The sequence below is a fragment of the Nicotiana tabacum genome, chromosome 2 (assembly GCF_000715075.1).
Source record: "Nicotiana tabacum cultivar K326 chromosome 2, ASM71507v2, whole genome shotgun sequence".
In the NCBI taxonomy this organism is placed as follows: Eukaryota; Viridiplantae; Streptophyta; class Magnoliopsida; order Solanales; family Solanaceae; genus Nicotiana; species Nicotiana tabacum.
In genome coordinates, this window is record NC_134081.1 from 25084513 (window position 1) to 25156601 (window position 72089).

Here is a 72089-nt window from a genome sequence, read left to right on the forward strand (position 1 = left end):
GGTAACTCTATCGGAATTGCTAAAGATATTAAATTATGAACCCGGAACTCAAAACTGGTGATGAGTTCAATAGTTAAAAGTGTAGCTTAAATCCATAAAATTAAAATTTGGGATATACTTTTTTCCGTTGGCCAATACTCAAATCAACACGTGTTCATCATTAATGGCTATAATGATCTGATGAGGTGTTAGGAGAAAACCAATGTCGAAAGTCTAGCACAACGTTGTAGGGCAATAATTATTGAAGCTTGCCATAGTGTGTCTTAGCTCTAAAATAAGTAACATCTCATAGTCCTAGTAACATTCTGTAAGCACCTTCTTTCAAAGACTAATCTTACTGTTTCACCTATATGTTGCCGTTAAGTTCTCCATCTGGTTTCCGATCTCTCTTAGTAACATTCTGTAAACTCCTCTTTAGATTTTCCTTCTCTGTCAGCCCAAAACTTCAATAGACAAATTTCATAAGTTGAACTAACTGGAGGTACTGCTTTTACCTCAACTAGAGGTGCTGCTCAAACCTCATACAAAGGGGCACTATGGAATCGACCATCAATCACTGAAAGGAATCGGGTTAAGCTTCTTCCTATACCCTATGAAGTTATCAATGGTAAACCCATTGTCATTTTTACAAAGGAAGAGAACGATATTTTAGCACAAACTTGCAAATGGACAATTGTGGGTAAGTTTCTTCGAATTTGACCATCGATAGATATTATTCAATGTGAATTTGCTAATATATTCCTAGGAAAGGGAACCATCAAAATTTGGGCTTATGACATGAAATATGTGTTTATTGATTTTGACAATCTGGAAGATCATGTGAATGTCAGTTCTAGGAAATTCATTATGATATGATCAAATATTGTGATGACGCTCGAAAATGGACCACGAAATTCAAACCAGAAGGAGAATCTACACATGCTCCTGTTTGGATTACCCTTCCAGACCTTCCATAGCATTACTACGAATGGGAAACCATTTGCCGCATTGTTGAACCTATTGGTATACCGCTCACTATGGATAAGGCTAGTATATCTAAATCTAGACCTACTACTGCAAAGGTTCGTATTAAATTGATCTTACTAAACCTCTCCTTACAGAAGTAAATGTTGAGATCAGGAATGGGGAAGGCAATCTTGAGATGTTCACTCAAAAGGTGGAATATGAATCCCTCCTCTTACTATTGTCATTGCAAGATGCAAGGTCATTATGATAGTTCGTGTATAATTTTACATCCAGAATTGAGAAACGATGAGAGGAGCATAGTATTATTGCACAATAATAACACACACAACAAAGGTCCAGCATTCAGTGGGAAACACAAGGACCAGAGAAAATCTCAAGGACCAAACCAGAAAAGTAGTGCTACTACTATTATACCAAACAGGATCCTGCCAAGAGGAGATGAGATCAATAGAAGCCACGAGCAGACAAATGAAATAGAAATGAGAGAAATATCCATTGATGAAGGTTGGCAAATTATGTAAAATAAAAAGGGTAAAGGCAATAGCTACAGCAATGCCAACACAAAAAATGCCAATGATACGGCAATCCAGTCTAGAAACCTCAAAACCAAAAATATTGATGTTGAAAAGGGAGGAGCACAAACTCCTAAAACAATTACTACTAACACTATTGTTATAGTAACTCACAATTCCAAGGGCCAGGTGGAAAGCATGGATGTAGTGAGGCCTGACAACAAGTACAATATTCAACATAAGGGCAACAAGATCAACCATATAGAAACAAAACATACTCGATTTGATAAATAACTGGAGGCTAAACAAAGGAAGAAAAAAAAACAACTTTCAAAAGATCAAGACCAATGCTAGTAAATCAAAGCAGGACAAGAAAATTGTCTTCCCAGAAGCAAAATAAGAGGATATGGAAATGGATCTTTCACTACTACAAGTTCAAGAAAGAAAAGAGCAGATTGTGTCTGAGAAAATCCAAAATATTCACTTCCAAAGCCTTTATTCCACCGAGGTCTCCTTAGAAAATGAAGAACAATTGCATCAACATAGCTACCAGCAAATTGCTCCACTATTTGGTTTGAAGTCAATGCTCATACCGAGAATATGAACAGGAAGAGGAGATAGTGTTTTTGATTAAGAATACAATGGGAAAATTGAACCAGCCCCAGATATTGAGAACAACATCCTAAACGATACATTTGACAGGTTGGAAGAAAAATCTTTTTTTGATGATACTGCTTACAAAGATTGTATGGAAGATATTGCTATGGATAACTCATCCGAAGATTATGACTCTTCTAAGTCTGATGATGAGCTTATCAGAAGGACTAGAGATCCTTTGAGTATGGAATATGTGGCCAATACTTCCACACAGTTCCAACAAAATATTTTTTACTACAATAATCTATCTCCCAGAAATGATTTCAAAACCTCTGATGAGAAATTTGCTCCCCCACCTATGGTGGCTACGAACAATAAAGGTTGTAGACAAAACCTAACCCCTAATGTTTCCAATGATTAGCATACTTTCATGGAATATTATGGGGATAGGATCCCAAGGGGCTTCTGAAAGACTCAGTATCATTAAAAATGAGCATAAAATCCCCTACATGTTTATTCAGGAGCCTATTGTGGGGGCTAGAAAACTTAAAAAATTCAAAAGGAAGCTGGGATATCAATCCCGCTTTCACAACTTCTCTAATAAGATTTGGATTTTCTGATCTTCTGACTGTACTCTTGATATAGTGTAAGATAAGGAGAAATATGTCTTGGTTCACATAATTCAATCACAAAGCCCTGTTCCTTTTTATATATCTGTTGTTTATGCTAAATGTGATGAACAATTAAGGAATGTTATTTGGAATGAGTTGAGAACCATATCCAACAGAATTACTGGCCCTCGGGGAGTTGTTGGTAACTTTAATGTCATCACTTCCGCTGAAGAAAAGATTGGAGGAAGGCCCTACAGGCTGGAGGAAAGCTTTGAATTTATTTCTTGTTTAACTAACTGTGATCTTTAACATGCATATTTTCTTGGCTCCTTATTTACATGGAGTGATAATAGAGATCCTCCTAACACCATCTGGAAGAGGCTTGAAAGACTTGTATACAACTCAGATTGGTTCGACCAATTTGGGGGAACCTCTGTGACTCATTTGTCTAGATCTTGTTCTGATCACGCACCTCTTCTCATCACTTACAAAGTCAATAATACTGATTATATTAAATACTTCAAATTTTTGAACATGTGGAGTGAGCATGATAATTGTTTGCAGGTGGTTCAACAGGCTTGGGATATTGAGGTAGCTGGAAATCCTCTTTACATCCTTCATCAGAAAATAAAAAACACCCACAAGACCCTTAGCCAATGGTCGAGCTTTGGGGATATTTATGAAGAACCTAAGAACTTAAAGATCCTTATTAGAAGTCTGAAAGAAGCTTCCTTAGCCAACAAAACCAAGAAAACAGAATGAACCTCTCTAAAGCCAGAGCTGAATTCACCAGGTTCTTAAAACTCCAAGATAGTATCTTGAGGTAGAAGGCTAGAGTCAAATGGTTAGAAGAAGGAGATGCCAACACAACTTTCTTTCATGGTGTCATTAAGAACAAGAGAAAGAGACTAATGATTCAGAAAATCAAAGATATTGAGGGTAACTTGGTGGAAGGTACAAAAGATGTTGCTGATGCTGCCCTCAAATAGTTTGAGCACTTGTTCGCTACTGAAGAAGTTTAGGAGGACAATATGGTATTGAATGGCGTTAACAAAATAGTGTTAGATGAAGATAATACTGCATTAACTACTATCCTTATCCTCAAATATGCTGGTAGGTCTTACCAGATATGCTGGAGAATTATTGCAGAAGACCTCCATAGAGCAGTAGTATCCTTTTCCCATGGAGCCACTCTTCCTAAATTTTTTTCGCATACATGTATAGTAATTATCCCAAAAGTTGAAGCACTACAGAGTTTCTGTGACATTAGACCTTTCAGTTTATGTAATATCTCTAGCAAAATCATTGCCAGGGTGATTAATTCCAGGCTATGTAGAATTCTTCCTAGAATTGTCACTCAAAATCAAAGTGGTTTTATTAAAGGCAGAGCCATTACTGAAAACATCCCGCTGGCACAAGAAATCATCAATGACATTGGAAAACCAAGGAAAGGAGCCAATGTGGTTATCAAACTAGACATGACCAAGGCTTATGACAGAGTTTTATGGCCTTTTTTGTGTTTTATGCTTAGGCAACTTGGATTCGCAGAAGAATGGATTGATCTTATATAAAATTTATCTCTAATAACATGTATTCTCTTCATGTTAATGGTAGCAGTCAAGGTTTCTTTAAATCTGGAAGAGGTCTCAGACAGGGAGATCCTCTCCCCCCCCCCCCCGTTATATTTTAACTGCTGAACTTCTCTCGCAAATGCTTAACAATCTTGATTCTAACAGTAGATATAGAGGATTTTATATGAATGGATGGGGGCCTAATATCAACCACATATCTTTTGCTGATGACACTATTATTTTTTGCAGCAGTATGAGTTACTCTCTTCAACTTACTCTGAAGACCTTAGCTCAATATGATAAGGTCTCTGTTCAGTTGATAGATAAAAGCAAATGTTGCTTCACTATATCCACTGGCACAACCCAAAGCACCATTACAAGGGTTTGAAGAATCTTGGGAATGAGATATGATCATTTTCTTATGAAGTATCTAGGGTGTCCCCTTCATACATGAAGGAGGAAATTATCCTTTTATTCTGATATGGTAAACAAGGTGATCAACAGAATCAGAAGGTGGCATTTGAAATTCTTAACTTTTAGAGGAACAACTTCTCTTATAAGACATGTCCTTCTTGCTCTTAACATTCACACATTGGTTGTTGTCCATTCTCCCAAAAGGTACTATATCCATGATTGAGAAGTATATTAATAGATTCTTCTGATCTGGAGTAGAGGAACGGGGAAAGCACCATTGGGTATCTTGGCACAATCTCTGTTTCCCATATGAAGAAGGGGGAGCAAACTTTAGAAGGGTAGAAGATACTTGCTTGGGTTTCACTACCAAACAATGGTGGAAATTAAGAACCACTAATTCTCTGTGATCCTTATTTATGAGAGCAAATACTACTATAACTCTCGCCCTATAACAATCCCTTGATCTACTGGTCGATCCCATAGTTGGAAATCCAATTGTGACTTAAAAGACAAAGTGTATCAGAATATTTTGTGGAATGTTGGTAAAGGGAATATCAATTTTTGGTATGATAACTGGTCACCCTTTGGCCCCCTATACAAGATGATTTAGGATGACTTAATTCAACAAAACATCATGATCAAGGAGATTTATAATGATAGTCAGTGAAACAGGTCTTACTTCCAAGTTCAACCTCATGATCCGATAAAGCTTCAGGTATCCCAATCATACATAATTCATGATGATGGCACTGATGATACCCTTCACTGGACATGCTCCAATTCTGGTAAATTCTCTATCTCTACAGTTTGGAACCTACTCAAACGTAAAAGACAAGTTCATCAATTTGACTCAAGAGTTTGGCATAGGGACATTCCTTTCAAAATGTCTTTCTTAACTTGGGGAGCAGGACAAAGTCTTTCCTTCTATTTGCTCATGTTGCATAGGCCCTACCCTAAGCAACAGAAATGAAACAATCGAACATCTCTTTTGTGATGGCCAGTATGCCCAGAAATATGGAAATATTTTATTGGTTCTATTGGGATTAAGTATAACAATGTGACCATGAGAACTCTTCTTCTTAATTGCTGGAACCAGAAGACTAGGAACTTAACTACTAATTATATGTTGAAAATCCTTCTTTCCTTCATTTTATGGGAATTATGGAGATCCAGGTGTAACTCAAAGTATGGGATGGAGAGGCCTTCTTTTTCAAGATCTATCTCACTAATTTCCTTCGACATTATCCAGAAGGTTAAATCTAAATTCAAGAACATCAAAGTTGGGGAACATTGGCCAGATATGTGTAACTTTTGCAATATATCACTCAATGAAACCTCTTTCATCATCGTTAAGTAGATCAGCTCATGTATTGGAGGAAAATGTGGAGTTGGAGGAGTGGTTAGAGACAGCAATGGAAAATTCATTATGGCCAATGCAGTTCCCCTGGGGCAGGGCACTAGCAACTGGGCAGAAGCATGTGCGATATTTTTGGCATCAATTGGTGCATCAAAAAGAGAACAAAAGGGAACACCCCTTATCATTGGCGAGACAGACTCCCTCCTCATTCATAATTGCATTGCCGAAACTTGGGTTACACCGTGGAGAATTGCTGAAAAGATTAAAGAACTTAAAATGCTGGTGGATAGCCATGATATTGTCACCCGACATTGCTTCAGAGAAGCAAATAAAGTTGCGGATAAACTGGCTGCTCTATGCCACATATATGAAGAGGCGTGTATATACACTAACTTTGACTCTCTACCCTATCAAGTTAGAGGTCTTCTCAATGCTGACAGACGGCAGATGCTTACCTTTCGAGTCAAGAGGGAAAAACCAAGCGGGCTAATATATGAGTCTCCTTGAAGTAACAACTTTATTGCCTCACTTTTGTTGTTTTGCTTTATTGAAGTAGTGTTAGCTGAAGTTGTCGCAAACTTCATACACAATTCTCACATCCAGTAAAGAAGGAATGGATATACCCTCCTCAAATGTACTCTCTTCAAAAGTGACAGTAACATCGTGACTCGTTTATATAAAATAAAATAAAATAAAAGTAGCCTCTCATATAATACCTTAAATTCAAAATAAAAAAAATGAATACAGTAATAACATCCTTAAAGATCTCACTGCAAACTATGTATGTCAATAAATCATGAACAATTAAATTTTCACATATGCGATTAGTTCAAAAACCGAACTAGAAATAACAGCTAGTAAGAAACTGCTTACATGACGTGTCATAGGCTTCCCTATTAATAACGTGCAATGTGTGAATAGTCCAGGTGTAATCCAATGTGAATTAAATTACTAAATTCATGTGTAAATCCGACCAACCATATTGTTGAACTCAAATTTAATAATTAACAACTCAACTCCATTTATTTCTTCTTCCTCTTACAATACCCTTCCCTGAAGCTAACAACTTTTCTCAACAAGAAATTAAAAAACCAAGGCAAGCACTCTTCTCGATCATTTATCCATTTGTTTGTTTATGCAGCAAAAAATTTAATTATTTAATTTGTTGAGATTTCTTTCTTCAGATTTCAAATTTATTCCATTGGGTTTGTACAAGAATATTCCCCTGTAACATCTTCAACAGCACTTGGAAATATTAAACACTCTATTCCTTTCAATTTAAAGTTTTAGCAGAATAATTTGGCCCTACTTCCATCAATTTCTCTAGATTTGCAGAGATATACCATAGCATCTGTGTTCTTGGTTTTGGAATTTCTTGAAAGCTATTAGCTCCTGGGAAGGGTATTTTGATCTTCCAATTGACCTTAAGGTAACTTTTTGAGTGTTTTGACCATAATTCTCACAAAGATTAGATTAAAACAGTAAAACTAAATAGATGTGAAAGATATGGCAGCTCCTCATTATATTGTGTCCAATGAATAACATTAGAAGGATGTGCATTTACAACCACAGCAACTAAAATTGAGTACTGAGCTACCTCAAGGCTTACTTTCAGTACATAAAAGAGAAGAGCAACTAGTTATAGCAGCTAATTGACAAACAATTTGCTCAATGCTTTGTGCCTCTAAGGCTTAACTAGATGCAATTGGCCCGTGCTATCACGAGCCCAATAATTTGTGTTTTATTTTTTATTGTACTCGTAAAATGCAGAATATTTTAGGAAAAAATATTAAGGTATTAAAGTTTTTAGAGTTTCTCATTTATAATTACATCTCAAATAAATAAAAACCAAATAAATTTTTGACCCAGAATAGTAAAAGAAGAAAAATATGATTTTGTTATGTTATTTCAAATTTTCAAGTAAGACTGGTTTTTGCGTAACTGTAATAACTGGGGTTTCATGTGAAATCTACTTTTGTGCGATAAGTTAATTGACGGTTAGAATTGTAAAGTCAAATTTAACGTGAAATATTTTTTAATTAATATCTGATTGCAATGAATTGTGATATTTTTCGTCGAGTAGATTTTCAAGTTAAAGTAATTAAGATATTTTGGGTTGTTAACAAATTCTATGTGAATTATAGTAATATAAAAATGATAATTAGAAAACTATTATGTTAATTATCAATTGTTTGTTTATTCATATTAAAATTAAGATATACGATGCATAACATAAAACTTGTCTATGGTTTTAAATAATTAAAATTTAATATATAAATAATTACTACTAATAAAATATCAATTTGTCTACTAAATATAACTACTTCACTTTTGGAAATCCAAGTACTACACAGTATTAGTGCAAAGATTAGCACCCTCAAGTGACAACGAAAGGGTCACAACACATATGGTTTAGAAGCTCGACAATAGTGTTCACCGCTACAATTTCGTTGGACACCTTCGAATTGACGTCTTCATAAAAAGCTTTCTATTGGTAAACTTAAATAAATCTATTTGCTTTATCCATACATCTATATTTATATTTCAAGTTTAACAAAATCAGAAAAATGATACCAAGTAAGACTTTCTTCTTTTGGAACAAGAAAACTCATACTCCATCCGTTTTAATTTGTTTGAAACTTTTCGGAATACGATAGTCAAATTGACTAATTTTAATGTGAATTTGGACATAAATTCTTTAAGTTGTTAGAAATAAAGCTTACATATTTAAAAACTAAGTAAAAAAGTAATTTAAGTCACAACAGTTAACGACTCAAAATATATAACACTATTTACAAAAAATATGGTTAAAGAATAGGTTCATTCTTTTTGAAACGGAGGGAGTAATAATCTTAGGATTTTGTTTGCTGAAATTTAAACCTTATATAATCAACTAACAAAATTAATGAGTTTTCTACGATAAGAGTTGATTCTCATCTTCATCCGAAATGATACATTAGTCATATATTATTGCATGTTAGTTTTGGCATAGAAATTCAGTTAAAATTCAAGTTCTGCGCAAAAAATAATTAATTTATCTTCTAGAATACTAAACATATTTTCTTTCATATACTATCACAGTTTCAGCCAAATAAATTTGCATAGAAATCCATACAAAATAATAAAAGTTGAGATCGAAATTTCTTTGTTGATCTTAAAAGATGAAATAGAATTTATTGGGCTACTATTTTTAGGCAAGCAGATCGTGAACTGAAAGAAAAACTATAGCAATGTATTACTACAATTTATTATAGTATCAAACAAAGTCGTATAGCAAAGAATTTATAACAGAGTTAACATAATTGTTCCTCACAATCCCTGTACTAACTTTGATATGTATTAGACACAACGAAATAGCCATGTGCTTGCCACAATAGCTAAGACTATTGAGAGAAAATAAACTCAGTAAAACATTATGTGGCTGTCAAAAATTCAAAAGGCTGCAGATAGAGTAGGCGCAAACAGTTATGGGACCCACATGTATTAAAGTAATTATCTGGTTCTTTTGTCAAATGCAGACAAAGTACATACATAAAACAATCTAGTACAATATCCCTAAAGCATAATCATCTTGAATTGACAAAGGTGACCCTTGATCAGCAAACAGGCATGACGACCCTGAACTGCTTCCCAAGGGGCTTCTATATAGTAGTAATTACAGCACATGAACACGAAAAAAGAAATTGAATTTTGTTCCTCAATCATGGATTTACTTCTTCAAGCCTCGCGTTAACTGCCACAATCAAAGAAATTGAATTTTGTTCCTCAATCATGGATTGTATGGTCCAAAGTAATCAGGAAGAATGTGGTATAATTACCTTAGTGAATATTTAAAGATTATATAAATGATGCCATGTGTTCATATATTTTTATTTAAGAAAATAATATCGGAGTTTGTTATACTTCCTGTATATGTTGATAACATAAACCTTATTGGAACTCCTATAGAACTCCAAAAGACAATTGATTATTTAATGAAAGAATTCGAGATGAAAGATCTCGGAAAGACAAAATTATGTCTCGGTTTGCAAATTGAACATTTGGCAAACAAGATTTTTGTTCATCAATCTGCCTACGTAGAAAATGTATTGAAATGGTGTTACATGGATGGAGCACATCCATTAAGTACTCCAATGGTTGTTCGATCACTTGATGTGAAAAAGGACCCGTTCCGACCTTAAGAAAAGAATGAAGAGTTTCTTGATCCTGAAGTACCATATCTTAGTGCAATTAGTGCACTAATGTATTATGCTAACACTATAAGGCCAGACATAACTTTTTCAGTTAATGTCTTAGCAAGATATAACTCTGCTCCTACATGGAGTCATTGGAATGAAATCAAACACATATTGCCATATCTAAAAGGGACTACCGACATGGGCTTATTTTATGGCAATGATTGTGGTCCAAATCTTGTTGGTTATGCCGATATTGGGTATTTATCTAACCTACACAAGGCTGGATCTCAAACAAACTACGTGTTTACATGTGGAGGCACTGCCATATCTTGGCGATCGACTAAGCAATCAATCGTGGCTACTTCATCTAATCATGCTGAGATATTGTTATTCATGAAGCAAACCGAGAATGTGTATGGTTGAGGTCTATAATACATCTTATTCGAGAAAAATGTGGTTTGAAGTGTGACAAACTACCCACCATTTTGTATGAAGACAATGTAGCATGCATAACCTAATTGAAGGGAGGATTCATAAAAGAAGATAGGACAAAGCACATTTCACCAAAGATATTTTTCACACATTCTTCAAAAGAATTGTTATTTTAATATGCAACAGATTCGTTCACCAAATCTCTACCGACGTCAACCTTCAAGAAGCTAGTGTACAATATTGGGATGCGAAGGCTCAAAGATGTGAATTGATATTCTCATCAGAGTGAGTTTATATGCGTTGTACTCTTTTTTCCCTTATAAGGTTTTGTGCCATTGAGTTTTCCTTGCAACATTTTTAATGAGGCAATCAAAAAGCGCATTATTAAATATGTGTACTCTTTTTCCTTCACTAGAACTTTTTTCCACCGGTTTTTCCTAGTAAGGTTTTAACGAGTCACATTATCTACTAATGAATATTCAAGTGGGAGTGTTATAAATAATATTAAGAGTGAGTGTCCATATATTATAAAATTACTTAGGAGCAAGTTAGTTAGTCATAAACTAGTCTAGTTGCTTGGTCACTAAGATTTATTACTTGGCCACCAAGACTAGTTACTTGGTCACCAAGCAACTCTCTTATAAATAGGAAACTTCTCAACTCATTTGTAAAAACATCATTAATAGCATGATCAAGAAAGGATCTAGTATTATCTCTCTAAATTTCTCTTGTTTTACTTTATTTTACATTATTCCATAACAATATTGGGTTATCGATTAAATCGATTAAGAAATTGAATAAAGTGATACTCGAACTGATAACCTGTTAGTCATATAATTTCAAGTCGTTCTCGAATAATTAATCTAATAGCCTGATACCAATAAACTGTTAACACTTTCTTCGATTCGAATTACCTAGTAAGATTCAATTATAAAGAACCCTACTTGAATTCAAAACACTATACGAAGCTATTATATTGAAATCTTCAAATGCCATTTCGGAGTTATTTTCTCAAAGTCAAAACTCCGGTCGACTCTTACCATTTAAGCTTCCAAAACTAGGATCATTTTTTCAAATTGACCCCGAATCATCTGAAGACCGAACTCGATCACACACGCAGGTCATAACACACAATACAGAGCTGTTCGGGACCTTATGCCGCCGAACGGGACGTTAATTTTCAAAACGATCGGCTGGATCGTTGCAGAAATAAAAGAGGAAAATAGTCATTCGTTAATGCAAAAATAAAATTTGAATAAAAAATAGCGCTAATTAAAATACGAAAGAACTTTAGAAACGACCACTGGAGTTTGAAATTGTTCCTGGAGTTCGAAATTCTCGATAGGTGTAATTTTCATCCCTCCTTTTTTAAAGCGTTAATTTGTAGAACATTAATGGATAATTAAAAAAATAATGTAAGCAATCATTGATATTAAATTTTTATTGTTATTGTAGTAACCTAACCACTTCTCTTTAAACAAACTTGCATATGTTCATTTTTTGAAATAGATATATACTCCATTTAACGTGAATTTAGGGTGTTATAGTACGCTTCCGTGTTTATAATTATTATTTCGATTATTGGTGTTTAAATACGTTAGAGGCGGAGCTAGAATTTTAATTTTATGGGTTCTGAATCTTAGAACGACGACTTTAAGTTTCGATAACTAGGTACCAAATTTAATATTTCTTCATATTTAATGAATTTTTAATACAATTACATTGTTAGAATAAAAGTTATTGGGTTCAGCCGAACCCGTACGCGCGCTACTAGATCCGCCCTGTCCCCTCGCCAAGTCGATAAGATATCAGACGGATCGTATTTGTTTTGGGAAAGGATCATCATAAAACAAAGATCTTTTTATGTATCAAAATACCAAATACGAAAACATGAGTAATTGTTCTATTTTTTTTAACTTGAAGCATAAATTAAGTAGTTATACTGAATGCCACACGATTTATAGTCGATGGTAAAATAAAAATTAAGTATATAATATAGGGTTATCGATTAAATCGATTAAGAAATTGAATAAAGTGATACTCGAACTGATAACCTGTTAGTCATATAATTTCAAGTCGTTCTCGAATAATTAATCTAATAGCCTGATACCAATAAACTGTTAACACTTTCTTCGATTCGAATTACCTAGTAAGATTCAATTATAAAGAAAATACCATAATATTTAAAAAGTAAAAAAAATAACAAATAAAGGTTGATAATTAAGAAGGTAAAATAGGTATTTGACCGGAAAAGAAATCTTGAGCATCATAATATGAACTTAACTAATTTTTATAAAAGGAAAATTCATAGATAGAACAACTCTCATCTAAACTAGCAGTAGTTTCAATCCATATTTAACAGAAAAATTTGAGTGCTCAGAAGAATAATAGCCCACATAAAGACGATGAACATATATATATATATCTAACGTGTTAAAGCTGGCTTCCCAGTTACCTTCTTGTAAGTGTACCATTTCGCAATCCAGAGATAAACGAAAAAGTTGATGAAGCTGAGGATGGCCAATAGCCAGTAAAAGTAGTCAAGGTGCCCTCTGTTCAAGTTATCTGGAATCCATCCAAGCTTTCCGTTCCTTGTGGTTACATTGATCACAATCGTAACGATGAGACTACTTAGGTAATTACCTAATGCAGTTGTTGTAAGACAGAGGGCTGAACACAAACTTCTCAATGCATCAGGAGCTTGGTCATAGAAGAACTCTAGCTGACCGATGAATGTGAACACTTCCGCGCATCCAATCAAGAAATATTGAGGAACTTGCCAGAAGATGGACATAGGAATCGTCTTGAGGTCATAATAGTTGTTCCTCCTTACATAGTCAAGCCGAATCACCTCTAGAACCCCAGCAGCAACCATGGCGAATATTGAAATAACAAGACCGATACCCATCCTCTGCAGCTGAGTAAATCCTCGTTCGTGGCCTGTCAACTTTCGTGCAAGGGGAATGATGACTAGGTCATAAATAGGCGCCCAGAAAATTACACTGAGGGTGTCAAATATGGATAAACATGCCGATGGAATTGTGAAGTTAGTGCCAATGTGTTGGTCCATTATGTTGCCTTGTAGAACAAACATTGTGCTCATCTGACTGTAGACACAGGAAAACACAATACCAGTAGCCCACACGGGGAGTAGACGGATGATCGACTTGACCTCTTCAACTTGAGTCACTGTGCAGAGCTTCCAGGGATTCACTGATCCATTGACTTTATCAGATCCAGTTTCTACAGCAGCCTTGTCAAAGAACCTAAGTTTCATTTTTCAAGAGGCAAAATACATACTGTAAATTAGTATACAAAATATAATAGAGTTGCAACTATGGTGAATGAAAGTGAGAATGTAAGGGCACAGTTACCTGAATTCTTCTGAGTGCTCAAGCTTGCGACTTCCCTTGATGTTGGATTCGACATCAGAAGTCTCATAAAGAAGAGACTCGTCAGGAGGAGGTTTGACATTACATTTTCTGATAGATGCTACAAATACCTGCAATATGCGAGTAAGGGGACTCCCTCCTGGCGGCTGGAGCCTATATAGACGTGTACCTGAAAAGAAAAACACTAATGCGATGGCCATAGCCACAGCTGGAACCCCAAAACCCCAGCCCCAGCCTACATTCATTTGTATCCAAACTAAAACAGACGAAGCGATAAGTGCACCAATGTTGATTGAGAGGTAAAACCAGTTAAAGAAAGAGCTTTTGCTTTTCTTTTCAGTTTCATCATTGTCATCAAATTGATCTGCCCCGAAAGAAGAGACACAAGGTTTTATCCCACCAGTTCCAAAGGCAATCAAGTAGATTGCAACAAAGAATGCTGTTTTCTGTGATCCTGTTGGGTTGCAACTTTCGTTATCACAGGCTGGCTTTAGTCCACTTATTGAAGCAGACATTGTCAAGAATGCCATTCCCTACATAAATAAGATAAGTTCATAAATTCCTCTGCCAAAATCAGCCTACTCGCTAACAAAATCTGAATGACAATAAACCTCTACATATTAAGTTACTGATGTATACTTACAATGATATAAAGGGTTGAGAAAGTTGCAATTGTCCAGTATCGCCCGAGATAGGCATCAGCCAAGAATGCTCCAAGCAATGGCGTGACATAACAGGTTCCTTGCCAATTCGTTACACTTCTTGACGACGCAGCATTATTTAGATTGAGCTTTTGCTGAATGTAGTTCACCAAATTAGTACTCATACCATAGTATGCCAATCGCTCGCATCCTTCATCCCCTGTGGAATTCAACCTTACAATGTCAAGGCTATTAATTCTACTATAACTAAAAATGAATTATACACAACTAGCTACTTGTGTGGATAAACGAAAACCATACCGAGGATGAAAGGGCAGGCCTTCCACGTTCCAGTTTTCTTCTTATTAGCTGGTTTTTTGTAGATGTCAACGGTCCCGTCCTTTGTGTAGTCCTCATCATCATCTCTTTCCATTCTAGCTTTTCTAGCCATGATGTAGAGCTTGTAATCTCTGGTTATCAAATCAATGTGACAGCCTAAGACCAAACAAACATAAAATTTATTTTAGTAAATCTCGGAAAGATCTCTACAATTCTTGTCACAAATCTCCACACTTTTCTACACATAAAATAAGCTACCAATACTCCTATTTATAACAGTATGAAACTTATTTCAACTAGAAATATGAAAATCTATTCCTATAATACAAATCCTATTTAGACATGAATTAAATAAACTAGAAAATATCAAATCCTAAACAATTTAGGTTTCTTACTGCAACTTTGAATTAGTTTTCCAATAAGTACATGCCTAGTATACTAACTATTCCAAGATCATTACGTACGAGATGCATAAAGGGTACCAATTGGCCAAAATGGATTGACATCTCTCGAATATAAGAAAACAAGGAATGCAAAGAACATGGCTAGGAACTGGTTCAATATGGTCTAAATTGTTTGTTCATGCATGCAAACTACTTAGGAACCTGGAATAGACCGATGTCCATAGTATAAGGAATAAGTGAATTCGATTGTTTTGACACATTAGATGTTGGAGCAGAATTGAAATTTTAAACTATCAGGTCGTCTAAAAAACGCAAAATCATTTACGTTCAACTATCAGTAGTTATCCATAAAAAGTGATATTATTAACTTGAAAATAAGGCAGATATCAGCTATAACATGTTAATTAATATAGTGTACAATCATTTACGTAAGTGTATATATGATAAATCCTTGTTCAAGGTAAAAGCACCCAAAACTGCGAATTGTTGTAATACAGAACAACATAACGCCAAAAAAAAAAAAAAAACGGATGCATGAAGTATCCCGTGTTCAGGGTTTTGAAAAAGGCTGCTCCCCTTGAGGTATGATGTAAACAGCCTACCCTTAGGCATTCATATTCCAAGGGAAGGGAGATCCATTAAATTATCCTTAACAAATTTAAGATTCCCATAACAGTTAAAAAAAAGATGTATAGATATAATCATGGTTAAAGTAAATACATAGAAGATAAGAGAAAAACAAAGAAAAGAAATACACACACACTCTATATATATATATATATATATATATATATATATATATATATATATATGTCAATATCAGAAACCAAAAAAAAAAGAGAGAGAAAAGAAGTACTACTACAATTATCACCATAGATATTTAGAAAAGATTAAAACTACCTCAATGAAGAGAAAGAAAAAAAAGGAAGATTTCCCTTGTAGGTTTGAGGGAGGCGGCCGAGGAAATAAAGATGCAAATATCGCAGTTCCCGTTGGTGTACAGTTCCTAGAGTAGAGGAAAGAGGGAATATTTATAAAAGGGTGGTACAGCTCAGTGTACGATTCAGAATTAATCTGTGTTTGATACGTATTAGGAAAAAGAATAAAGAGTGTGAATATTTCTCTAGTAGTATAATAATACTGTTGGAGTTGGAGAGTTCTTTTTTTAAATCTAATATTGTTCAAGATTTTAAGCCAGTAAAATGGCCCGAATCTTATCCCTTTACAATAGGGATACGATTTGATGCTATTTTTACCTATAAAATTTGTCGTTTTGGGTCAAAAGTTGTGCACATGACACTAAAGTAACAAAAGAAACCGTGACTTAAAACAAGAGGTTAAATTATACTGAATTGTATAAAAAATAAATATTTATATTGTTGGTTTATTTTCTCAGATCATATATTTTTTATTAATTTGGTATAAATTTCTTGTGTTAATAATAATGCAAATAGAAAATAGACTTTCCTTTTTGAGTGTCACCCTTTGAGTTTCTCAAAAGATTATAGAATCAGTGAAAGCAAGAGTATGGAGAAATTCTAAGAATTGTATCGTTTTGATGAAAAAGAAAAGAAATGGGCAATGCCAAGACAAATTAAATGCTAGTCCTTTTTATGATTTTAATTTTAAAATCATTCAACTTGAAACTAAGATGAGTTTAAAATCATTCAACTTGAATCATTCAACTGTGTTCTAAAAGAAAAAAAAGAAAAGAAACGTTCTCCATTTTATAATATCTTTAACAAAAAAGAAAATTAGAGAATATGAATAGGGAAAAACAAGGCAAGGGAACTAAAATTGACAGACATATCATTGGCGTTCTAATAAGTGGTTTAGAAGGCGTGGGCGTAAGGAAAGTATTTTATTTAACACGAAGCGAGGAGTAAGTCCTGAAGTACGAAGCGTATTTAATTTTTTAATATTTTAAAAATTAATAAATAAATTATTTTTTACAATAGAATATATTATTTTACTTGAAAAGTGAAAAACGTAAAGATGCTTTACAACTATCACATGACTATGATGGAATAAAAATAATACTCTTGTTCCTAATAATTCAAAAAATAATAGTGACTATAATATAAAATTATTGTTTAAAAACTTAAACCTATATAACAAAGCACAAATACTTATTATAATACAAATAGTGGATTTTTGCTTCTCCCTTGTGGATCTTCTAAGATTGATTTCAGGAGCATTCGAATTAGTTAGCTGAGCAGGAATTGGTTACTGATCAACCACAACTTCATCAACTGGAGCATCCATAACATCCACATCATGATGATCATTTTGATCTTGATCATTATCTTCATTATTGTCTTGGGTTCCTTCATGTGCAATAGGTTCCTTGGCAATAGAAAGTGGATCAAAATCAACTAAGCTCTCATTACTCTGAGAATCTATCTTCTCAGCTTTGTCAATATCTTCAATAGTCTGGTCTTCAAAGAACATTCCATCACGACATCTAATAGGTTTATTATCAATAGCTGTGTTTTGTTTTTGGTTGAGAATTTATATATTTGGGGATGTACCTGGAGATTTGGTTGCTGCAATTTTAGCTAAAAAGTTTTCTTGAGGATTTATCAGGGGATTTTTGCTATGTGAACTTTTTTCAAGTCAAACAAACTATTATATAATAATTTTCACTCTCATAAGGTCTTGAAAAGAAAATGTTTTAAAGCAACAATTTCAACATTATGTTTTTATAAATAATCGTGATTAATTAATTAATTTATTGATGGGCAGTGTCATGCATATTTATTAATTTCTTCATAATAATGTAATTATAATTTAATCTCATATAAAATTCAATGGAATGATATTTTCCGATTGTATATTACAAATCATTAAGAATGATGTGATCGGCTACTAATCCACTAATAAATTAATTGTCATAAATATGATTAATTAATGATAACAAAAAAATTAAATATCATAAAATATCATGAGAGAAGTCACAGAACATACTAAATTGTGTATCATTGAATAATTTAAGTATAATTATTAAGTAGAAAACCATTAGCTAAATTTATCATTGATGTTAGTTTTAACTATCTCCAATAATAAATTTATTGTCATAGATCTATTAATTAATTTTAGCTAATGAATTAAATATGGAGAACTTAAATTAGACCAAAACAATTAAAATGGTTAATCTTCCATACCCTACTTGCTTTGTTTAAGTTTGATTAATGTTGAGCTAATACCGTTAGTAATTATTTTACATTGTGTATCATTGAATAATTTAAGTATAATTTTTAAGTAGAAAAAATTATTCAATTATATTTATCATTAACATTAATATTAAATATATAAATTAATCGAAAAAATTAAATTTTTATCTGCGTATCCCGCTTATATATACTTCACTTTTACATGTGTTTAAGAATAATACCCCGAAGGTGATGATGCGGCTTCCGGCGAAACCTAGGCCACTTAGGCCCTTTCAGATGTTTTTGTTTTTTGCTTTTCGTATTACCTTTTGTTGAGGTTGTTTGTCCTTTATAATTTAGTTATCGAATGTTACTTAGAATGATTTTCTTATAAATTTATAAGTTAGACTTAAGTATTGAGTGATCTTTTAATTCTATTTTCAAATATCCTCTCGACTGACTTCTAATATTAATGAAGTAACTAAATTTTGTGTTCGTTATTAGAATTGGCAAAATTTATTTTACCAGTTATTTAATTATGTATAGTATGTTTAATTCTTGAAAAAGAATTATTACAGGATTTTTGAATCCACACTTACCGTATCTTTCTTAAAAAAATATAGAGAAAATAAATAATTTTACAACTTTATTTTGTAGATGGGAAAATTGGGAGAGAAATGGCTCACCACATCGGATGAATTCTGTAGCCTTTCGACCTTATATGTAGCTTGCCGATAAGGTTTGTAGAGCGTGTCAATTAATGCAGGGATTCTACTGTGTGGGTATTGGGGAAAGGTGCGTGGTGGTAGGTGTATATAATATTTTGTATATATAAAATAATTATGATTAGAAAGTGTACTGTAATTACAAAAAAATATATGTAGAAATTTAATTTAAATAAAATTGAAAGCGCAAAAACTCAATGTTAGAGAGATGTTTGGTGTAATAACGAGAAATTAAGTTAGTAAAAATAATTATTGTTTTTTTTTTGAATATTTGCCAAAAAAGATTTTCTTTATGAATTACTTGCGAATTTTCATATGAAAATCCCTAGGAAAATTCATTTTTCACGATTTGTTTTTTACATTTTTAAAGATAAAATCCGCAGGTAATTTACATGCAGATTCATAATCCCCAGGTAACCTACTTGGGGATTTTAAAATTCACAGGTAACAATTACCTACGAAGATTTTTCCATCGGATTTTTTTGGCTGGAAAATCCGCAAGAAACCAAATTACCTGCGAAGTTTCCTCTAAAATCACCAGAAAAATCCCTATGTAAATAACACTTCTCTTGTAGTGGAAGTAGCTTTAGAATCTACTATCCAGCTCGTCTCATGGGATACCAAATTGATGACGTTTCATCATAAGCAAAAAGAAGGTTATCTCGAACAATAGCAGCAACATTGTTCTCGTTATTTTCAACTTTCTTTCCTTCTCTAATGTCTTGCTTTAACTTGTGGCAAAACCTTTTGATATGTCCTTTCTTGTCATAGTGGTTGCATATAATATTATGGTATTTGGACCTCGATTTACTTCTACTTTTACCTCTATTCCGCGAACCTCTTATTCTTTCTCTCCCCCGGTATTCTGTAACCAAGATGTCTGCTTTTGAAGACGAACCCTGAGATTTTCTCATTACTTCCTCGTTCAACAGACCACTCTTGGCATATTCCATGGTTATCTTACCTCCAGGAGCTGAATTTGTCAAAACAACACGAAGAGTTTCACAAGAGTCTAGCAGAGTATTAAGAAGCCAAAGTCCTTGTATCTCATCATCAAAATTAACATCCATTCCAGACAGCTGATCAATGACGCCTTAAAAATTATTTATGTGATCAAGGATAGGGCTGCCCTCCTTGTATTTAATGGTCATTAATTGCTTTAGCGGGAACAACTTGTTGTCCCAGTTTTTGAAGCATAAAGAGTCTCTAGCTTTTTGTGAAGCCCGTGAATTTTTATACTTAGGTTGGGCTAATTTCAAACTTAAGAATGCAATTTAAACATACCCGAGTTACATGAGATTACTTAAGTGGAACAAAGATATTGAAATGTATTGGAGATAACTATTTCATTAATGGTGAGCGTCGGGTTAATTGGGAGTAAAAAGAAGTCATAAAGAACACGTGAGAAATATTAATCCTCAAAGGATAAATACTGGACTAACATGCAACGAAGAACATAGTAAGCAAAACAAAAGAAGCAAAAGGATGAAAAGGAGAGGATCCGGAGGCAACGAATTTCATTGACTTCAAAGTCACCAACCTCACTTGAATAAAATTAATTAATAAATAAGTGAGTGGTTGAATTAAATTGCATGAGTACACTTACACATATTATGGGTATAATGGAATTAGTGGTTGGAGTTTTGGGTATACAAAAAGAGTCATGAGACTTGATTGGAAGAATATTGGCAAGGAATCAAAGGATGAAATGATAAGCTTCAGAGGATGGACGTTGGCTTGGATACGGCGCATCCCCATTGCTCCAATGTTCCCAGTTGCCAAGGACAAAAGCAGTGACTCCTGGCCAAAGCGCCAATCTTGGCGTCCAAAATATTAAATAAAAACGAGCAACAGTTGTTGCCTTTTAAGGCATTATAGGAAGGGATTCTTTTATTATTTCGAGGCTTGGTTTATAAAGGTCTAGAGAGAGAAGAGAGCTCTCCATCATTGATGTCCTCTTGAGGTAAGAATTAAATGTGTTTTTGGTAGATTTGATTCTTAAATTACATCTTCTAACTCTTCACCTACATGAGATTCATAGATTTTTCAAGAAAATCCCAAGAACATCTCAATAACTCAAATCTTGAAAATTTTAGGGTTTGACAAGGAGGTAACCCACCCTTCACTCCAATCTTATATATTATACTCCATGGACATAGTAGAGTATATTTATGAAGGAGGATTTGTATTTAAGCATCTATTCATGAAACCCTATAAAATTAGTTTTGAAATTAAAAAGTTTGTTGGTAGAGATGATGAATGGTGTTGGGTTTTGTTTGACCTATGTCGTTTTGAGCTTCTAAGGGAACAACTAGATTCCATAACATATTTAATAGAGAATTAGAGTTAAAACTCAAGGATTGACCTTCAAATAGTGAAATAAGGATTTTTGTGAAACTTATAAAATTAGACTTAAGTGTTAGACACTAGTTGACATTGTTCGTATTGTCGTAACGTGTCGTTGATGTATATGATTTCATTATGTAGATATCGGCTTGTTTGGCAACATTTGAGAATTTTAGTCAATTTGGAGCTTGGAATTGAGGTAAGTTGATTAAACTTACTTTTCTCGAGGGACTTTCTCTAAGAGCATGATTTGGGTTAAGACATGAGTTATTTATATATATGTGTGTCCCTACTTGTGGGGAAAGCGGGTGCGAATATCTCCATGTACTAAAATATTGTATTGCATGTGAAGTATCATGTTATTTTCTAAAAACCTTATTTTAAATATTGGTTGGTAAATGACACTTTAGACTAACGTTATAAGTTTTATTAAAGAACTTATGTTGATGATAAAGGGATTAAATATTTGAGTTTTATTGTTAATTGCTTAATGATAAAGGATTTCGTTTGATTTTGTTCAAAAGGTTTGGATTGACTATAAACGTCATGATTTGATAAAATACATATTTTGAGGCTATTTGCTATGAATGTCTTTTTGGGTATCAAATATTTTGGGAGTTACTTGTATTCACCGAGATTGACTTCGAATATATCATATTCGCCGTCATGAAACTACACGTGCCGGTGTAGGCCTAGATGGCCACTTCGTGGTATAGACTACGACAGAGTGCTCTCCCTCGAGAGGGTACTATTTTGTGCTATTATTAGCATGGCTGAGTCGATTCGTACGACACTATGATGAGACGACCTGAGTAAATAGGGTATATGATACTTGCCGCTAGGTACATAACCTAGTTGACCTTCTTGTGTCGGTGATGGTATGTACGGTGAAAGAAAATTTTGTTATGTTTAGGCCTAAGGAGCCGAAAGCGATTTCAATGACTTAATGAAGTTGAAATGGTTTTTTTCTGATTCTTATTAGAATCATGGGTCGATATAAATATTTTAAAAGTTTGTATCATGATTTACATTTTTCAAGTCGTTTCTTTTGAAATGATAAAGAGGAATGAATTGATATAATTATTATCGTCTTATATCAAATGTTGGTTGTATTATTTTTGTAAAGCCTTGTCCCAAGAACTTGAGTTAGAGAAAGTTTATGACACTTATTGAGTACCGTAGTGGTGTACTCAGCCCTCAGGGGCCCCTCTAAAGGGTCCCACTTACTTTACATATTTTTAGGATGAGATGTGGTTCGTGATGAGTAGATAAGGCTAGGATGACTCTCTTTCCGAGGCATATAGCAAGGCACCACTTCTATTCTGTGGTAGCCTTCATGTTGATCTTACTTACTTTTGGTTGGGGTTTGTTCCAAGTATTTATTTCATCCTTATGTCTTAGAGATTCCATAGATGGTTGTTTTTCTTTTGGAGTTGTAATCGAGAGTTATTCATATGGCATGCATGAAAGAAATATTGTTATTCTTTTGTATCTTTCAATTATTGGAAATGATAGATTTAAAGATTTTATTTTATTTATGATTTTTATCATTTAAAATGATTGTGTTTTCAAAAAAGCTTCCGCATGTATCTATTTTGCATATAGATAGGCATCCTTGTATGGTTTGGTTCACCCGGATTGGATAGTATGCCGGGTGCCGGTCACGTGATTTTTGGGCCGTGACACTTTTCCCACAACGATCTCGCATGTATCTCATTCACAATATGGTTGCGAACATTGTCTTCAACCCATTGTCGTATATATCCATATACTTGCCGGTGCTCGAAATTTCAATCTTCATCCGATATACTCTCGGGTTTATGAGCTACAAAAACGGGTAGATGCATCTTCTTCACGAACAATAAATATTTCATCTTGCTTATCCAAACATTATAATTACTCCCATTCAAACATACCATTTTGATCACATTTGCCTCCATTCTATAAAAACAAATCGGATAAATAACCAAGGCTCTGATACCACTTGTTAGGATCGAAATAATCAGGTGTCATGCGAAAGCTAGTAAAGCAAACCTTGTGCAACAATAAACCAATCAACAAAAGAGAAATATATCAAAAAAGACACAAATATTTAACATGGTTCGATCAATTGACCTACGTGCACAACGGAGATAAGCAATCAACTATATAAAAGAGAGTATAACATATCGAGAGGTGTTTGTCCAGAAATGACACACTAACACTTGTCTCGAAATTTTGTTAGGTGTTTGTCCAGATTTTCTTACCATAATTGGTTTTCCTATCTCATAAAGGAAAGGACAACATATTTATCATAATTGGATTTTTCTTTTCCTAGAAGGAAAATATAATTCTTCCATATTTGGCTAGTCTCTTTTCTTGTAGGAAAATGTATGGAGTTCTATAAATTGAAGATCCGTCCTTCTCATTCAGTAGCATCCACAATGTAGCCATATGGGGTTTGAGAATCTTGTTTAGGGAGAGAATTTCGGGACAAGTGTTAGAGTGCCACTTGTGTTTGTCTCTTCATGAGGATGTTCTCTCTATATTTTGTATTCTCTTTTATATAGTGGATTGCTCATCTCTGCCGTGGACGTAGGTCAATTGACCGAACCATGTTAAATATTTGTGTCTTTTTTGGTATATTTCTCTTTTGTTGACTGATTTATCATTGTTCAAGGTTTGATTTACTAGTTTTCGAATGACACCTGATTATTTTGGTCCTAACATGAGGATACTACTACTCAAAAGAAAAAGGGGAAACGATAAAAAGAAACAAGAAATTGAAGAAAGCAAACACATGCATGCGTTACTTTTCCCTCAAAGAATAAAGAGAGAAAAATTAAACAAGTATCGATTCCTTGAGGTACTGAAGCAGTTGTATGTGAAGATTTCGTTCACAGAAGTACTCACTCAGATATCAGCTTATGCGAAATTCTTGAAGCAAAGCAAGACGGAAGAAACAATAACGATCGAACATTATATCTTTTATTTTATTTATTGTACCTAGCTATAATGGACAGAGAAAAAGAGTGTGAACATTTTGATTAAGAAACTAATTAATATTAGACAGTAGCACCAGAGATATATATTCTGATTTAGTTTTTCAATTTGTTGGCACATACCGTCGAATACTAGTTTATATAGTTACATGGGATCAGCTAGTTTAAGTATAATAAGGATAAGAATATGATAAAATTTGTATTGATCAGTATTGTGAATTGTATCTTTTAGTTTTTCCTCTAAAATTACCATAGAGCAAAATAAAGGGTGAACTTTTTTTCATTGATAAAACCGAAAAAAGAAAAAGAAGAATTTATCATCAGAATATTCCTTTCTCTTTCTAATAATTGCTCACATTTTAGGTCTTGGTTGTTTTACATTCTTTTCTTCCCCTAACACTGTTTTTTTTTTTTTTTTTTTTTTTTTGCACATTTCCCACTTATCCAAAATCCAGTCTACATTGTTAGTCATCACCTTTCCTCATTTTGCTCCTTGCGTTTGGGTGGAAAGATGAATGATGTGTAGAATTTCCTAGTTATGTTAATGTCACTGTGGGCTGATCAGAGGAATGCATCAATCCCCATCTGAACAAATAAATAAGGATCATTGCAGTTCTTTTCCATCAAAGTATCTATTTTTTTTTACTACTTCTTTAGTTGATGAAGACATTTACCGGCGTCTACGCAGAGACAGATCCAAAATTTAAATTTAATAGGTACACCTTTAATATTCCTAACAATCTATATATGTTCCGTGTTGAAACCGGTTCAATTCATGAACCCACTAAACATAGGCTCCATCCGCTTTTAGTTATAGGTGTTAAGGGGCCAGGCCGGTCGGGATAGAGGAAAAGAAAATCGGTCGGTTTCATTACCGGGCCGGTTTCCGATTATTTTTTACCGGGTTTACCGGTTCCGGGCTTTCCCGGTGCAAACTTTAACCGGAACGGTTCCGGGCCTAATGGGCCAGGCTTATTTAATTATTTTTTTTTGTATTTTGTATAACAATCGTGATTTATATTAAGATAAAGTAAAAATGTAAAATACTAAAAACTAACGTTTAAAAAGAATATTTTCATAAATTTCAAAGGCTTAAAAGCCTTATATTTGAAAATTTCATTACGAATTTAAGATAATACAATGAACATGAAAAAAGTATATTTATATTGGAGTGTTGATAACTTGATATGTAAGGATCAAACTTCAAAAGCTTTTATACTTTCATTTTAAATTTTCATTGCATAATAATACTTCAAATTAATCTAACAAACTAAAATATTAAGCTTAAATAAGTCTAATAATTTTAAAATAACACAAATTGTCTCAAATCAACTTAAATACGATTTTTTGGAGGACGCTCAAGACAACTCTTCATATGCCTCCTTAAACAGCCTGTGCCCTCCCACTTTCGACGAACATTTAAGACTCGACCACAGTTCTTGCACCTTACTTTGCGAACTTCTTCATTTTCTTCTACCACCTCAAAGTGTTCCCAAACATATGAGTGTACTCTAGAAGCACGTGGCATGATTTAACTTGAATTGAGAGATAAGTGAAGAAATGAAAAAGAAGGAGGGTCTATTTATAGTTTTTCAAAGAGCTAAATTAGTAAATAATAAAATTATTGTTTTTGAAAACAAATGCCCAAAAAAGGACTGTTTTTGCAAATTGGCCGTTGGGCAACAGTCAAAATGGCAGCTGACCGTTGCCAAACGGTCAACTTTATAAAAAATAAAATAAAATCGAAATAGTCATTGAACCGGTCCGAGCCGGTTAACCGGTTCCCAAATAACTTGACCATAACAGGTTGTACCGATCCGATTAACCGGTACCAAAAATCTACCCAGCACAGGCCGGTCCCTGTCCCAACCCAACCCTGCCCGACCCCCTTACTACCGGGCCGGTCTAAAACCGATCAGGGCCGGACCGGGACCGGGCCAACCTGGCCCATTTGACACCTTTACCTTTAGTTACCGGACAATATTTTTTCACCAAATATAATGCATTAACATACTTAAAATTCAGAAAAACAAGAAAACAACCTTAATTCTCATTTCAGAAATCAAGAATGTTGCATACAATATTGTAACTTGCAGAAACAGAGGAAAACTAATAATTGAGGATGTTGGGAGAACCATTCTGATAACACTGTTACAAATTGGAATAAATTATGAGGTTGGACCTATTGCCTTCTTATAAGTATAAAATTTTGCAACAAATAGAAAGAATCCAAAATTGAGCACACTTAACACAGCCAAAAGCCAGAAGAAATAGTGAAGGTGACCATAGTTCAAATTATCAGGAATCCAACCAGGACCACCATTCCTAGTACTCATATCTGTAACTATATTGACCAAAAATGTACTCAAATAGTTCCCAAGTGCGGTCGTTATAAGAGAAAGAGCAGAACATAAACTTCTCATCGCGTCAGGAGCTTGCTCATAGAAAAACTCCAATTGTCCAATGAAGGTAAAAACTTCAGCACAACCTACGACAAAATACTGAGGAACTTGCCAGAAAATTGACATAGGAATATGCTTCATCTCATAGTAATTATGCTCTCTTACAGTTCTTAGTCTTACCATTTCCAATGTTCCAGCAATCAGCATTGCAAAAATCGAAATCACTAGGCCAATTGCTATCCTCTGAAGCTGTGTGAAACCGTTCTTGTGACCGGTGAATTTTCTTGCCAATGCAACGATGACACGATCATAGACAGGTACCCAGAAAATGACACTAATCGTGTCGAAAAGGGAAAGAGAAGCTGAAGGAATTTGAAAGGAATTGGTCATATGAAGATCCATTGTGTTGCCTTGGAGAACAAATAAAGTTCCCATTTGACTATACACACTACTAAAGATGATTCCAGTTGCCCATATAGGCAACAATCTGATGATTGATTTCAGTTCTTCAACTTGTGTCACAGTACAAAGGCTCCATGGATTAACTGAGCCTTTGATTTTGTCTGATTGTGTCTCCACTGCTGCCTTATCAAAGAAACTGGATAGAAAATGATGATCAAAGCATTAAAAATCGATATATTTATTTAAATATACCTCACTTTTCTAACAAATTAATAGGACATTGAACTTTTTCATTGTTTCGAGATCTCATGTATTGTTCTATAAAATTAGATACATAGAGTTTAACTTCTATATATCTGACGGGTGTGAAAACCTTTTTTACACTATCAAGTCACCTAAAAGATAACTACAAGTCACCTGACACCTATAAAATAAGACAAACAACCTGCTATAACAATTCAACATTACACTAATAGTACTGAAAATCTTTACGCTTGCAGTGTATATAAGTTAGACTTATTTAGTTAGCCAGGGTATGACTTTTGGTGTATCTTATAAAAGACATTCATTAGATAATAATAATAATAATAATAATAATAATAATAATCATGCTTGATTTGTGTTCGTACTGACATGGAGAGTATATTCTAATAAGGAATGAATTATATTGAACAAACAAATGAATAGTATATTGTAACTTTGTAAGTTGAGTTTAACTTCTATATATTGACAGATAACTACCGTAAAAGTTTTTATACTGCATTACATAGTCCAGGGATTGGCGACTTACCCATTCATTGACTTTGGCTCTGGACGTTCCCAAAATGGGGACTATCGAGTAAACTCTATATAATAGATGTCTGTACTCTAAACCCTAAACCCTGAATCCTAAACTCGAGTACATGTAAGTTAAAATGATTTAAGATATACCTCAGTTGTTCAGTGTGATCAAGCTTCCTGCTACCTTGGACAGCAGATTCTTCATCAGCAGTTTCATACAAAAGAGAAGTATCTCTAGGAATCTTCACTTTGAATTTCCTAAAAGAGGCAACAATAACTTGAAAAATCCTAGTAAGGGGACTTCCACCAGGTTTCTGATTCCTATATAATCTTGTTCCTGAAAAAAAGCTTACAACAGCAACAGCCATAGCCACAGCAGGGATACCAAAACCCCAGCCCCAACCAACATTTGTTTGTATCCAAACAAGAACAGTGGAAGCAACAAGTGCACCAATGTTAATTGAAAAATAGAACCAATTGAAGAAAGAACTCTTTTTCTTCTTTTCAATTTCATCAGAATCGTCAAATTGATCTGCCCCAAATGACGAAACACAAGGCTTAATCCCACCTGTACCAAGGGCTATTAGGTAAAGTCCTAGGTAGAAAATTCCAATCTGGATCCCTTTAGGATGACAAGTGTTGTTGTCATCACAAGGTGGCTTTAGTCCATGCACCGATGCTGATAATGTCAATACAGTCATTCCCTGCATAAATTAATTAAAACTCTGGATTTATTTGGATGTTCCATTGAAAAATATCTAAATTTAATAAGAAATATACATTAGGCTTTCACTACTTTCTCTTCCAAAAAGCAAAATAATACCAGAGGGGAGGTTGAATCATAGTGGGCGCCTTGGCTTAAGACTCTGTTGGAGCAACTCATTTATTGATTTGACTTGTTTTGACTTATCTAAGTTTAATCTAACTTATCCACTTGGCACCTCTAGTAACAATAATAAATGAATACTGGATTTTGACTTTATGAGTTTAACTTTTAAGATTTTTGACAGTGAATGTATTATACTTTTAAAATTATGGTTTCAGATCTTATATTTGTTGATTTTTGTATGGGTTTCACAAAAAAATCTATTCTCGGCATCTGAAATACTGAATTCTGATGAACTTGGTGCTGAAGCTCTACAGCAGCCGCTAGTGACAATGTAAAAATTTTTACACTGTCAGTATATTTTAATATGTCATGGTAGACAACCTGCCTTACTTTGCAATTTACTGATCTTATTTTTTATGAACGATTGTATGCAGTTATCATTTAGATAGCTAAATATTATTAAAACAGTATGTAAATAAACAGGTAAAGCAAATACAAAGAGGCTTACAAAGACATATATGATTGAGAAGGCGGCAATTGTCCAATATCTTCCCAAATAGGCATCAGCTAGAAATGCACCAAGCAAAGGTGTGACATAGCACGTCCCTGACCAATTTGTGACATTATTAACTGCCACAACACTACTCTCGTTCATCTGAAACTTGAGATAGTTCACTAGATTCGTATTAATCCCATAATATGCCAACCTCTCACAGCATTCATTTCCTGTTTTTCCATTTAAAAAAAGATCCAAAGCAATGAGCACAAAAAAATGTCACTTCAGCAAAAAAGAAAGTTTCTTTTTTTTCAAAGAAAAACAGCTCAAAGTATATGAGAAATTAGTACCAAGGATGTAGGGGCAAGCTCTCCAAGTTCCAGTTTCCTTCTTGATTGCTGGATTGTTTCTATAATCCACTGTTCCATCTTTGACATACTTATCATCTTCCGCCATTTATAGTTGATATCACACTATGTTGAGAAATAAAATTTTGCGGGAACAAGAATAGGTTTCGATAGTGTATTTACTGTCTTTAAGGAATTTATGCTCCTTTATGTTGGATATTGTGTGTATGAGAGAATTCCTTCAGGATTTACAAAGCCAAACGAAATTCAAGCAGTCTAATATATAATGTGAGTATACCTCGGGATGTTGGTTTTTTGTTGCAGATTGTTTTGCCTGCAGAGGTGTATGGGTAGCTGGGAAGTTCAATATTCAAGAAAACAAGGAAAATGACTAGCTTATTTATAACATCAGTAATTAATTGGGGAAGTTGGAAATGATAAGATTTTAATTTACAGAATGGCTGCGTGCATGGTTTCCATTTTTCGGCCATGCACATTCACTGGACCTACGTTATCCTACACTCCCACCATCTAATCCCTTCTCTTCCTCTTTGAGGAAATTACAAAATTTCAACTAACCTAACTAAGCTGTGTCAAATATGCGAGTTGAGCTGAATTGAAAACGGATCAAAATTGTGTAAATCAATAAATGGACTCATTATTAATCCGTTAAAATAATATTATTTGGGCTGAAACGAGTTAAGTCAAGATAATCTAAATAATGCATCGTAACTCAACATGTCCAACTCTAATAAGGATTTAATTTCTTTGTATATTTTCTTAAAATTTGTTTAATTACCAAATAGATTTTTTCTTCATTATGGCATTCTGCCATATCAAACAAAACAAGTTTTTTCTTTTATATAAATATTTTGATAAATTTTCTTACGGGTCAATTTAGACTACACTTAGCCTTATTCAACCCATCTTTTTTAAATCGATTGACTTGGAGCTATGCCTAAATTGACTTGCCACGAAATATGCATATCTCAATCATCACCCAAACTATTATTATTATATCCCCAAAGAGTATAGTAAGAAAGAAGTCCTTTACCATTAAACGAAAATTTCGAACTCGGGCTTGAGAATTCAAATTCTCCTAGTAGGACGTACCTTTCCTTTTAATAAGCCTTTCAAAAAATCAAGTTTGTTAAATTAGTCAATTTCGAATATCAGATGCACAGTGAAAAAAAGTAATCCAGTACAACTCTTCAACGTTCACGACTACCGATATAAGGAGTAGTGTTTACTTAAACGTATAAAGTTTTATAACTATTCATTTAAAAATCATTTATCGGCTATTATTGTCATTCAATAATCCTTTTGTATCTTTTTATTTTTTATTGTTTTTATTTTGGGTCATGAATGTAGTGTAGATATTTCGCCATGGCACACACTTCAATCCATAGTTATTGGCATTAATATATCAGTCTGTGTCTTCTCATTTCTGAGCCCTTATGGATCAATCAATCCCAATCTCTACTTGCTCTGTTTTCCATCTTTGTTTCTAATTGATTTTTTCCTGCTTCACGAAATATCTTCCCGTTCATAGTAATAAATTGAGATTAAAGAATGTAAGGACAATCTAGTTAAATTATTCTTTTAATTAATATTTTCTTAAGAGGTTGCAAACGCCCGAAATAACAAGTAAAAGAGATTAGGTAGAGCTTCTGCTTAACTTTCTGAATACAATACAGATCCACGTTAATCTCGAAATTAACTGTCAAAACATCCAAGATAATCACTATTGAAAATTTCAAAATGTAGAATCTAAGTTTAGTCATGACAAATTAGTTTTTGGTGAAGATTAGACGAGTTCAACATAATTAGGTAAAATTAATAACATAAAGTATTTTCCGATGCTTGTGAAATTTAGTCAGAAAAAGTAGAGAAACATAATATACCTAATTCTAGAAGATTGGATTAGTTAGTGATTTGTTTCATTCTCAAACACAAAGTGCTTAAGATTTTATTTGTCTTTATAAGGTAGCAAGTGGACTCAACACTAACCTTTCAATCAAATACATATTAACACTAAGCTTTCATATACTAACTGTTTCTGAAAGTTTAAGAACAAATATAGTAAGTTAAGAATTGAAAAGAAAAAAAAATTAATTGTCCAATTAGTACAGATCTAAAGAGACTACCCAGATTTAAAATGCAAAAATAAATACATTTATTTCTAATATAAAACGAACATTGACTTTTAAATATTTCTTTCTTATAAACAAAGTTTATACATTTCAAAATCACATGAGAGTTCTTACTAGTTACTATAAGTCTCAATTTTTTTAAATTAAAAATAATTACAGAATTTTTCAAAAATTGTAATCAAAGAAAAAATTATCGTACCCTTTAAATAAAGATGATGTCATATATATAATTGAATAAAGGGGGTATTTGTTTATGGCGTAAGTGATTAGTTGTTCTCAATAACAATATTAGGTAGTAGGCTCAAGCAATTGTCGTTCAGTTATTTAAAAGAGCTAATTAGTCTTCAGTGTCATAATTAGGTCGTCGTACAATATAGAATTCCATCTTTATTTTGCACTTTACAACTTAAATTTCTATTATGAAAGTTCATCAATCCAGCTTCTTAGCATAGAAAATCATTCATCACGTACTTGAAATATTTCGTTAGTATTAATCTCAAAGAATTGAAACAGCGAAAATAGAGTACCTTATTCTTCTTTTGTTTTTTTTCTTTCTTTTCAGGTCACATTTTACATGAAATAATCATGAACAATATATATATTCATAAATTTCAGGTGTTGTATCTTATAGAATTAGGTCTATTCAACGCGAAAGTGAAATCTAATCTACCATCTGCCAGTAGATGAACTTCCTGCCCAAACAAAGAGGTTCAGTTAGTTGATCACCAAGTCCTAACAATCCTAAAAGTGATGATTACTTTAATACATTTCTTTCTTTATTAATTATCTTTCCTTTTTTGGGTGAATATTTCTTTATCTGATTAACTTTTTTAGGGAAGGATGAGAAAACTCTGCCTGTATGAGCTTGCTTATGTTGCCATTCCGAAACCAGAATAATGAAAGAGATCAATTGCGGTAAATTGACAATCACCACAAAACTAATCAATTAGTTACGCTGAATTCTCACACTTATATAATGATAATAATTCATACAGACGACCACAATTTATTGAAAGTGAACCGTAGTACTGTAGTAGTTGTTATTGGCAAATGGAGGGTGGAGGTAGGGGTGTTTATCGGGCGGATAATTATGCTTAACAGTTTGATTTATCGATTATTAATTTTTAAATAGACTAATTCTTTAACCAACTGATAAGATATCGAACGGTTCGATATCGAATTAACAATTATCGAATGTACTACTAAATCTTAGCCAGGCTAAGAGACAATGAAAATTAATGTCACATGTAGTACAATGTACAACAGTACAAGTAAACAAAATGACAAAAACCTACAATAAAACATAAGGAAACCCAACATCAGATCTGTACAAGTAAATCAAATGACAAAAGCCTACAAAATTTAATATGGAACGAGTTGGCTCTTAGCTCTTTTTAAATTAATGTTAATAACCAAGTCACAAAAAACCAACACAAACTAGCATAACCTTAATATAAAACGTAAATATATAAATTTTTAATGGGTTAACGATTTATCCGATAAAAAAATTGAGTAATCCCATCCCAAACCGATACGCCGTAAATTATAAAATTTCAATTTGTTCACCAACCATTATTCCGATGACCCGATATCAATAAGCTAATAAGCCAATTTTACGATTTGGTTAACGGCTACGATTATGTTTTGAACAGCCCAGGTGAAGAAGATAAGAAAGAAAGGGATTGTAGTCAGTACGTTGACAACCAACATAAAATTAATTATTTTACGCTAAATTAAAATACACTAGTGAAGATTAATTCATACTGTATACGGGTAAAATCGAGAATAGAGTTACCCCGATTTCCCATTGTGAAACGAGGAATGTCGTTGCAAGTTATTGGCTGGGGTGAGACCGAAGATACCCACAGATCGGAACCAAGAACAGACGAATAACATAACGGGTTTCGAGCACGACTGAACCCGGAGGGAATCAAGCTCAACTGAGATGAAAATTTGAGGGTAAAGAAAAGGCAGTTAAAGGAAGCAAACGAGAGGCCGAAATATCCGTCATCAGTCGGATATTGCGGCGCGGATCACGCTCGGTATTGGTTGCGGATCTTATTTTCGTGGGAAAGAAGGAAGGAAAAGATTTTTACCTTATTTAGACTTGCACTAGGGTTAAATCTCCTCTACTATATAAAGAGGAGGACCCCTTTATTTTTTGTGGACTACTTTCATGCATAACAAAGACAATAAAATTTACTCTGGCTCTCAAAAATTATTTTAAGTATTCTTCAGTTGTTCACTCAGTTATTCAAATCTGGGCTCTATCTTGAGGGCTCGATCGAGAGCAACCGCTGGCATTTACATTAAACACAAGGCTTAATTACTACGTCACTTTGGTTTGATCGTTTTATCTCATTTCAATTCAACTATTTACCGTTCTTTGATCATTTGTGTTAAATTAAACCGCATATCCTTTAAAACGCGTATAAATTTAATTGTTATCCATTTTAATAGATAAACAGTTTGGCGCCACCGTACGGCTAAGAAAAATAGTGGCAATTTAATACGAATCTTGATTACACAAATTATTTTACACTTGTTCTTTGAAGTTTGATTTTAGTCTGTTAAATACAGAGCTGCCAATATGGGTCGGGTAGGGCCGAGTTAGCCTAGCTCGGCCCAGGTGGGCTTTAGCAATTGACGGGCTGGGCTGGGCTAGCCCACCATTTTGATGGGCCTTATAATGGCCAGCCCACCCTAGTCCTATGTGGGTCGTTGGTCCCCATGGAGTCCATCATTTTTTAAAATATAATTTTATATTTTTTCTTTAAATTCTAACCTAAAAAAAGATAAATATCTTAAAGTTAAAAAATATCTTATCAGAAAATTTTTGCAAAGCTTAATAATTTTTTATATTGTTCCAATATATCACAATAAACACCAAAAAAGTAAAAGACAAGACTATATTTTATTTACTAAAAGTCAAAACTCAAAACAAACTATTCAAGAGAACATCCATGATGCTTATGGGATATCCAACACATCATTTTTATCAAACACATTTGAATCCGCTTGTGATAAGATTGTCTTAACATCTTCACTTTCATCTACACCTACAATTCATATGCAATATTAATTAGTTAAATATTAAGAATAATAAAATTTTAAAAACTAATAATATTCAAATTCACATAAAAAATATTACTAGTTTGGGAACAAGTGTTTGGACATTTTCATGATGGATGCAACTTTTGTACTTTGTCAGAACACGTCCACCAATGCTAAATGTTGATTCCGATGCTATAGTGGTAATAGGAATACTAAGTACATCATGCGCCATCACTAAAAGATCAAGATATTTTCTAGAATGGTCCTTCCAATACATCTCTTGAAACTTTTCAAGATCAAGCTTTGGTTCCTCTGAGTAAAGATCCAATTCTAACTTTCCATCATTAGAGGAAGTATACATTTTATATATTTTAAATAAATATTTTTATTAGGCCCACAGACCGGCCCAGTCCAGCCTCGGTCAAGCTTCACGGGCCACAGGCTTACTCGGGCCGGGCTTAAAAGCTCCGCTTTTAAATGGGCTCCAAATATTCTAGTCCAACCTTACTAAATTACGGGTTGGGCTGGACCAACATGCCAAGCTCATATTGACGGCTTTAGTTAAATATGTCACACTCTTAATCAGCTCACTTAAGTGTCGACGTCAAATCAGGACATCACGGCAAAAATAACAACGGGGTGTCGAATAACAACGTACCCCCTGTTGACCCTAATGGCGTACCAATCGTTGATCCAGTCGATACCAACTCATAGGTTGATGTCAATACTAACCTATCGATTGATCCTAATAACAGCATTCAGGGGGCACCTCGGTCATCAGTTTACGAGGTACCCGAAGGGGGAGGCGATGGAGTTAGCTTACGTTTGATTTTTGAGATGTTGCAAGCCCAACAAGTTGCAATAGCACAACTGCAGAATCAAAATCATGCACACAATGCGGCTGAACCCGAACAGGTTGGAGAAGATACCCGGAGGGAAGAACGGGTTATCATAGAGCCCAAAGGGTCCGAATCCGAGGTAACTTCCGAGGTGATGAAAATGCTCGAGGCACTGACAAAATGGGTAGAATCCGGCGAAAAGAAGATAGAGGCAAACCATAAGAAAGTACAAACTTATAACTCGAGGGTCGATCATATCCCGGGGGCACCTCCGATAGTGAAAGGACCGGTTTCCAAAACGTTCATTCAGAACCCTATCCTCCCAAGCGTGGCACCAAAGCCGATTCCGAAAAGGTTCTGAATGCCGATATTCCCAAATATAATGGGACCAAAGATCCAAACGAGCATGTAACCTCCTGCACATGCGCTATAAAAGGCAACGACCTCGAGGATAATGAGATCGAGTTGGTGTTGCTGAAGAAATTCAGGGAAACCCTATCCAATGGAGAGATGATATGGTATCATAATTTACCTCAAAACTCTATTGATTCGTTTCGTATGCTTGCATATATCTTTGTTAAAGCTAACACTGGAGCCATTAAAATTGAGACAAGGAAATCGGACCTGTTCAAAGTCAAAGAGACATACAACAAAATGCTCAGGGAATTCGTGTCAAGGTTCCAAATGGAACTGATGGACCTACCATAAGTTGCGGACGATTGGGCCGTTCAGGCATTTATTCAGGGGCTCAACCCCCGAAGTTCAGTTGCATCTTAACAACTGAAGCAAAATTTGGTAGAATATCTAGCGGTTGCCTAGGCCGATGACCATAACCGATATCAATCATAGATCAAAGTCGAAGACAACCAATTAGGGACCTCCTCAGGTTCAGTTTATCCCGGTAAAAATGAACGACAAGTCTAAAAGAGTAGTGGATCGAGAGTTGAGGCCACCCCGAGACGGATACCTGCCTTATAACTCAGATAGAAGGGGAAACAGACCCAGTCGCTATTCGACCAGGAACGACAGAAGAAATGATCACGGTCCAAGCAATTGAGGCTTGGTGAATAAAAATAGGCTCGACAGATCATTCAGAGTCAGAGATGCCCCGAAGCTATCAGAGTATAACTTCAACGTAGATGTAGCAAGCACAGTGTCAACCATCAGTCGCATCAAGGAGACCAAATTGTCGAGGCCGCTTCGGTCCGATCCGGCACAAAAGGATCACAATTTGTTATGCAAATATCACGGTACTCACTGTCATAGAACCGAGGATTGTTGACAGTTAAGGGAAAAAGAGGCTCGTTTGTTCAATAATGGACATCTTTGAGAATTCCTAAGTGAACGGGCCAAAAACCATTTCAGGAATAAGGACGCCAACAAACAGGTTGAATAAGAAGAACCCAAACATGTGATTAATATGATTATTGGATGAGTGGATGTTCCCCAAGGGCCGATGATAAAACGCACCAAAGTCTCTGTCACAAGAGAAAAAACGAACTCAAGATTATGTTACAGAAGGATCCATCTCATTTAGTGACGAGGATGCTGAGGGCATCATTCAACCACACAATGATTCACTGGTAACATTTGTACTTATTAATAAATCTCGAGTTAAGCGCGTGTTAATTGATCCAGGTAGCTCAGCCAACATCATCTGATGGAGAGTCGTGGAGCAACTGGAGTTGTTGGACCAGATCGTGCCAGCAGTCCGGGTGCTGAACGGATTCAATATGGCATGCGAGACAACAAAGGGAGAAATCACCCTACCAGTCAACACGACTGGAACCATTTAACAAGCAAAGTTCTATATGATCGAGGGGGACATGAGGTACAACGCCTTGTTCGGAAGACGCTAGGTCCATAGCATGAGGGCAGTACCATCGACCTTGCACCAAGTGTTGAATTTTCCAACTCCATGTGGAATCAAAATGGTTTACGAGGAACAAACGGCCGCAAAAGAGATGTTCGATGTCGGGTAAGTGATCCCGGCACCTGTGATCACGACATCAAAGGATAAGGGACCGATCGAAAAGAAAGATACCAAATAGCAATCACAGATCTCAACCCCGACCAAATCGGAAAAATGGGAGGAACGTCCAACAGATGAAGAAGATGACTTCGGGGTCCCGAGATACTTCGTGGCACCTGATGACACCGATGCAACCAAGTCAACAATCGAGGAACCGGAACAAGTCATACTATTCGAGCATTTACCGGATAGAAAAGTATACATAGGCACGGGGCTAACCCCCAAGCTTAGGAAAAAACTTATTAATTTTCTTAAAGCTAATGCCAATTTTGTTTCCTGGTCCCACTTAGATATGGCAGAAATTTAACCAGAGATAACAACTCATTAATTGAGTTTAGATCGGAGCTTCCATCCGGTTAAATAGAAGAGGAGGCCATAATCCGAGGTCAAACACACATTCATCATGTACGAGGTATCTGAACTTTTAAAAATAGGTTCCATTAGGGAAGTCATATACCCGAATTGGTTAGCTAACACTAGTCGTCGTACCTAAAAAGGGAAATGAATTTAGAATGTTTATAGATTATAAGGATTTGATTAAGGCATGCTCAAAGGACTCATTTCTTTGCCTAACATCAACCGAATGATAGATACAACGGTAGGGCACGAGATGTTGAGCTTTCTCGACAACTACTCTAGGTACAACCAAATACGGATGGATCCGGATGACGAAGAGAAAACTTATTTTATAACTAGGTTCGGCACTTATTGTTATAATTTGATGCCATTTAGGTTAAAAAAATACCGGTGCCACATGCCAACGCCTAGTTAACCGGATGTTCGAGGAACAAATAGGGAAACCAATAGAGGTTTATATTGATGACATGTTAGTTAACTCCCTGCGAGCAGAAGACCATTTTGAGCATTTTCAAGAAACCTTCGACATACTAATACAATATAAAGTTGAACCCAGAGAAGTGCGCCTTCGGAGTTGGCTCAGGCAAGTTCCTCAGTTTTATGGTATCTAACTGGGGAATAAAGATCAACCAAGATAAGATAAAGGCCATAGAAGATATCACCGTGGTTAACAATGTCGAGACAGTGCAAAGACTGACCGGACGAATAGTCGCATTGGGCCGATTCATTTACAGGTCGTCAGATAAAAGCCACAAATTTTTCTCGTTACTAAAAAAAAAAAGACTTTGCCTGGACCCCGGAGTGCCAAAAAGCTTTGGAAGAAATCAAACAATACTTATCAAGCCCTCCCTTGTTGCATACCCTGAAGGCAAACGAGCAACTATACCTTTACTTGGCAGTTTCCGAGATAGCAGTAAGTGATGTCCTGGTTCGGGAACAAGAAGGTACACAATGTTTTATATATTATGTTAGTATAACTCTAGGTGATGCTGAGACGAGGTTTCCGCACCTAGAAAAATTGGCGCTTGCTTTGCTAAGTGCATCTAGAAAACTAAAACCATATTTTCAATGGCATCTTATATGTGTCATGACCTCGTACCCGTTAAGGAATGTTATGCATAAACCCAAACTCTCAGGGCAGCTAGCAAAGTGGGACGTAGAGATTAGCGGGTACGATATTGAATACAAATCCAAGACAACTATAAAGTCCCAGATATTGGCAAACTTTGTGGCCGATTTCACACCGGCCATGATCCCCGAGGTCGATAAAGAATTATTACTCACCTCGGGGACTAGCTCAGGGTTTGGACCATATTCACAGACAGTGCCTTCAACGCGAAAGGTTTGGGTTGGTCATCGTACTAAAACCCCCCATCGGTAACATAATAAGACAATATATTAAAAATGTGAAATTGACTAACAATGAAGCCGAATATGAGGCTATGATTGCAGGTCTAGAATTGGCTAAAATCTTGGGGGATGAGGTTATTGAAGCCAAGTGTGATTCCTTTCTCGTTGTTAACTAGGTCAATAGAACATTCGAAGTCAAAGAAGACCGAATGCGAAGGTACTTATATAAATTGCAAGTAGTGTTACATAGATTCAAAGAATGGACGCTACAGTACGTGCCTCGAGATCAGAACAGTGAGGTCGATGCATTGGCAAACTTAGGATCGTAAGTAGACTCCAAAGAATTCAACTCCAGAATAGTGGTGTAGTTGATGAGCTTGGTAATAGAGGCCGGTCATGCCGAAGTAAACTCAACAAGTTTGACTTGGGATTGGCGGAACAAACACGTGGACTACCTTCAGAAGGGGAAACTTCCATCGGATCCTAAAGAATCAAGGGCCCTTAGAACTAAAGCTGCTAGGATTTGCTTGGTTGATGGCCAACCGTACCGAAGATCATTTTTAGGACCATTAGCGAGATATTTAGGGCTCGGGGAGACCGATTACATGGTGAGTAAAGTACACGGGGACTTTGCAGAAACTATTCGGGAGCAGAATCATTAGTTAGGGGTGGGCGTTAGGTCGGTTCGGTTCGATTTTAAGAAATTTGGTTCGGTTATTTGGTTTTCGATTTTGTAAAAGTAGTAACCGAAACTGAACTGAAATAAGTTCGGTTCAGTTCGGTTTAAGAAATTCGGTTCGATTTATTTCGGTTCGATTTTCGGTTTGAACATTATCATATTGGGCTCTCTCTATGTAATAATTAAACTGGCGAATTTGTTGGTTTTCTTTCAAAATTTCGGTAAATTAGACTGAAACAAACCGAAAATTTGTTGGTTTGCTAATAATTCGGTTTTTCAGTTAACCGAACCAAATAAACTAATAACCGAAAATCGAACCGAAAAACTGAAATTTTAAACCAAAACCGACCGAAAAAACCGAATAACCGAAACCGAAATAAAAATATTTTTGGTTCGGTCGATTTTTTCGGTTCGGACCGAAATATGCCCACCCCTATCATTGGTCCGAAAACTGATCAAGGCTGGGTATTATTGGAATGAAATACAAAAGACTTCATTCATAAGTATGACGAATATTAGAGGCATGCCCTGATGATCCATCAGCTGGGAGAGCTGCTCCACCGGATCCTTTCCCCTTGGTCGTTCATGAAGTGGGGAATGGATATAGTAGGGCTTTTACCATGGGCACCCGGTAAGGCTCAATACATTTTGCTTATGACAGATTACTTCTCCAAGTGGATTGAAGCACTTGCATTTGAGAAAGTTAGAGAGAAGGAGGTTATAGACTTCATTTGGGATCACATAATCTGCCGGTTCGGGATACCAACCAAAATTACATGTGACAATGGGAGACATTTCATTGGGAACAAGGTCAATAAGATCTTCGAAGATCACAAAATCATAAAGATTTTATCGACCCCGTATCACTCGAGCGTGAATGGTTAAGCAGAGTAGACAAACAAGATCATACAGAATAACCTAAAGAAAATATTGACCGATTCAAAACAAAGGTGGAAGGAAATTCTGCCTGAGGTCCTGTGGGCGTATCGAACAACCTCGAGGCCGGGTGCCGGTGAAACACCATTTTCTCTAGTCTATGGGGAAGTGGCTTTGATTCCAGTAGAAATAGGGGAACCGAGCTTAAGGTTCCAATATGCTACGGAAGCATCAAACGACGAGGCCATGGCCGCAAATTTTAGATTTAGCGGATGAACGATGAGAAGCCACCCTGGTCCGGTTAGCAGCTCAAAAGCAGCGGATAGAAAGAGATTACAATCGATGGACAAACATTCGACACTTCCGGATCAGGGACTTGGTCTTGAGAAAATTCACACTGCATACTAAGAAACCGAATGACGGAAAATTAGGCCCGAACTGGGAAGGAACATACAGAGTCACCGGTATAATCGGAAAGGGCTCATACCAGCTTGAGTCCTGAACTGGCAGATAACTGCAAAACAACTGGAACATGGGACACTTAAGGCGGTACTACTGCTAATATATTAATATTCAGTTTTCTTTAAGATTTATTACCCTTCGAAACTAACCCGTGTAGGTACTTAATCGAAGTCAAGACCAAGAATCACAGAATTAGATTTGAAAGTACGTGTTGTACTCTTTTTCCCTTCGATCGGATTTTTCCTGAAGTGGGTTTTACGGCAAAATTTTTTAACGAGGCAACATGAAGCGTGCTACTTTAGTTTTGAACACCGGTCAAGGACCGGGGATTGGGGACCGCCCACATCGGATCAATAGTACTCGAGCCCTCAAATTTCGGCCTCAAGTACTAGGGAACTATCATACCCCAAATCAAGCTTCAAAGATCTGAGTCCGAAAATTTTGAAGACAATTTTACTTGACAATCGAAGCCGAGGCTTGAATAATAGGATTTATTATAAGGGTCAAACGATCAAATGAATCGGGCCTTAATAGTTCATTCTTTCCACGACGGATAGTGTTTGTATCTTCGACTATTTACACGACATTTAAAGTAATAAAGTGAGAATTTCACCTTCTATACTTCGTCGGTTCACGCTTACACGAGTAATGTAACCGTTATATCACTTAGAATAAATATTGGGTTAAAAACCTTCTAAGCCCACAGGCCATTATTAACCTGGGGCATGAAACCCCAAGGGCAGTAAAAGTCCACGAGACTGTGCCCAATCATTTAAAGACCTCTAAGCCTGCGGCTATGGGTCTCCCCGAACCGGGGACTGCCGTATGATAATAAGACCAGGCAAATCGGGTTACAAAATTTTGAGGGCACCAAGCCTACGAGGCAAGGCCCAAATACAAGAGGCTACGGCCAACTTAAGGTCCGAAGCCATTGGAGCTTCGACCCCAATGTATAAACGATTCGGAGACGTCTGAGTTCATAAATATAAAAAGCAAGGTCCTTACATATTTTAATTCTACAAAGACTATGTCCGACTTGATAAAATTAATCAGTTTCGAATTTTTGCCAAGGAAAAGGTCACCTTCGGCAAAGACTACATGTGTCCGGATAAATCATTCGAATACCCGAAATTAAGACTTTGTTTCATTTTTGTCAGATCCTTCGAAGCCAAAGAAACTCGAAGCCGTTGTTTGACCCAGATCTTATTCGGGCTTTGGAAGTCAAACAGTTTGAGCGATGAAAATATTTATGCTAAGGCAACGATGATATATTAGCCATACTGAATTCGAGACACAAGTTATATATTCTAAGTCCTAAGCAAAATGCAAATGCGGAAAACTTAAGGGACATAATGTAAAGCCGAAGGGTAATTTCATTTATTTACCAAAAATATTTACACATGCACGAGAAAACGGCCCTAAAGTACAAGATAAACGAGTACAAAGAAACAAAAATAACATAAACTAAGGCATTCCCTACATAAACTTCATCAGAGCCTAGCTAGCTATCTGATCCCTCGGGCTGGTACTTCGCTTTGGCCTCGGCTTTGAACTTCTTGGCCTCTTCAATCTTGGCCGCTACGTCGACTCCCCCTCCCCCCCAAGCTTAGTTCTCCTCGAGCGCCTCCCTATGAGATAGCCACCTCACATACTCGATCTTCATTATAATCTGGGCTTCAACTATCTCAACGTCAGCCTTATACTGGGCCAGCATATCATGGGCATCCAATATCTCTTTCGAAGACACTTCCAATTTGGACATCAGCATAGTATACTCTTGGCTAAGAGTGTTAAGCTCTACAACGGGAGAGGCAAGTCGTGCCTGGAGCTCCTCGTTCAAGTCCTCTTTGGTGGAAAGTCCTCTTTGGTGGCATCCCGCTCTAATGCTAGGCGATCTATTTTGCCTCTCAGCTCATCAACTGAAGCCTTGGCCCCGTTCATCTCGGTCCTGAGCTGGTTGATCAGAGTTATCTTTTCCTGGACCTGGGAGGTTGTGGCGTTAGCATTGACGTTTAGCCTCTCATTATCAATATCGAGAACTCTTACCTTCTCAACCAAAAGGGCATAGTCCTGTTTTGCTTTCGAGGCCTCCTTCTGGGCCTTCTCCAGTTCAGCCTGAAGGGCGGAGAGGTCAGTCGTATCCCTAAAGACTTCATCCTTTTGATCACAGAGAGATTTGTACATCTCTGTTTGCTGGACTTGTTCTTTGAGCTCGAATTCGATATGGATCACCTCCATCCTGGATCGGTGAAAGGTCTCATGATGAAGCATCGAGACCTGAGATATGGAGAAAAAAAATCGTTAAAAATAGTTAGGGCAATGGGAACTCGTTAAAATAAAAAATAAAGAGGATATACCGGATTCAGCGCCTGCTTAGCCTTATTGAAAAGGCTTGGCCCTCCTACCTCGTTCATCTTCATTTGGTGTTCCTCGGATACCAAGGAACAGAGATAGCTAGCCACTCTGACTGGCCAGGATAACATGCTAGTGTCCGCCGGCACTGAGAACATGACCGTCTTCTTTCGCTCGGGGTCCACACTTGGGGCAAAAAACTATTTCTCGAACTTTGAGCTCGAACTCGGACCATCTGATTCCAGTTGCACAAACCTTTTCGGGATCTCCAGGTGGACAAAGACAGAATAGTCTTCTAACATACCAACGTCCACACCCTCAAAAAATGAGTTAATGGCATCATCCACAACCCCGGACTTTTCGGTCAATTTCTCTTCAATGGCTTGATCCTCATTTAAAGTGGCCTCCGTCCGGGGTGGTGACACATGGATGTGGATAACGGTGTCGCCTTCAGAAACGACCCTTCTCGGGACTGGGGGGCTTTAGTTCGAAGCAGCATCCATATGCTTTTCTTTGGTTCCCCGAGTTAATGATAATTTGGCCTTACGAGCATCCTCCCCAGGGGCCACTAACTCTTGATGGCGTTTTTTGAGTCATTCAGCTCGTGGGTGATGAATTCCATATCTTCGTCATCCTCGGGAAAATCCTTGAGCTAACGAAGAGCTTCGAAAACTGGGACTCGGGACCCTGGCATCCAAAGACTTTTTGGTGCTCTTCCAGACACTGAGCATGATTCTTTTTCTTTTCTTGACCTTGGCAGGAGCGTCCGAGGAGCCTGGGGATCTCTTTTTCTTCTTAGTTTTCTCCTCCTTTTCTACAACAACTTCGGTAACGGACGGTAGAGAGGTAAATGGTTTGGAAGACGAGGTCGATACCACAGTATCGACTGCTTCTCGAAGCTTGGTGGTATTTGGCAAGCCTGTGAAAGAAGGAATGAATTGTGTCAATAATGAAATAAGGAGAGACAATGAAGAGATCTTCTAGAAAAGAGCACTCACCATAGGAACGAGCCTCTCACTTGCCTTTGGAGAGCTTACGCCACTCACGCTTGGAGTAGGTAAGCTGCTTGCATATACCCTCGATCCACTCCTTTTGATGTGGGACCGCATTGGGGACTCGAGGGACAGCTGCACATCGGATGAGATATGTCATGAGTGGGAAAAGTAAATACAAGGATAAACTTTGATGGCATAAGAAGAAGTAAACTTACGATTCGATTTCCACCTCTCATGGAACGACATGAATTCGGGAGGAATAAAATCCTCGGTCTTTATCCAAACGAAACTCCCCTACCAACCTCGATCCCTGACCTCATCTATGTAGGAAAAGGGAGTCTTTTTCCCCCGACAGGCAAGTTTGATTAACCCTCTCGAAAGATTCGGGGGCTGTATACTCGAAGTCAGTGATCAACCGTGAATCGTGGCTCCTTCATATTATTCGCAAAGTGGCAGAGAGGATTCACAGTCCTTCAATAGGATGGATGAACTTGCCCGACGCAAATGTCATATCTTTTGCAAAACTCGAGGACTACCGTATCAACAGGACTAAATGTGAAAGGATACGTGTAAAAACTTAAGTCTCCTTCCACGTGTGTTGTGATTGCCTCATCAGGACTGGGAACAACTACGTCCTTGTCTTCCCATTTACAGTCCTCTCAGACAGGCTTGAGTGTCTCCTTGGTTATGGAGCAGGCATACCTCCATGCTTCCTCACCCTGATCTCCTTATGCGGATGCTTTCTCGACTTTAATGTTATTATCTATGGAACAACCGCCGGGGATAAAATATGTAAGAGGAGGTCCCGAGGCTACTACCGTAGGCACTGGCAGTGGCTAAAGAAGAGGTCGTCGATGCAGTGTTTTGAGGTACCAATTTTAAAGTCTTCACCATCCCTATCTGGGAATATGAAGATCTGGGGATCTGATATGAAGATTTGAAGATTTGATATGAAGATTTGGAGATAAGGTATGAAAGTTAGAAGATAAACTATGAAGATATGAAGGTATGAAGAACAAGTTATGAAGGTTTGAAGGATCGACAAACGGATGAAGATATGAAAAGCTGGAAGGTAACTTAGGGAAATCTGAAGTTAGAAAGCAAAAAAAAAGTGAAAGTGAGAAACCAGAACTTTTATAGGGAAAGAGTAATGATTGAGAGACATTCCTTATTCGGTAACTACTGAGGTTGTACAATCGACGTTTGACGTGTGTCCAAAGTCAGAGCGACGTGACTGATGGGACGTTTCAGTTCATCAGCTTGCGCATGATTTACGAGAGAAGGAACCGGGGTCAATTAGTCACTTCTCATCGCTCCTACAATCTACTCTCCAAGAAGTGAGGGGACTATTTGTATGTGGGTAAAATCGAGGATAGAGTTACCCCCGATTTCCTGTTGTAAAACAAGAAACGACGTTGCTGGTTACTGGCTCGGGTGAGACCGAAGATACCTACAGATCAGAACCAAGAATAGACGAATGATATAGCGGGTCTTGAGCACTGAATCCGGAGGGAATCAAGCTCTAGTGAGATGAATAATCGAGGGTAAAGAAAATGCGGTCAAAAGAGGCAAACGAGGAGCCGAAATATCCGCCATCAGTAGGATATTGCAGTGCGGATCACACTAGGTATTGGCTGCGGATCTTATTTTCGTGGGAAGGAAGGAAAGAAAAGATTTTTACTTTATTTAGACTTTACTAGGGTTAAATCTCCTCTACTATATAAAGAGGAGGACCCTTTCATTTTTTGTGGACTACTTTCACGTGTAACAAGGTAATAAAATTTACTTTGACTATTTTAAGTATTCTTTAGTTGTTCACTCGTTTATTCGTATCCGGACTCTATCTCGAGGACTCGATCGAGACCAACCGTTGGCATTTAAGCTAAACACAAGGCTTAATTACTACGTCACTTTGGTTTGATCGTTTTATCTCATTTCAATTCAATTATTTACTGTTCTTTGATTATTTGTGTTAAGTTAAACTACATATCCTTTGAACTGCGTATAAATTTAATTGTTATCCATTTTAAGGGCTAAACACATATAATCTATATCAATATACTGTGCTTGAAATTGGAAGGATTTTTAGGGGTGGGTAGGAGCTGGAGCAAAGGAGTATTGACAACTAATAAGTTGTTAAAACCCACGGTTGGCTTAATCTTTGCCTTGAAACAATGTATAATGGCTTATAGATATAGCAAAGAGTAAAATGATGCAAACCCATGAAATCAATTTAACAACCGTAACTACTAGATTTAGTAGGTAGGAGTCATATCTGTTATCAAATTTCTAAGGTTCTATGATAATATGATTACTAGATCTTTACTGACGCCCATAAAAAAGAAGCTTCCTAATTCATTTTCTATCTTTTTTGGTAAATAATAATCGTTTTTATAACGGGTCCTGGCTAATTAATATTAATTATTAGTACAGTTATTACTTTGTTGAGATTCTGCATACCTTTGTTTTGAATATTAATGTACCGGTAGTTCATCAAACAATACCATGGTTATGGCGACTTATTAAGAAAACAAAAGAAGAAGAATTAAGGATTGGTTTAGTCATTTTAATGTTGCCATAGACATATAAATCAAGCTACAATAAGGGAAACCTATATTTTTGTTTTGATGATAAAAAGCCTATGAGATTTAAAACTTACGCGTACCAGATATTTACTCCAAAACAATAGATACATGACATGTGTTTTGCACATGGACTTCAAACACTTACCCATTGTGAATTATATGTATTTATATCTCATTAAATCACTTAACCATGGTATATTAATATAGTTTGGCGTAAATACACTATGCAAGTAAGTATTTACCCTTAAAATGTTGTAGTAATAAATATGGTTATACATATCCTATTTAGTTTGTAATGACCTTGAATTACTATGTTAGCTAATTCCCTTTTTAACAAGACCTTCTTTAATTTCTAGACTTACTTTTCGACATCTTTATGCTTGCAAAAATATAAAAGTTCGAAAGAGTCTTTTTCCATTAAGTTATTTTAGCTTTTAAGTTGGATTGAGTACTCCTTTTGCAATCATTCATTCGCTTTTAGCCTATGATTTATTTGTGAGTCTGAGACAATCGACACATTTTTCATCCTTCTCGTTCTAATAGTCCGTTGTATCAAACTTAGATCGAAAACTTTGAAAAAAGTTATTTTGACATTTTGAGCTATAAATATTTTTCAACTTTCAGAAATATACGTGTGGTTTTAAGTATCATTTGTCTTGGACAAATTTATAATGTCTTATTTTAGTCAAATCGACCGTCAAAAAAACCGCGACGTAGCAAACTGTAGGGGCCATGTACATATTCTTCATGAGAAGCCATTTTCATCCCATGCATGCAGTTCCCACTTTGCTGAGTTAGTTTTAAAACCATATTATAAAATTACTGAAATTTCAAAACCTTGAATTAATTGATCTGTTGTACGTGGGACATGAAGACCATCAAGCATCATAGATTGCTTTTAGATAGTTCAATCAGTTACGCCTTAATTCAACTTTAGTTGACATAAGCATTTAGATAGTTATGAATTTATATTAATTACCCAACTAATGAATGCATTTGGAAAACGCAGAGGCGGCAGCATGATTTTAGGAGGATGGGTGCACTAATGTGAAGAGATGGATCTAGAATTTACATTTGACGTGTTTAACTTTAGTCTCTTACCATGAACCCACTACACTTTTGAAATTATATGTTCAAAATTATATTCTTTTTGAAAATTTTAGTGATTTTCACGTATATATTTATATCCCTTGCCGAAAACAAGACCATCTAAAGTGGAATCTGAACGACCAATTTCACTCGTAGAGTGCACTCAATAATTATTACACCATAGAAATCTTTGAGTATTGGTGCACGTGTATATATTTAAATAATTTTAAAAAAAATATAATATTGTTATACATAATTTAGGGAGTTGGGCATAAATTCACATGAAACCATATCAGACCCCTAAAAGCGGCCTATTGCATTTATATGATACGACCTCCCCGACCCTGCACATATGAGGTGCCTTTTTTTAGACAACTAATAAAGACAATTATTAAATCCCAAAGGAACTTTGTTTCTCACAGAAACAAACTAATAGCTTAACTAGCAAATTTATGATGGTCCACAGAGTTTAGAACTTTATGTAAAATGCAAGTAATGATTGAGGGGGAAATTGCATGAAAGAAATTAAATTGCTGTTCAAGAAGTAGAGATGACCCCAAAACATCCATCTCACCTAACTGAAGAAAATGATGACACAACGGAAAATTAAGGCACTTTCAACTATATATATATATATTTGCGTTGGCAGGTCATTCCTGAATACAACAAGATTACAAGAAATCAGAACTAAAAAGAAAATCACTTCAATTCGTTCTCTATAGCACAATTGTAAATAGAAGTCCAATTGCAGAAATTTCAAGAAAGAGACAAAAATGAACTCTTGGATTCGTCTTTTCATAGTATTGGCAGCTTGTCTTTTTCCTCTTGTCGTTGAATGCAGGATTCGACATTACAAGTTCAATGTAAGTACTATTAGCACTGTTACTACTACCACTACTATTTTTTTCCCTTGTGAATGCGTAGTTAATAAGCTTAATTAATTACCTTCTTGCATCAGTAAACAACAATATGCAAGTTTCTTGATATTACCATAGTCACAAATGTTGGATAATTTGTAATATGGAAAGACATATACTCCCTCTCTCTCAATTTATATGTCATACTTTTCTTTTTAATTTGTCGCAAAAATAACACCATCTTTCTATATTTAGAAATAATTTAAGTTAAAAAATTTTATTTTACGCTTAGTGAAATAATTTGTAGTCATACAAATATTTAAGGCTTAAATCAGTAGTATCAAAAATCTTTATTTATTTTTTAAACTTTATGTCTAGTTAAACGGTGCTACATAAATTGGGATGGAGGGAGTATGTTATAAAAAGGCTCTAACGTTTTGAGATTATGTTCTACAAAAGAGAATGTTGTCGGCACTTAAAGAGAGAATATATGATTAGGAAAAACTCAACCAATTTCAGATAAGTGTGATAACAAGCTTCATATTCCCCGAGATCTGCTATATAATCCAAAGTCAAAGAATCAATCTTTTGAGAAAGCGTTCTGCATGTTTCTAAGTGCTTTTATATTTAAATGGAGTATCCTTTTTCTTCTTCTTTCAGTATCAATTTTTTTAACAATAAACAACTTAATTTTCATTCAATCTGTTAAAAATGTGAAGAGAATCATCTATTATAAGTTTCTTGAAATGACTTGTTAATAAATATTGGGCCCATTTTCTTCTAGAGAAAAAAGAATTTTCTCCTTTTCTTTTGCCTCAGCAATAATAATAATATAAATAAGGAAAACCAGAAAATTTTGGCAATTCCATCCCACTATTAACAAACTGTCACAAAGTCTATGAATCCAGAATGATTGGCTCTGTTAACTGTTAAGTAGATGTTTCGAACTCTAAGGCAACAAAAATTAGGTAAAAGAAATTTCCAATTAACAAAGGTGGTTGGTCTATAAAAACAAATCAGTTGACGCCAAGACAAGCAAAATCAATATATTTACTATCAAAATAATTTGTCAACTATACATCAACACAGTGACTTTTTAATATAAAAAATACAAAATTCATAGCTATAAATATAATAATGTTTAATTGTTGCATGGCAGGTGGTAATGAAGAACACGACTCGCCTTTGTTCATCCAAGCCCATTGTTACTGTTAATGGAAAATTTCCAGGACCTACAATCTATGCTCGGGAAGGTGACACAGTACTTGTCAAAGTTGTTAACCATGTCAAGTATAATCTCTCTATCCATTGGTAAGTCATCTAATATCTACGACTTTAACTATTGTACAATACGAAGTCAGGATTTTCCATAAGAGGATTCAAAAAACAAATACAAAAAATTACACCTGAGATCTAAACTTGTAACGTAAAGCAATTTTTAAATAATAATTGTCACTACACTAGGGGATTTATCAATTTATATATATCCAACTTATATTTGGGATCTTTACACAAATAGCTAGCATGATTCACTGTTTACTTTCCTAACTGGTATATATAGATAAATTACACATGGTTATGTACATATTATTATACATATTTTATATATCCGTCATTTTTTTTGTTTTAAACTGGCGGATGATCGGCTATTTAGGTGAATTCTTCTTTATTTGTTTTTATCTATTAAGACAATATAACTTTTTCGATGTAGGAAATTCAGTTGAACCCCTTCCTTCCACCTAGCTAGCTCCGCACAAGTAACCGTTCTTAAAAAGTGGACGAATTTAGTAACCTGGAACATAAGACAGATTATCTAATACAATGGATTAAAGTAATGATAACATTTTTTTTACAGGCATGGTATTAGACAACTTAGAACAGGTTGGGCAGATGGACCAGCATACATCACACAATGTCCAATTCAGCCAGGGCAAAACTATGTGTATAACTTCACTATTACAGGCCAAAGGGGTACACTATTTTGGCATGCTCATATTTTGTGGCTAAGGGCCACTGTTCATGGTGCAATTGTTATCTTGCCTAACCTTGGAGTGCCTTATCCATTCCCTAAACCCAACCACGAAGCTGTCGTGATCCTAGGTAAAAAACATTAACTTCCTTAAACCAAAGTAGTATCATTATTTTCTTGAAATATTTATATACTATAAAATTGGAAGTTTTACTGATTTTGATAATGTGGTGCAGCTGAATGGTGGAAATCTGATACCGAAGCTGTGATTAATGAAGCCATAAAATCAGGATTAGCCCCTAATGTTTCTGATGCTCACACTATTAATGGTCATCCGGGACCCGTCTCAAATTGCGCATCACAAGGTAATACTTATACGAGTTTAGCTTTGATATACTGATAGAAAAAAAGGGGAATTAAGTATACCCCAATTTTTGGTAAAGAGCAAAAAACATGACATTTTTTGGACCATATAATATACAGGTGGATACAAATTGAACGTTGATCCAGGAAAAACCTACATGTTACGAGTCATCAACGCTGCGCTCAATGAAGAACTCTTTTTCAAAATTGCTGGCCATAAAATGACAGTAGTTGAAGTTGATGCCACTTACATTAAACCTTTCAAAACAGACACAATTGTAATTGCTCCTGGCCAAACAACAAATGTAATTGTCACTGCCAATCAAGGTTCTGGAAAATACATGGTTGCTGCTTCACCTTTTATGGATGCACCAATTGCTGTTGATAATGTTACAGCAATAGCCACTTTACATTATTCTGGCACACAAGGAAATAGCCACATTTCACTTACTAGTACACCACCTAAAAATGCCACCCCTGTAGCCAACACTTTTCTTGATTCTTTAAGAAGCCTGAATTCCAAAAAATACCCTGCTAATGTTCCCAAAAAAATTGATCATTCCCTATTTTTCACGGTAGGTTTAGGGATTAATCCATGCCCAACTTGCAAACAAGGTAATGGAAGCAGAGTTGTGGCTAGTGTAAACAATGTTACATTCGTTATGCCAACGGTTGCCCTTTTACAAGCACATTTCTTTGGGACTAAAGGAGTTTTCACGACAGATTTTCCAGCAAACCCGCCTTTTGCTTTCAACTATACGGGAACAGGACCAACTAATTTGGCGACGATGAATGGGACTAAGGTTTATAGGCTGCGGTATAACGATACAGTTCAATTGGTTTTGCAGGATACTGGAATTATAGCCCCTGAGAACCATCCAATCCATTTGCATGGCTTCAATTTTTTTCTAGTGGGTAAAGGCATAGGAAATTTTAATCCAAAAACAGATCCTAAGAATTTTAATCTTGTGGATCCTGTTGAGAGGAATACAGTTGGTGTTCCTGCCGGAGGATGGGTTGCTATAAGATTTCGTGCTGACAATCCAGGTATATACATCATTGTTTGTTAGATACAATATTGGGCTAAAATGACCCAAAGATACTTTTAATATGATGATATATTATCCGCTTTGGACCAAGCCCCCACGGTTTTACTCAAAAGACCTAACCCCATTAAGAAATTCCTCCACTTTTTATGTAGAATTACAATCTTTTTAGCTACCAATATGAGACTTTATTTGCACACCTAACATTTAACTTAAAGTTTTAAAATATTTTATGTTATTAGTGTATTTTAATTATATTTGAAATTGCAGGAGTTTGGTTTATGCATTGTCATCTAGAGATACACACAACATGGGGATTGAAAATGGCATGGCTTGTAGATAATGGCAAAGGCCCAAATGAGTCCCTTTTGCCACCTCCTAAGGATCTTCCAAAATGCTAAAATTGGAGAGGCCTTTTTTAAAGGAGTTAAATTTCACATACGAAGCATAATGTAGGGAAAGCAGGCTGAAGACTGCACCAAGAGAGACAAAGAAGAAAGGCGAGTCAAAAAGCAATGTATTCATTTTTGAGTGAAAGAGAAAAAACATTTTTTTTCCTCAGCCAAATTTTAATAATTATACGAGTATTCAATGTATACATTTTTTGAGATTGTTAATGGAAGTTTGAAAATTGGTTTGCGTTACCTCTCTTTTCTATGATTACTCCTATTGATTCATAGTTCTTTGTGGGAAAAAAAAAAAGAAAAAAGAAAAAAAGAACATAGGCATCCCAATAATGGGTTTATAGGTTATTGTAAAACAAGAGAAGTGTGTACGGGTGTAAAGAAACGAGAGGGCAGCATGATCTGACGTAACTTCGAGTGAAGTCGAAAGGTTCCTCGTTGCGGAGCCCGGGGAGGACGAATGATGCATCTGAAATCGGACACGGCTGAACATCGGATCCGGGCAGAGTGAAGTTTCGGGACTAAGGAAAAAGAGAAACGGTTAAGCACGATGAGCAGGAACCGTAATATCCGCCCTCAACCAGATATTACAGTACAAATCCCGTTTGATATCAACTACAGATCGACATTTACCGAAAAAAAGAAGATTTTTACCTTATTTAGACTTGTACTAGGATTGAAACTCCCCTACTATATAAAGGGGAGAACTTTTTTAGTTTAAATTATTGTTGGCACTCATATCAAAGTAATAAAGTTCATTTTTGTCTTCTAGCTCGTTGTTCAAAGTGTTTTTAGTTCTTCCTTTCTTTAGTTACAAATGAGCTCGTATCGAGGGCTCGATCGGTGCCAGTTTTCAGTGTTCAACTTAAAGTCAGGCTCAATTATTCCATCTCATTTGGATTGATCGTTTTATCTCTCTTTAATTTAATTATTTATTGTTCTTAGATAATTCATGTTAAATTAAATCACGTGTCCATTAAATCGCTTATAAATTTAATTGTTACTCATTTATAGGGTAAACAATTTGGCGCCCACCATGGGGTAAAGGATAATAGTGGTGATTTAATACGAATCTCCATAACACACCCTATTTTATACTTGTTCTTTGAAATTTGATTTCAGGTTTACCTAAGAATGTCAAATTCTCAGTCTTCTCATTTGAACGTTGACACCGAGTCAGGCCACCATGGTAAAAACAATAACGTGGTACCTAGCAATGACGTGCCCCCTATTGATCCCAATGATGTCCTAGTTGTTGACTCGGTCGACGCTAACTCACAGGTTTTCATCAACATCAACCTGCTAACTGACCCTGAAAACAGTATTCGTGGGGCACCCAGGCCATCAGCTCGAGAAGCACCCGAAGGGGAAGTTGATGGGGTTAGCCTGCGGTTAATTTTCAAAATATTGCAAGCTCAGCAAGCGGCAATAGCACAGTTCCAGACCCAAAGTCACGTCCCTAACATGATCGAGCCCGAACGGGTTAGAGAAAACACTCGAAGGGATGGACAAATTGTCGTGGAACCAGATGAATTCGGGTCCGGGGAAACTTTCGAGGTAATGAAGATGCTCGAAGCATTGACAAAGCGGGTGGAGTCAGGTGATAAAAGATAGAGGCCAACGACAAGAAGGTGGAAACTTACAATTCTAGGGTCGATCAGATCCCGGGAACACCTCCAATATTGAAGGGACCAGATTTTCCAAAATATTCATTCAGAAGCCATTCCCCCGAGTGCGGCGCCGAAGCCAATCCTGAAGAGATTCTGAATGCCCGACATTACCAAGTATAATGGGACCACAGATCCTAACGAGCATGTAACCTCCTATACGTGCGCAGTCAAGGGGAATGACCTGGAAGACGACGAGATCGAATCAGAGTTATTGAAGAAATATGGGGAAACCCTGTCCAAAGGAGCGATGATATAGTATCATAACTTGCCTCCGAATTCTATTGATTCATTTTCTATGCTTGCGGATGCTTTTATGAAGGCCCATGTTGGCGCCATCAAGATCGAGACGAGGAAATCAGACCTTTTCAAAGTCAAGCAGAGAGATAATGAGATGCTTAGGGAGTTTGTGTCGAGGTTCCATATAGAGCGAATGGACCTACCCCCGGTCACGAATGATTGGTCCATTCAGGCACTTACTCAAGGGCTCAACCCCCGAAGTTCCATTGCTTCTTAACAATTGAAGCAAAATTTGGTGGAGTACCCGACTGTTACTTGGGCCAATGTCCATAAAAGGTATCAGTTGAAGACGACCGGCTGGGGGCCCTTCGGGGTCTGTTTACCCCAATAGAGCGAATGACATATCTAAGAGGACTATCAACTAGGATCCAAGGCAGGTCCGAGATCGGTATCAGCCATACGGCTTGGACAGAAGGGGAAATGAATCTGATCGCCACCCAACTAGGAACGATAGGAGAAATGATCAAGGACCTAGCAACCAAGGTCTGATGAGTAAAATCGCTTTTGACAGGTCGCTCAGGGGTAGGGAAGCACCAGATTATCGGAGTACAATTTCAATGTGGATGCTGCAAGTATAGTGCCAGCCATAGGTCGCATCAAAGAGACCAAATGGCCTAGACCACTTCAGTTTGATCCTGCACTGAGGGATCATAGCTCGGTGTGTAAGTACCATAGTACTCACGGTCATAGGACCGAAGATTGTCGACAGTTAAGGGAAGAAGTGACTCGATTATTCAATAACGAGCATCTTCAAGAATTCCTAAGCGAACGGGCCAAAAATCATTTCAAAAACAGGGACGCCAACAAACAGGTTGAATAAGAGAAGCCCCAACACGTGATCAACATGATCATTGAGGGAGTGGATGTCCCTTAGGGGACAATGATAAAACTCACCAAAGTTTCTACCACAAGCAAAAAACGCACCTGGGATTGCGTCCAGGAAGGGGCCATCTCGTTCAGCGATGAAGATGCCGAGGGCATCATCCAGCCTCACAATGATGCACTGGTAATATCCATGATTATCAATAAATTTTGAGTTAAACCTATGTTGATCGATCCAGGTAGCTCGGCCAACTTCATCGATGGAGGGTCATAGAACAACTGGATTATTGGACCAAATCATACCGACGGTTGGATGTTGAACGGATTCAACATGGCGTGCGAGACAATGAAGAGTGAAATAAATTTACCAGTAAACACTACTAGGACCACCCAGTAAAATAAAGTTCTATGTGATCGAGGGGGATATGAGTTACAACGCCTTGGAATTTCCCACTCCGGAATAAGTCAGAACAGTCTACGTGGAACAGTCGGCCGCAAAGGAGATGTTCGTTATCGATGAAGTGACCCCGGTGCCCGCGGTCTCGATATCAAAAAATAGGGGACTAGTCGAAGAAAAGGAAACCAAATAGAAATCAATGATCCCGACCTTAATCGGGCCGAAAAATAAGAAGGGCACACAGCGGACGAGGAGGATGATTATGGCATCCCGAGATCTTTCATAGCACCCGATGACACCGATGATACTAAATTGACAATCGAGGAATTGGAGCAGGTTATACTGATCGAGCACCTACCGGATCGAAAGGTATACCTAGGCACGGGACTATCTCTCAAGCTCAGAAAAGTCTTATTGATATTCTTAAAGCTAATGCCGATTGTTTCACCCGGTCCCACTTAGATATGACAGGGATCCCACCGGAAGTGGCAACTTACAAATTGAGCCTGGATCCAAAGTTCCACCCGGTCAAACAAAAGAGAAGGCCCAGTCTGAGATCAAACACGCGTTCATCAAAGATGAGGTATCTAAACTTTTGAAAATAGGTTCCATTCGAGAAGTTAAGTACCCGGATTGGTTAGCTAACGTAGTAGTCGTACCTAAAAAAGGAAACAAACTTAGAATAGATTATAAGGACCTAAACAAGGCATGTCCGAAAGATTCATTCCCTTTGCCTAACATCGATCGAATGATCGATGTAATGGCTGGACACGAGATACTAAGTTTTCTCAACGCCTATTCTAGGTACAACCAAAAGACTTCTTTCATAACCAAATTCGGCACCTACTGTTATAACGTGATGCCGTTTGGGCTAAAAAATACCGGTGCCACGTATCAACTCATAGTTAACCAAATGTTCGAAGAACAAATAGGGAAATCTATGGAGGTGTATATTGACGATATGTTGGTTAAGTTCCTGCGAGCAAAGGACCATTTGAAGCATTTACAGGAAACCTTTGACATATTGAGGAAATATAACATGAAGCTAAACCCGGAGAAGTGTGCTTTCGGGGTCAGCTCGGGCAAGTTCCTCGGGTTCATAGTACCCAATTCGGGAATAGAGATCAACCCGAACAAAATAAAATTATAGAAGATATCACCGTAGTTGACAACGTCAAGGCAGTACAAAGACTGAGCGGGCGGATAGCCACACTGGGCCGGTTTATTTCGAGGTCGTTGGACAAGAGCCACCGGTTTTTCTCATTACTAAAAAAGAAGAACGACTTATCTTGGACCCCGAAGTGCCAGCGAGCTTTAGAAGAACTCAAACGATACCTATCGAGCCCTCCCTTGTTGCACGAACAATTATACCTCTACTTAGCAGTTTTTGAGTGGCGGTAAGTGGTGCCCTGGTCCAGAAAGAAGAAGGTACGCAATTTACTATTTATTATGTTAGTAGAACCCTAGGCGATGTTGAAACAAGGTATCCATACTTAGAAAATTTAGTGCTCGCCTTATTAAGTGCAAATCTAGGAAATTAAAATCGTACTTTCAGTGTCACCCCATATGTGTCGTAACTTCATACCCACTGAGAAATGTTACACACAAACCCGAGCTCTCAGACCGGCTGGCCAAATGGGCCATAGAAATTAGCGGGTACGATATCGAGTACAAACCCCAAACCGCCATAACATCTCAGAATTTGGCGGACTTCGTGGCTGATATTACGCCGGCCTTGATCTCCAATGTTGAGAAGGAATTACTGCTCACCTCGAGGACTAGCTCGGGGATCTGGACCCTATTTACGGATGGTGCTTCCAATGCATATGGGTCCCGGCTGAGCATCGTATTAGAACTGTAAAATTGACTAACAACGAAGCCGAATATGAGGTTATGATTGCAGTTCTAGAATTGGCTAAGAGCCTGGGGGCCGAGGTGATCGAGGCCAAAAGTGATTCCCTCCTTGTCGTCAACCAAGTAAACAGGACGTTTGAAGTAAAAGAGGAACGAATGCGGAGATACTTGGATAAGTTGCAGGTGACATTACACCAATTCAAGGAATGGACTCTACAACACATACCTCGGGATCAAAATAACGAGGCTGATGCATTGGCCAATTTAGGGTCGTTAGTCGACTCCGATGAATTCCACTATAGAGTAGTGGTACAGTTAATGAACTTGGTGGTAGAAGAAGGTCACGCCGAGGTGAACTAGACAAGCTTGACTTGGGACTGGAGGGACAAATACATAGACGACCTTGAGAAAGGGAAATTGCTATCGGATCCCAAGGAATCAAGAGCCCTACGTACTAAAGCTACAAGGTTCAGCTTGGTCGATGGAAAATTATACAGAAAATCCTTTTTCGGGCCACTAGCTAGGTTCTTGGGTCCGGGGGAGACCGACTACGCCATGAGGGAAGTACACGAGGGTACTTGTGAAAACCATTCAGGAGCGGAATACTTGGCTCGAAAATTGATCATAGTCAGTTAATACAGGAACGAGATGGAGAAGGATGCGAAAGACTTCATTCGAAAATGTAACGAATGCCAAAAGCACACCCCGTTGATTTATTAACCAGGGGAAATACTTCACCCAGTCCTATCGCCGTGGCCGTTTATGAAACGGGAGATGGATATCGTCGGTCCCTTGCCATGGGCACCCGGTAAAGCCCAATACATACTACTCATGACCGATTATTTCTCCAAGTGGGTCGAAGCACATGCGTTCGAGAAGGTTCAGGAGAAAGAGGTCATCGACTTCATCTAGGATCATAAAATATGGCAATTCGGGATACATGCCGAGATCTCTTGCGACAATGGGAAGTAGTTCATCGGCGGCAAGGTAAATAAGTTTCTCGAAGACTACAGAATTAAAATGATCTTGTCAATACCTTACCACCCTAGTGGGAATGGTCAAACAGAGTCAACAAGAAAAACTATACTCCAAAACGTGAAGAAGAGAATGACTGATTCGTAGGGAAAGTGGAAAGAAATTTTGCCCAAGGTCTTGTAAGCATATTGAACGACTTCAAAGTCAAGTACCAGTGCGACCCCGTTCTCTTTAGTATACGGCGCGCAAGCTTTGATCCCGGTCGAAGTAGGAAAACAAAGCCTAAGGTTCCAGTACGCTACCAAGACGTCAAATGACTAGGCCATGTCCACGATCTTGGATTTATTAGACGAAAGGTGAGAAGCTGCCCTGGTCCGGTTAGCGGCCCAAAAACAGTGAATGGGGAGATACTACAACTGAAGAGCTAGCCTTCGACATTTTCAAGTCGGGGACTTGGTATTAAGGAAAGTTATGCTACACACCAAGAACCCAAAAGACGGGAAACTAGGCCCGAACTGGGAAGGTCCGTACAGAGTTGTCGGTATAACCGGGAAAGGTTCATATAAGCTCGAGTCAAGGAACGATGTAAAGCTACCAAACAACGGGAATGTGGCACATTTAAAGCGATACTATTGCTCAGGTACGAACACAATTTCCTTTGAAATGTGTTATGCTTTGGAATAACCCATGCAGGTATTCGGTCGAGGTTAAATTTGACGATTAGGTCTGAAAGCACGTGTAACACTCTTTTTCCTTTGGATCGGGTTTTCCCGAAGTGGGTTTTACGACAAGGTTTTTGACAAGGCAATAGTAAAATATGCTACCTTAGTTTTAAAGACTGGCATGAGGCCGGGATTGCTGATCACTCGTACTGGATCGACAGTGTTCGAGCCCTTACGAGGTTAGCGTCGAATACTGGGGGAGCCATTACGCCTTAAGTTAGGATCCGTATAAGGCATTTTTTTATTTGACGTTAAAATCCAAGGCTTGAATATTAGAATTCATTGTAAGGGTCAAACGGTCAAATGAACGTGCCCGTGTAGCTCATTCTTGCCATGGAAGAAAGTTTTTGTGCCTTCGATCATGTACTCTACATGCAAAGTAATGAAAGAAATTTGTCCTCTATATTTCATCACTTCGTATTTGCACCAGCGATATATTCGTTAAGTCATTTAGAACAAATAATGGGTTCAAAATCCTAGAGCCCACAGTCCTCCCCGAGTCGGGGACTGCTGTCCGATAATAAGATCGGATGGCTCGGGCTATCGGGTCCCGGAGGCACCATCCTATTAGGTAGGGCCCTAACATGAAAGGCTACGGCCAACATAAAATGGCTCGGAGACGTTCAAGTTCGTACGTAGAAAGTAAGGTCCTTACACATGATTAAAACCTATGAAAAAAGGCCACCCTCGATAAATCATCATCGTGTCCGGTTAAAATATTCAATTATTTTAAAGACTTCATTTTTTATCAAATATTTTGAAGCTTAAGCAACTCAGAGTTGTTATTGAAACCATGCCTCATTCGGGCTCTAAGGGAACGAGCACTCTAAATTATGCCCAATTTTATGCTAAGGCATTAATGATATTTTTCAAACAAAGAGTTACCAACGGATGCTGAAAAGTAAAAGACACAGTATAGCCGAAGGGAAAAATGTTCTATAAATGCCAAAAGTATTTACAAAGGCACGGTAAAACGGCCTCAAAATAAACAAAAAAATGTACAAAAGAAAATAAAAAATAAACTAAGTCATCTGCGCCTAGTCTTCGCTAGAGCCCGATTCATGGTCTGAACCCCCAGGCTCGTATATCTCTTTGGCCTCGGCCTTGAGCCTTTTAGCCTCTTCAATCTCGGTTGATAGGTCGAACCCACGGGCGTGAATCTCCTCGAGGGACTTCCTCCGGGATAACCACTTTACATATTCAGCCTTTGTTATTAAACTGGCATCGGCTATCTCTATGTCGTTCTTATATTGGGCTAGTATATCCTGGACCTCGGAGGACTCGTTCGAAGCCACCTCCAACTTGGACTTCAATACCGTATACTCCCGACCGAGGGCATCCTGTTCCGAGATGGCCGAGCCTAGTTGTTCTCGGAGCTCATCATTTAGCCGAGACCACTTGTCGGCTTTAACCTTCATCACCCTGAGCTGGTCATTGGATGATGCTAACTCCTCTTTAGTAGCCTCCTTTTCTGAGGCCAGAAGATCCATCTTGCTTCTCAACGCCTCGACCGAAGCTTTGAGCTCGTTCATCTAGTCCCATAGCTGGTCGATTAGGTCTATCTTCTCTTGGACCTACGAGGTTGCAGTGTTAGCTACTGCGTTTAACCTCTCGTTATTAATCTCAAATATCCTTACCTTCTCGACCAGAACGGCATGCTCCTGTTTCACCGACGAGGCCTCCTTTTGAGCTTTTTCCAGCTCGGCCTAGAGGATAGGGAGTTCCTTGAGGGCCTCGTCTCTTTGCTCGCTAAGAGCTTTGTACACGTCCTTCTGTCGGACATGTTCCTTAAGCTCGAACTCGATCTGACTCACCTCCATCCGAGACCAATGGAAGCTCTCATGATAAAGCATCAAGGCCTGAGAAACAAAGTTGATGAGATCATAAATACGCTAAGGTTAAATGAACCTTTTAGAGGATACAAAAGAAAGAAAAATATACCTTGTTCCGCGCCTGTTGTGCCTCGTTGAAATGGCCCGGTGCATCCACCTCGTTCATCTTCGCTTGATCCTCTTCGGTCACCAAAAAACGAAGATAGCTGGCATTGACAACCGGTCCGGACATCACCCGGGTATCCGTCGGGATTGTAAACATAACCATTCTTTTGTGGTCGGGATCCACGCTCGCAGCGGAGAATTGCTTTACCAACTTTAGGCTCGAGCTTGGCCCTCCTGACTTCAGAAGCACATATTTTTTCAGGATCTCCAGGTGACCGAACCCAGAGTCGTCGTCCAAAGAACCGATATCCATGCCTTCGAAGAACAGGTTGAAGGCCTCATCTGCGGCCCGTGATGTCTCGGTTGGTTTTTCTATGATGGCCTGAGCCTCGTCAAATAGAGACTTCGTGTGAGACAGCGACTCCTGGATATCAATGACACCGGCGGCTTCTCTCGGAGCGGGAGTAGCTTCTCGAGAGGCCGTAACAACTGGATTTCTTTTGGGCTCCTGAGCCAAAAATAGTTCGGCCTCCCGGTTACTACCCTCCGATGTTGCCAGCTGTTCTGCATCAGTGGCCGGCCCATGGGCGATGAACTCCAAGTCATCATCTTTAGGGTAGTCTCTGAGCCAGTAAAGGGATTCGGGGTCCGGTACCCTGGCTCGGGTACTCTTCTTGTTGCTATTTCGGACCCTGACCGCGACCCTCTTCTTCTTGGCCTTGGCATCCACATCCGAGGAAACGGAAGACTCCCTCTTTCTTCTCTTTTTCTCCTCCTTCTTCACAACGGCCTCAGGATGTCCCGAAGTGGAGGGTTTAGCAGGTGAGGACGGAGCATCGTCCTCGTCTATTGCTCGGAGCTTAGTGGTATTGGGCAAACCTGTGGAAGGAAGAGAGAGACTTAGTAAAGATGACAGTCGAATAGAAAGGGAAACTTGATCGGGGGGAGAACACTCACTATGGGAACGGGCCTCAAACTTGCCCTTTGAGAGTTTGCATCATTTGCGCTCGAAGTACGATAACTGTTTGCAGATCCCCTCGATCCATTCTTTGAAGCGGGGAACTGCGTTGGGGACTTGGGCAACCGCTGCACAATGGTAGAACCATACGATAAGAAAGAAGAACAAAACCCAAAAGGTATTGTAAATACTCGAGAGGAAAGGAACTTACGTGGTAGGTTCCACTTTTCAGGGAACGACAGGAACTCGGGGAGAATGAGATCCTTGGTCTTCACTCGAACGAATCTCCCCTGCCAGCCTCGATCCATATCCTCATCATTACTCGAGAATCGAGCTTTCTTTACCCGGCGGACGAGCTTAGTTAATCCCTATCAGAAGATTAGAGGACTGAGGCGAAGCAGATGGTCGATGGTGAATCGAGGTTCCTCCGTGTTATTGATGAAGTGACGGAGGAGGATCACGATCCTCCAAAAGGACGGGTGAATCTGCACGAGGTAGACCTCCTACCTTTTGCAAAAGTCGAGGACTATTGTATTCACTGGGCCAAGCGTGAAGGGGTATGTATAAACACTTAGATATTCCTCCACATGTGTGGTGATGTCCTCATCAGGGCCAGGGGCGACCACTTCCTTGCCCTCCCACTTGCAGTCCTCCCGAACAGTCAGGAGTGTGTCCTCGGTGATAGAACATATGTACCTCCACACCTCCTCGCCTCGATCCCCTTGCTTGGAGGCTTTTTCGACCTTAAAGTCATTTTCTATAGAGCAGCCTTCAGGGATAAAATTCTTTAGAGGAGGTTCCGGGGTCACTTCAGGTACGACACCTCAACAACCGTGGCCGAGTTAAAAGTTGAAGGGGCAGTTTGTTGGGGAACATATTTTGAAGTTTTCGCCATCGAATTCCTGGAGTATGAATGTATGAAGGCAGGTATGAAGGTTTGAAGAAGAGAATGAAGGTTTGAAGGTCAAACTTGAGGATTCAAGAATAAAGTATGAAGATTTGAAGATGGGATGATGAAGATATGAAGATGTGAAGAACAATGTATGAAGATTTGAAGGGATCAAGAGCAAGTAAAAAGTTCGGGGGTAAAATAAGAAAATTTGAAATCGGAAAGTAAAAAAGTAAAAAAAGAACGCTGCTTTTATAAGGGATAGGTAATTAATGCGTGACTTTTCGCATTCGAGAACGTTTCGCATTCGAGGACGTTACACCAGCGGCCGACACGTGTCTGACGTCAGAACGACGCGATTGATGGAACGTTTCGCTGACTCATCGACCCGATTGCAGCGTACGGAGAAAGGAACTAGGGTCACTTAATCACTTCTCGTCGCTTTGATAAATCTGCTCTCCGAAAAGTGAAGGGACTATCTATGTGCGGGTAAAATCGGGGATAATATTACTCCTAATTTCCCAATAAAGAAACGAGAGGGAAGCATGATCTGACGCAACCTCGAGTGAAGTCGAAGGGTTCCTCGTTTCGGAGCCCGGGGAGGATGAACGGTGCATCCGGGATCGGACACGGCTGAACATCGAATCCGGGTAGAGTGAAGTTTCGGGACTAAGGGAAAAGAGAAACGGTTAAGCACGATGAGCAGAGAACCGTAATATCCGCCCTCAATCGGATATTATGGTGCAAATCTCGTCCGATATCAACTACAAATCGACACATTTACCATAAAGAGAAGATTTTTACCTTATTTAAACTTGTACTAGGATTGAAACTCCCCTACTATATAAAGGGGAGAACTTCTTCTTCTTTTTTCAAAATATTATTGGCACGCATATCAAAGCAATAAAGTTCATTTTGTTTTCTGGCTGATTGTTCAAAGTGTTCTTCAGTTCTTCTTTTCTTTAGTTACAACCTAGTCCGTATCGTGGGCTCGATCGGAGCCAGGTTCAATTGTTCCATTGCGTTTGGTTTGATCGTTTTATCTCTCTTTAATTTAATTATTTATTGTTCTTAGATTATTCGTGTGAAATTAAATCACGTGTCTTTTAAACTATATACAAATTTAATTGTTACTCATTTTTAAGGTAAACAAGAAGATATTTGAAAATTGCTTAACTTAAAAGGTAGATACAGCCGTTACAAGACATAATTATACGATTTATAACTACTAAAACGATTTATTTGTAACTAAATTCATCTTCAAGTTTGATTTTATTTTAAATCTCGTTCAGCACGGAACATTAGATCTTGATTCAATTCGAATTTTTTTTCCCTTTGTTTCTTGCTTCTTCATGATTACGCAGCATTTTGATTTACTGATCTTTATGAAGCAGAAGTCACTTCTTCTTTCCTTTAATTTTGACCATATGGTATTCAAAATTCATCACTAATTCAGGTTCGAGTCGAGTAAACTCAATAAGGAGATTAAACATATTCTATCCATAGGTTTTTTGTTTCCAAAGCTTGAATCAGATAAATTTCAACTATTTTTATAATTTATTGCACCTCTCAAAACAGTATAGTGGATTACCATATGGTAGGGGTGTCAATGGATATTTAAAAACCGACAAAACCGACCGAACCGCACCGAATCGATTTTTAGGTTTCTTTTAAGAAAACCGTAGGTTTTTATATAAATCTATAACCGTACCGATAATTAGTGTAGGTTTTTTATTTTACAAAAATAAACCGAAAAAATACCGGACCGTATCGAATAAATTTTACATGTGAAAAATATATTTATATAGTAAGTTTAAAAATAATAAAATATTAAATTTTTCTTTGGACCTTGAAATTATGAAAACACTTATAAGTCAACGACTAATTTAACTAAAACCTATTATGCTACTTCTACTTAAACTAAGTTATTTCCAGCATATTCATTAGCAAGACACAAAGTATTTTAGTGATTATGAGTAACAAACTACAATATATTGAATATGTTTTCTTTCATATAATCTACATTTATCTTTTTGAATATTTAATCTTCTATAGACTTTAGTCTTGAGTCTCAACTTGGTTAAAATCTTTCCACTCGTGTGATTTATATTTTCTTTGTCTTTGCTTGATTTCTTTTATGTTGTTGTAGAATAGTTGATGGATTTATACTCTGGTCATCTTTTATTTTTTTTTTAATTCATCACCCTTTAAACGGTAAAAATGACTAGAGAGTTTTGTTAAGTCCTATAAAAGAACATATGTTATTGCATTCTAATTCTACTGATGACTTTTACATGACATTTAAAAAAATGTCGAATATTAACCGAATCGTACCGATACCGAAGAGAAACCGACATGATTGAGACGGTTTCAAAAAGTCTAATTTTGGTTATACATAATAGAATAACCGAAAAATTGATATGGTACAAATTTTATAAAATAACCGGCCGAACCGAACCATTGACACCCCTGCCGTATGGATATTTTGGACTTTCCAGAACATCATTATTCTAAGGGAAAGAATCCGGAATGCCCATAAAAAATAAAATAATTACACACCACTACCTGAACCAAATTATTTATCCGATCTTACCCATCATTTGAGTTCTCGGGCATGATTTCGACTTCCAGCTTGATGGAAAGTTCAATTAGTGATGTTTACATTTTTCCCTTTTCTTTCTTTCTTTCTTTTCTTCTACTAATTTCATTATTTTTCCCTAAATTATTTTTATCCTTTTTACGATAATCTGACTTCACTCACTTTTTTGGCTCCTTTCTTTTCGTTTTTTTAAATTTATTCTTTTCTTTTTCCTCTATATCAAATAAAAAAAGCTAACTAATATAGTATTGTTTTTTAATTTCTCAATGAATTATCATAAAATAAGTTAAACATTATTTATTTTTACTTTTTTCTTTCATTTTCAACTTATCTTTTTAAATATGTAAATTATTGTAAACGTTTCTAGCATATAGTATACTGCAATAATATATTAGTACAACAAAATAGAATATCAATATAATAAAATGACATATTAGGTATATTACTATTTTATGTGTATTCCTATACCTACTTTCAGTGTAGTGGATAATTACCTCCATGAAAACTCCATCAAATACCTCATTTAAGAGAAAAATATAAAACAAAAAAACTCTATTAACAATTTGTAAAAACAAAATCAGTTGAAATTTTTTAAAAATTCAAAAAGGACCAAATTATAATAGTATATTATTACATTATATTTTATACTATAACAGTATAATTTTGCAATATATTATATATTATTGAATTATATATTGTATACCTAAATGGTATACAATATATCATTTTGATATTATAGTATTCAATTCGTCTTCTTTTTGTGTAATGAATAATACCTCCATGAAACTTCAACAAACACCCCATTTAAGAAAAAGTTTAAAAATAAAAATATGAGAACTCTGTTGAAAACTTATAAAAGGACCTAGTGGTAAATTTTAAAAAAAAATAAAAGGACCAAATTGTAACAGCATACTATATACTGTAATTGTATACTGTAAGAATATATTATATACTATAATAGTATACTATTACAATTAATGGTATACTTTTAAAATATTTATTGTATACCAAAATGATATACGATATATTATTTTTGTATACATTATAAATTTGTCTAAAAATCAACTCTAACATCTCCACCAAATTGACTTAAAATTTAGCCACAACCTCAAGTGTTAATAATTAGTTGATCGAATGAATAGATTGAGGTTGAAAGAGATAAACTAGTCGGTTCGTGAAGAGAAAAGTCGAAAAAATGGTCGCCGCTGGAGTTAGATTTGTTGATAAGCAAAAATTAGATATAAGTTTGAATAGTTACTGGTGTAAGTAATTTGGATGCCCCAAATATGTTAATGTAGCTAATGTAATAAGGTTTAAGATGGGTAAGTACAGGTGATTATTTGGGTTGTCTGAATTATAGTTCTGCCTTATTATTCCAAGCCCAAACATCAGAGACTAAGTGGGCCGAACGTTGTTATCATAAAATATTTCTGGATCTATGGCTGGGTTAGTCCAACAAGTTAAACGTTTCCTTCTCAGCCCTTGTTTACCCCGTAGAAGTTGGGGATCTTTACACAAATAGCCAATTGAATTTTTCGTCGATATTATGTAAATTATACACTAATTATACACGATTATATACATATTAGGTAAACATCTGTTTAGGTCAATTCTACTGGAAGGGAAGTTGTTAATCTCCAAAGGAACACCTTAGTGGAAACAAGATGACATTATTTGTGAGTCACAGTATCATTACTACTGAGCGTTTTATACTCTTCTGTTAACAATATATAATATATTAAAGAAAATGTGACAAAAATTCTAGCAAAACACTTTTCTCCATTCTCCCTAAGGATCTCTTCTCCGACTCACTAAACATTTACATCCACAAATAACTCCTTCCTTTATTTTTCAGCAAAAAGAAGAAAATAATACACCTAAAAAGTGTCCCTTTCAAGATTAGAAGTGTCACTTAATTAGCATGTGCTGATTATTTGTTTGAATTAAAATAACTTAGTAATGTTATGGTTCCAACTCCCAAATTGAAGAATATACCAATATTAATAGTAATAAAAAGATTATTTAATTTGATGATGTGACTATGTGGGACCCTTGATGCGACTTTCCATCCACTCAATCATGCACTTGAGGACCCTCCTTTAGTCCATCTTCTTCTGTGCTGCATGTACAATTGCACAACACTACTCACTGAGTTATATATACAATAATAAATAAATTTATAATTAAATATTTATAGACAAAAATTACTGATTTCACGAAAACCCATATGCTTAAGGTCAAATCCACCTCTGGCTCCTTTGACATGGTTTGAGGTAATTTATTAATAATGGCAAGTTAGTGTTAAATGATATCAGGGGCAGAAGAGTCTTTACAAGCTAGGTGGTTAGAAGTTGTTAACAGAATTAGTTAAGCTTAAGTTAGTTAATATCTACCTACACCTAATTCTCACGTGTATAAATGTATCAGCCAAGTATACACAATACACATTATTGAATAATATCAAAGTCACCACACTCAGTCATTTCTTCTTCTCCTTTATCTCTCTGTACTTCATCTTCTTCATTCATCTTCATCTTCGTCTTGAATTATATCATGGTATCAAATCTATCTAGCTCATATCTCTGAGCTTGAAATCGATCATTCCAGATTCATTTTCGGATTACTAATTATGTGCTCAAATCAATTTCTGGGAAGAAAATTTTGAAAAAAAATGGGTTCAATTGCAGAGGAGCAAGTGACTCAAAACTCTGAAAATCAAGGCCTAGAAATTGACTATAATCACCCACAGTTCTTATCACCAGCTGATATGAGTGAGATTCAAATCATTTCTTTCCAATTAACAGGTATTGAAAACTATTCAATTTGGCAAATATTTATGCAGAGTTGCTTTATTGGGTAGAAATAAACTAGGTTTGGTTGATAGTACATGCAAGAAAAAAAGATTTTCAATTACTACGGGGAATCATTGGGAAAGAGTTAATGCAATAGTATTATCTTGGATTATGAATTCGATAGCTAAAAACCTTCTAGGAGGAATTATTTATGCATCTAGTGCTCAGGCTATCTGGGATGACTTATTAGAAAGGTTTAATAAAGTTGATGGTTCAAGAACATTCAACTTGCATAAGAAAATTACTACTCTGACCTAAGGGACTGCTTCTGTGTCAGTCTACTACTCTAAACTGAAAGACTTGTGGAAGAATTTGAAGCTTTGGTGCCTGCACCTGGCTGTGATTGTGAAAAATCTAGAGATTTTGTGCTTTATTTGCAAAAAGTGAAGCTATATCAGTTCTTATTGGGGGTTAAATGACTCATACTCTCAAACAAGAAGTCAAATCTTGATTAGGAGTTCATTACCAACTGTCAATCAAGCATATACTATAATAGATAGGGATGATAGTCAAAGGTCTGTAGCAGTCAATTCTGGAAATTTGGGGAACAATCAGACCATCACTATATGCAACTATAAAATTGCCATGTACTCGAGGACTGGTGGAAATCAATATGAGAAGTTAAAAAAGAATTACAACATTCAATGTGAATTTTGCAAATTGAAGGGACACGGCAAGAAGAACTGCTACATGATAGTAGGGTATCCCCCTGACTTCAAACATAAAAAGAAAAGCATTTTCTCAGTTATGTTAAAAATCAGTTTGATAAAAGCATCAATATTATCAGAATTGATAATGGGACTGAATTATACTGTCACGCCCCAAACCTGGAAGCGAGACCGGCACCCGGTGCCTCACCTAACCTAGCATACCAAATTGCAACTAAGGGACTCTGAACATATAATGTCATAATTTGGCCATAGAGCCACATTGCAAGATAATTTGCAAAGCAAAATATAAAACTTAATGGAAACTAGCGCTGACTAAACATCAATATAAAGTTGGGCCGACAAGGCCGTCATAACTACTACAGCTAACAAACCACCAAAATATACATACCAGGCCTACAAGTCCAATATACTGCACTAACTGACAGAATTTGTCTACAAGCCTCTACTGATGGATGTATTATGATCGAAACAGGGCCCCGACCTACCCATAACATATATATATACATACATACAAAAGATGTACACGAAACCCTAGACCCGATAACTCCGAAGGATGTGGAGCTTACCGATCAGGCTGAACTCAGGGAACACCTACTGAGGAGGTCTACCCGTCTGTCTATATGAACCTGCACGCATGAAATGCAGCATCCCCAGAAAAGGGACGTCAGTACGAAATAATGTATCGAGTATGTAAGGCAATAACATAACTGAAAGCTGAAACTGAACTGATAATATAATAACTGAAAGTACCTGGGAGTCAAAGATGATCTGGAGATATGACTCAACTCCTTCAATATAGTAAGTAAAATAAATGTCCGTCCCTATAAGGCTCGGTACATGTAACTGCTCGGCCGTAGTAGGCTCACTCATAGGCGCTCGGCCATACTAGGTTCTGTATCTCGGCCATCCTAGGCTCGCTCATAGGCGCCTGGCCACAGTAGGCTCGGTATATATAACTTACCATCTGATCAGAGGTTGCCCAATAAGGGCCTGCCCATCGATTATAGCTCGATAGTGGTGAAATATATATATATATATATATATATATCCATATTAGGCTCGGTATATATAACTTACCATCTGATCAGAGGTTGCCCAATAGGGGTCTGCCCACCGATTATAGCTTGATTGTGGTAAAAATATTGTAATACTGTATATATATAGACCCTCTTCTCTCTTGACTGGAAGAAGACAATACTCAATTGAATATAAAGTCTCGATAAGGGAGAATACTGTAACTTCTGAGAATAGGATAATGTGAATAAATTCATGAATATGAACTTCTCTTTATGTCTCATTATCAAACACATGTAGCTACGAGATCATGCCAAATGAAGGAAGGGCTTAGCCTTAACATACCTTATCACAGTCTTTCCAATCACCAAGTTGAACTCGCCTCTTCTCACCTTAATCTACAACAATGATAAAAATACTATCATTAAGTTACGAAAGGTACAATTATCGCACAACGAACAACAAGCTTGTTTTGTATTAAAACGGACAGCATCTCCCCTATAATCCTTACTTCCTCCAAATTCAAGATAACACAAACAACACCAAAAATAAAAATAACAACATATATACATTATTTTTCAACCTTATGTACACCACACAATACTACAAAATAGCCCAACACGCCTCAATCTCTTCATACACAAAACGTAATAGTGTCGACAACCCGAAAATATTACGACGAATGACCAGCCCAACATCCTGCATTTATGTGGTGTTTCTCCACACCCTTCCTCCTCCAATCTCCACAAAACAATAGTAAATCATGAATCCCAACAATAACACCAAACAATCCACAAAACAATCCACAAAACAGTCCGCTATAAGTGAATAACTCGAACTCACGGCTTCCGATCACCGTCCTGTGAGTTCTTACAAATATAGAACAACTTACTATGCATCTACAACAGAAAAGAATGGATGAACGAGAGAAGTAAACATACCTTATTTGTTGGATAACTCAGCTCCTATCTTGGTTCTTCAAACTCTAGGCTTTACCTCCAATTAGAACTTGAAAGTGATAGAAAATCAATTGGGTTTTGTGGAAAATTTTTGGGAGGATTTTTGCAGAGATTAAGTCTGGTTATTTTGCCTTATT

General features: G+C 36.7%; 3 protein-coding genes across 3 annotated transcripts; 1 reads left to right on the plus strand and 2 right to left on the minus strand.

The window, feature by feature from the left end:
- Positions 1 to 12925: 12925 nt before the first annotated feature.
- Positions 12926 to 16530, minus strand: LOC107771106 (protein NRT1/ PTR FAMILY 8.1-like). Its single transcript, XM_016590429.2, has 5 exons — positions 16315 to 16530; positions 14993 to 15166; positions 14674 to 14891; positions 14013 to 14563; positions 12926 to 13904 (listed from the first exon to the last, which is right to left on the minus strand). Exons 2-5 carry the CDS (start codon positions 15120 to 15122, stop codon positions 13064 to 13066), a joined length of 1740 nt encoding a protein of 579 aa, XP_016445915.2. The 5' UTR covers positions 15123 to 15166; positions 16315 to 16530; the 3' UTR covers positions 12926 to 13063.
- A 10164-nt stretch (positions 16531 to 26694) lies between these two features.
- On the minus strand, positions 26695 to 30228 carry LOC107771109 (protein NRT1/ PTR FAMILY 8.1-like). Its single transcript, XM_075231892.1, has 4 exons — positions 29878 to 30228; positions 29540 to 29757; positions 28353 to 28906; positions 26695 to 27618 (listed from the first exon to the last, which is right to left on the minus strand). The coding sequence occupies exons 1-4, from the start codon at positions 29981 to 29983 to the stop codon at positions 26787 to 26789; spliced, it is 1710 nt and encodes a 569-aa protein (XP_075087993.1). The 5' UTR covers positions 29984 to 30228; the 3' UTR covers positions 26695 to 26786.
- Positions 30229 to 49390: 19162 nt separating this feature from the next.
- Positions 49391 to 53561, plus strand: LOC107771104 (laccase-4-like). Its single transcript, NM_001325090.1, is given in 6 exon segments — positions 49391 to 49560; positions 50714 to 50865; positions 51410 to 51654; positions 51760 to 51888; positions 52007 to 52933; positions 53203 to 53561. Coding segments are annotated over 6 exon segments (1674 nt in total). The 5' UTR covers positions 49391 to 49470; the 3' UTR covers positions 53334 to 53561.
- Positions 53562 to 72089: the final 18528 nt, after the last annotated feature.

Coding starts and splice junctions, on each gene's coding strand:
- LOC107771106 (XM_016590429.2), bottom strand. CDS start 15,122: ATGGCTAGAAAAGCTAGAATGGAAAGAGATGATGATGAGGACTACACA. Junction 14,892..14,992: donor GGCCTGCCCTTTCATCCTCG/GTATGGTTTTCG, acceptor TGAATTCCACAG/GGGATGAAGGATGCGAGCGA. Junction 14,564..14,673: donor TCTCAACCCTTTATATCATT/GTAAGTATACAT, acceptor TTATTTATGTAG/GGAATGGCATTCTTGACAAT.
- LOC107771109 (XM_075231892.1), bottom strand. CDS start 29,983: ATGGCGGAAGATGATAAGTATGTCAAAGATGGAACAGTGGATTATAGA. Junction 29,758..29,877: donor AGCTTGCCCCTACATCCTTG/GTACTAATTTCT, acceptor ATGGAAAAACAG/GAAATGAATGCTGTGAGAGG. Junction 27,619..28,352: donor GATCACACTGAACAACTGAG/GTATATCTTAAA, acceptor TTTTCTATCCAG/TTTCTTTGATAAGGCAGCAG.